This window comes from Sarcophilus harrisii, chromosome 2 (genome assembly GCF_902635505.1).
Source record: "Sarcophilus harrisii chromosome 2, mSarHar1.11, whole genome shotgun sequence".
Lineage (NCBI taxonomy): Eukaryota > Metazoa > Chordata > Mammalia > Dasyuromorphia > Dasyuridae > Sarcophilus > Sarcophilus harrisii.
Genome location: NC_045427.1, coordinates 471,453,537 through 471,525,625, shown reverse-complemented (window position 1 = coordinate 471,525,625; position 72,089 = coordinate 471,453,537).

Genomic DNA, 72,089 nt, shown 5'->3' with positions numbered 1-72,089 from the left:
CTGTGCATACTCTTTGACCCAGCAGTGCCAGTCCTGGGTCTGTATCCCAAGGAAATCATAAAGAAGGAAAAAGGACCCACATGTGCAAAATTTTTTTCTAGCAGCTCTTTTTGTAGTAGCAAAGAATTGGAAAATGAGTAGATGCCCATTAATTGAGGAATGGCTGAATAAGATAGTACAGGAAGGAAATGGAATACTAACTATTATTCTATAAAAAAAAATGATGAACAAGTTGCTTTTAAAAAGGTCTAGAAAGATTTATATGAACTGGTGCTGAACAAAACAAGCAGAACCAGGAATGCATTGTACACAACAACAGCAAGAACATACAATGATCAATTATGATTCTTCTTAGTGTTCAGTGATCCAAAGTAATCCCAACAGACTTTGGACAGAAAATGCCATCTCCATCCAGAAAAAAAGTCATCTTTCCACATAAGAATGTGAACTATTTGAATTTTATTGAGATACTTAAGATTAGCCTTTCATATTTATCTTTTTATGCTTCTCTTGAGTCTTGTGTTAAATGTCATATTTTCTATTTAGCTCTTGCCTCTTCTTCATCAGGAATGCCTAGAAGTCATCATTTCATTAAATATTAATTTTACTTCTCATGGAGGATAATACTAAGGCTTTTCTGTTATGTTATTTTTAATTTGCATCTTTGCCTTCTGAAAAATCATATTTCAAGCCTTTCACTACTTCAACATGGAAACCACCAAATTATGTGCAATCCTGACTATGGCTCTATAATATATGAATTGTTCTTTCCTGTATACTTGAAGTATTTTCTCTTTGACCTGGAATCTCTGAAATTTGACTATTATTCCTAGGAGTTTTCATTTGGAGATCTCTTTTAGGAGGTGAGTAATGGATTCTTTCCATTTCTAATTTGCCCTCTGGTTTCAGTATATTAAAGCAGTTTTTTATGATAACTTCTTGAAAAATAGTGTCTAGGCTCTTTCTTCCGTTTTCTTCCTTCCTTCCTTCCTTCCTTCCTTCCTTCCTTCCTTCCTTTCTTTCTTTCTTTCTTTCTTTCTCTCTCTCTCTCTTTATTTCTCTCTTTCTTTTCTTTCTCTTTCTCTCTCTTTTTGATCATGGCTTTCAGATGATGGCTTTTATTTCCCTTTGATCTGTTTTTTGAGTCAGTTGTTTTTCTTGTAAAATATTTCATTTTTTTCCCATTCTTTTGCCTTTTTTTTTTTTTTTTTTTTTTTGTCACTTGACATCTTCTGAGTCATTAGCTTCTATTTGCCCAATGTTAATTTTTAAGGAATTCTTTTTTCAGTGAACCTTTGACTGCAGTTGGCTGAATCTGTTTTTTAAATTATTTTCTTAAGTGAATTTTTGTACCTTCTTTTCTGGATGACCTATTATACTTTTTATCTCTTTTCTTCAGTGAATTTTTGTGCTTCTTTTACCATTAGGCTAATCCTATTTTTAAGGTTATTGTCTTTAATTTGGTTTGTGCCTTTTTTTTTTTTTTACCAAGCTGTCAACTTTTTCCATAATTTCCTTGTATCATTCTCATTTGTTTCCCCAATTTTTCTTCTATTACTCTTATCTCCTTCTTTAGTTCTTCTAGGAATTTTTGCTGAGCTTGGGTCCATGATGTTTTGGGGGGCATAGCTTTAAAATGTTTTCACATTGTTATCTTTTCTGAACTTATGTCTTCAACATCTTTGAAATTATAGTAGTAATGATCAAATTTTTTTTGTTGTTGTTGCTTGATCATTTTTCTCATTTATATCTTGACTGTATTAAAGTTTGGTTCTGCTCACCTACCTGGGTTTGGAAAAATACTGCCCCAAGCTTTAGGTTTTTTCATGATACTTTTTGCAAAGTTAATTATGGAAGTCTGGGAATTTTTGATGCTTATTAAGTAGAGTGATCCTGGGAAAGGTATGTTTACTATTCTCCTCAGCTGTACTTTGGGTTTTACTGAGAAAGGCTTCCTCATATCCAGCAACCACAAACAGTAATGTTCCTTTTTGCTTTGGAATTTGATCAGAATCCTTGCTCTCTTGTGACCAACCATCAGTGCATCTTTCTACACTGGAACTACAACCTAAAACTCTATAAAGGCAATAAAGTTGCCAACTAGCACCAGCTATACTCAGTGTCAACAAATGGTTTCCTATAAACTCTTTTTGACAAGTTGTCTGACCCCCTTATCCTTGCTATGCTGAGATCTCCAGAAGCTGGTGCTATTCCTATGGCTCCTATGTTAGAAAGGCTTTGTATTTACCCCCACTCACAAAATGCTTGCTCTTGGTTTTAGGTTGACACTACTTATCATTTTAAGAAAAGTTCCATTGATTCTTATGCTATCTACTGCTTTCTAATAGAAATGGGTGTTGTATATTATCAAAGGCTTTTTCTGTATTCATTTATATAATAATATGATTTTTGTTGTTATTATTGATATAGTCAATTATACTGATAGTTTTTCTAATATTCAACTAGCATTCCTGGTATAAATTCTCCTTGGTCATACTTTGTGATCTGTTATCTCCTTGCTATTATTTTATTTAAACTTTTTGCATTGATATTCATTAAGAAAATTGGTCTTTATCTCTTTGATATCTGGTCCAATTGCTTTACCTAAGAAAGAGTTATTTAAGTATTCTATTTCCTCTACTATAAATCTGGGCAGTTTATATTTTTAAAATATTTATACATTTTACTTAAATTGTCATATAATCATATATGTTATATTATATGTAATTAAACAATAATATTTAATTAGACAAAGAAAATATATTTATATATAATTAGACAAAATAACTTAAAAATTGCTTTAGTTTCATTATCATTGGTAGCAAATTCATTTTTTAATTTTTTATACTAGCATTTTGGTTTTCTTCTTTTGTAAAATCAAATTAACCAATAATTTTTTTTTCTATTTTGTGGGCTTTTTTATAAAACAAGGTCCTCAATTTGTTAATTTATTCTTTACTTTGTAACTTATTAATCTTTCCTTTCATATTAAGAATTTCCATTTTGATGTTTAATTAGTGGGATTTAATCTGTTCTTTTTCTAGGTTTTGGGGGGTTTTTTTGTACTTGCATGCTTGATTTGCTCACCTTTTTTCTCTACTTTATTGGTGTATGCATTTAGAGATGTAAATTTTAGTTTGATCATGGTTTTCAGATAATCCAATAATTCTTAATTTATCTTTCCTTTATCTGTTTCCAGATCAGTTGTTTTTCCTATATTTCAATTTTTTTTTTTTTTTTTTTTTTGTCTTTTGCCTTTGTTTTATTTCTGCTTGATGTCTCATGGAATCATTAGCTTCCACTTGCCTAATGCTACATTTTAAGGGATTATTTTTTTTCAATGAACTTCTGAGCCTATTTTTCAATTTGGCCAATTCCTTTTTTTTAAGGCATAATTTTTTTTAGTATTTTTGTGTCTCTTTTACAAGGCTGTTAATTGTCTTTCCTTAGTTTTTGTCATTTGCTTCCTTTTCTTTTTTTTTTTTTTTTTTTGCTTAATTTCCCTCTACCTCTCTTATTTGATTTTGAAAATTATTTTTTAGTTCTCCCAAGAATTATTGGGTTTGTGACTTACTCCCATTTTTCTATAAAGTATTGCTTATAGCTTGTAGCTTGTAGTTTTAACTTTAATGTCTTCACCTGAGTTTCCATCTTCCCTGCCTTTATAGTACCTTTTATGTTTAAGTTCTGTTTTGTTGTTTGGTTATTTTCCCATCCTATTTCTTGATTTGGATGTTAATGTTAATGTTACTTTCTGTTTCTGGTTTCTGGACAGGGAAGACAACTCTCTTATACTTCAGGGTTTGGTTTGTTGTTTGTTTGTTTTTGGTTTTGTTTTGTTTTGCATTGCTGTTTTCAAAGCCAGTTCTGAAGGTTTGGAAGTTTTCTATGCTTCCAAGGTGGTTTGAGCTGGGAAAAGATGTGGTCACTGCTTTCTTGGTCAACACAGTAATCCTTACTCAGAAAAGGCCCCTGATACCCTTGAGATAGCAGTTGATACTGATTCCAAGGGCCCTCCTCCATTGGGACTTAAAGTGATAGTGCCCCTCAGGGCTCTTTCCTCTGGACAGAAAGAACTCCTCTTTGCCCTTGAACAATGACTTATAAGTAAGTTGCCAAATAGCATCTGGTCCTATATATACACTGATAGCCCAGAGGTACCCGGTAATCTTTCTGACCAGATGCCTGCTCTCCTTAACATTGAGAGTTACCAAAACTGCTTCTGATTGTGTTACTACCATCTAGTTCACCAACGGGTGTTTATTTAAAAAAAAAAATTAAAAAGTTAAAAACAAAACAAAACAAAAAGAAAATGTGATGTTTTATTGCATTTTGGTGGTTGTCAATTCTCCTGTTTCATCAAATCAAATTTGGTTTCTCAGTTGCATTAACTTTAATCTCCTCTTCTTAAGCAGCCATCTAATTAAATGTTTCCTTTAAATGATCTTTTTGGTCATCTGTTGCTCATATTAATTGGTGTGTAACACCTGTCAGATTGGCTAAGATGACAGGAAAAAATGATGATTGTTGGAGGGGATGAGGACATTGATGCATTGTTGGTGGAGCTGTGAACGAATCCATTCTGGAGAGTAGTTTGGAACTATGCTCAAAAAGTTATCAAACTGTGCATACCCTTTGATCCAGCAGTGTTACTACTGGGCTTATATCCCAAAGAGATCATAAAGAAGGGAAAGGGACCTGTATGTGCACGAATGTTTGTGGCAGCCCTCTTTGTAGTGGCTAGAAACTGGAAACTGAGTGGATGTCCATCAGTTGGATAATGGCTGAATAAATTGTGGTATATGAATATTATGGAATATTATTGTTCTGTAAGAAATGACCAACAGGATGATTTCAGAAAGGCCTGGAGAGACTTACACGAACTGATGCTGAGTGAAATGAGCAGGACCAGGAGATCATTATATACTTCAACAACAATACTATATGATGACCAGTTCTGATGGACCTGGCCATCCTCAGCAACGAGATCAACCAAATCATTTCCAATGGAACAGTAATGAACTGAACTAGCTATGCCCAGAAAAAGAACTCTGGGAGATGACTAAAAACCATTACATTGAATTCCCAATCCCTATATTTATGCACACCTGCATTTTTGATTTCCTTCACAAGCTAATTGTACAATATTTCAGAGTCTGATTCTTTTTGTACAGCAAAATAACGTTTTGGTCATGTATACTTATTGTGTATCTAATTTATATTTTAATATATTTAACATCTACTGGTCATACTGCCCTGGGGAAGGGGGTGGGGGGTAAGAGGTGAAAAATTGGAACAAGAGGTTTGGCAATTGTTAATGCTGTAAAGTTACCCATACATATAACCTGTAAATAAAAGGCTATTAAATTAAAGAAAGAGAATATTAAAAAGGAAAAAAAAATTGGTGTGTAAGACTTTATGGTGTGGACTCTAGGCCAGCCTTCACAAACATGTCCCAGAAATCTCTTTCCAACTATGTTTTCTTAGTCTGAAAGGATGTCACACTCTGACCTTTTTTTTGGCTTTGACATTCCAGAATTCAATTTGAGGCATTATTTTACAATTATTTGGAAGAGAGTACTAAGAGAATACAGCTAAGCACTTTCTTTCTTTTGCCATTTTGATTCTACCTCCAAAAATCCTACAGCAAGTCTTGATAACCATCAATTAGATCTGAAAGGGGTTGTTTTCTTAACAAAGATGAAGAATTGATTCAATAACCCATAAGTTCTTTTTGCTTGTTTTTGTATTCCCAGTGCTTAGCACTGTATCTGGTATAAATAAAGCACTTAAAATGTTCATTGACTTGACTTTATCAGCTTGAATTACACAAATACTAGACATATTGAAGGAGCATAATTGTCCTTTTCTCCACTTCTTTTTCTTCCCTTGTTAACTAAAAACACTTATCAATTTCTCTATATTTCCCAGCAACTCCATGTTTCATTATCTCAATCTGTGATTTTAAATTTGGAAATAAAGCTTGGTTTGGAATTGGAGGATATAAACATGAATCTCAGCTCTGCTGTTTCCTCCCTTTTTGAGCTTGAGGAAATCTCCTCATGCTGCTAGGCCTCTTCTTCATGTATGTGATGAAGAGATTAGATAGAAGGTTTGTTAAGGTTCTGACCAGTCCTAATGCTTTATGATTCTATTTTCAACATTTTCCTAGGCAGAGGTTAGACCTGCATGTTATTCTTTAAAATCATCAAATTTAAAGCTAGAAGGGACCTGAAAAGCCATGTAATCCTATTTTATAGTTGAGAAAACTGAGGCCTAGGGGTTTAAAATTATTTGCTAAAGATTGTAGACATACTAAATAGTAAAACTAGAACTTGAACCCAGGTCTTCTAATATCAATTCTGCCATCTGTTCTATTTCATGTCTACTTTATTCTTTGTGACTTATTCCTTTCTATTAAAAAAAATTATTTTTCATTCATCATTTCATTTTGGTTCTTATATTCTTATCATAGATTCTTATCATTTGCTATTCTTTCCTCATGATCTATCTATCTCTTAAATTCCTGAATGAAGTAGGTCTTATACATCAATTAATATGAGTCAACAGATGACCAAAAAGATCATTTAAAGGAAACATTTAGTTAGACTGCTGCTTAAGAAGAAGAGATTAAAGTTAATGCAACTGAGAAACCAAATTTGATTTGATGAAACAGGATAATTGACAACCACCAAAATGCAATAAAACATCACATTTTCTTTTTGTTTTGTTTTGTTTTAAACTTTTTTTATTTTTTAATTAAATCTTTTTTATTTTCAAAATATGTACATGGATAATTTTGATAAAACCCTGTGTTCTAATTTTTTTCCTTCCCTTCCTCCCACCCTCTCTCCAAGTTGACAAGTGATCCAATATATGTTAAACATATGTGATTCCTCTATACATATTACCACAAATATTATGTTGCACAAGAAAAATCAGATCAAAAAAGGAAAAAAATTAGAAAGAAAACAAAATTGCTTCCCTTCTAATTTTGCCTGCATTGGTTTTGTTTGTACAAAAACTTTTTAACTTAACATAATCAAAATTATCCATTTTGCATTCAGTAATGTACTGAAGTTCTTTGGTCATAAATTCTTTCCTTCTCCACAGATCTGAGAAGTAAACAAACTATCCTTTGTTTTTTCTAATTTGTTTATAATATCACTCTATATTTAAATCATTAACCCATTTCAATCTTATCTTGGAATAAGATGTTAAGTGTAGGTCAATGCCTAGTTTCTGCCATACTAATTTCCAATTTTCCTAGCAGTTTTTGTCAAATTCCAAAAGCTGGGATCTTTGGGCTTGTCAAACACTAGATTACTATAGTCTTTTACTATTTTGTCCTATGAAGCTAACCTATTCCACAGATCAACTACTGTATTTCTTAGGCAGTACTAAATGGTTTTGATGAGCGCTACTTTATAATATAATTTTAGGTCTGGTGCAGCTAAGCCACCTTTATTTACATTTTTAAGCATCACATTTTCAAAGGCTCATCTTGGTAGACTTCATGATTTAGTTCTCCATGGTTAAGAAAAAAGAAACTTGATTCAAATTTTGTCTTGGCCAACTCCAAACTATGTGTCCATGGGGAAGACATTTTGTCTCTTTGAGTCTGAGTTTCTTCACTTGTACAAAATAATAGAATTAAACTATAACCTTTAAAATCCATTCCAGTTCTACATCTATAATTCTGTAACTCCCACTGTTCTTATGTACAAAGAGAAAAAAGACAAGACACTTCAGATGAAAATATCAGTTAAGGCTTAATCCTGATTCCAAGGCTCAAAATGTCACATTTTATCTGTCTATACTTTGCATATGCAAGGACTTCATAATTTCTGGGTTTTTCTTTGGAAATAAATGCTCCATTGCATGTGGACAGTATAGTAGCCCCAAGACAAAAAGAAGGTTTGAATCCTGACTCTGCCATTAGCTACTTGTGTGCTCATGGGTAAGTTTCTTGACATTTTTAATCTGTTTCCTTATCTTTAAAATTAACTAGATGATGTTGGAGATCTATTCTCAACTGAAATATGGAATTTGTCACTTCAAAATTATATTGACATTAAGTAGACTTCCCCAAAATATTGGGAGAAATATTGATAGTTGTTGTCCTTCATTTTTGAAGAGGACCAAAATTACATCCCTATGTTAGAATTGAATTACAATGTGTCTGACTGTGGCTGATCAGAATAATATGAGCTCAGAATGCTCTGCTACAGATTGGACACAAATAATCCCCATAAACATTTGGAGTAACTTCTCCATTTTTGCACATTTAGCTTTCCTTTGGATTAATTCCATTATGCTTTGTTCATAGAGCACAGGATCTTCTTTAACAATGGATGCCATGCTAGGCCGTCCTGTGTCAGTGTCTCCCATTTCACACAGACGATTATAAGAGGAATACTGAATTTAGCATCAAATGAGAGTTCAGATCCAGCTCTGGCAATACCTGCCAATATGATCTTGGAAAATTCCTCCACATCTCTGGCCTTCAGTTTCCTTATTTATAAGCTGAGGCAATCATATGGCTTCCAAGATCCCTTCCAACTTTACATCAATTATCCTATGAAATGTATGTAGTTGTATGCTAATACAATCTCTCTGCTTCAGGGTAGAAATTTAGTCTTTTTTCCTTACTTTTCAGAAACATCTTTTCATTTTGTATAAGGGTATCTTCTCATTCAGTCATGTGATCATTCTAAGTACCTGCTGTTTGGGTCATCAATTCAGATAGCTACATATTTGCAAAGAAAAGAGAAAGGAAGTGATTTTTGTGTGTGTGTTTATGAAATACTGCACCAGTGTAGTGCAAAACAACAAAATCTGGCCTCTGCTGAATAGTCAGAAGGTGATGAATTCCTGAGGTTTTGTTTGCATTTTTTTGCTGTTTATTATAGCAGATCAACCAAGCTTTTTGATTGAATTATCACCTGATATTCAGTCTAGAGCAATGCATTATTACATATGTAAGTATAAATGTTGATGCAAATGAGTTTTTCTAATGAAACGAGAGGTAGTTTGTTATTTGCCTTTGCATAATGGAAGATTCAGAGAATAAGATTTATTTTCTAGAAGTGAGTACATGGTTATTTTTCAATTTGTCATCAGCTGTTAACATATGCACCCCAATAATTCAATTCTGCAAATCTTCTAGCTTTCACATTTTGATATAGATTTTCTTACCCATTTTTAAACTGAAATCAATTTCAATGTGATTTATCATCAAAGAATTACCTTATGTAAAATGCTTAAGTGAATGAAGTAATAACTTTTGGTCTATCAGTTAGAGGTAATATTTTCCTGTTCTTGGTTCCAAATAAAGAGTTAGACTTCAGATTACATTTTCATTTTATTCATTGCATTGCATATTTTAGTTATTTCTAGAAGGTCTAGAAGCTTCAAATCAACTAAATTACTCAGAAATATTCCACAATTTTGTTTTATACATGTTGAGTTATTTGAGAATGTTTCATATTCTATTATTGTGCTCAGGAGTCTTCAATGACTCCTGACTGCCTACTGAAGAGAGTCCAACTTCTTCTACCTGGCACTTAAGACCCTCTAAATCATGGTATATTTTTATTTTCCAACCTCCTTTACTTTTCTACTTCAAATAAACAACTCTATTATCTGAAGACATACATTCAGGTATGACATTAAAATTCCAGTTCCCTCTAGCCTCTCTCTTTCCCTGGTTTGAGGTTGACTTGTTTACTCTACTTGTACTTACCTTGGTAAGTCTGGGTAATATCACTAGCAGGATGACCATGGTCACAGCTACTGGAATACTACTCAAACTCTTTCTCAGGATATTAAAGGTAATTCTGGTATGTGAAAGATCCTCCTACTACTTGCTGTGGTAGTGCTTGAATCCCCATTTACACCAAGTCAGCCAACACAACACCACTGACTCTTAAACATGAAATATTTCCTTAATGATGAGAAAAAAGCAAAAATACTCATAACATTTACTTAACAGATCAAAATTAAAGAATTCAAACATAAATGTACCTGAATGATAAGACCTACACAAATGCATCTGATGTCCAAGTCTATGCTACAAAAACAGAAACAGCATTAGCAAAATCACTACTTCAGGAGGATACAGTATGTCTTCAGTCAGGAGACTGAACCCATCACTGCATCAGGTTGTTGTAGAACATTTATCTGAGGAGCAGTTTCTTAGGAAATTCTATATCTTTCCTCAACATTTTATGCTGAAAACTATATTTCTTCTTGAACTGATTTATATTTTTTGCCTTATATAAATTTTATTTTTCTTCCCTTTTAAATAATCAAAATGTTCAAATGTGAAAGAGTTAAAACCATCCATGTACAAAGAGGCAGTATGATACGGTGAATAGAACACTGTATTTGGAATCAGAAAGATTTGGATTTGTGTCCCAGATTACTAGATGTTTAATCATGGAAAAAGCACTTAACCTCTCTTGAGTCTCATTTTCTTCATCTGTAAAATGCTAGGGTTCTAAGGTCCTTTCCAGCTCTAAATTTAGGCTCTCCAAATGTCTTCCTTCTTTTTTTCTTTTACTGACTCTTTTACAACCCTTTTTTAAAGACTGACTCAATTTTTTTCTTTTTCTTCATTTAAATGATTTGTAACAACATTCCCTTCTTTTTCTATAACTCTCTGCTGAACTTAAAATGTAATCATGTATGTTATAGTTATATTTGCTTGTATCATATCATACCACTAGACTATAAGCTTCTTAGGGCAATTATCATATTTTATGTAAATTATTTCAGTATTCAGCATAGGATACTTCATTCAAAATTTAATAAAAGTTTGTTAAATACTTTTGCTAAAGAATTCTATTATCTAAACCAAGACAGTGAATAGAGAATTTTCCTCAAAGTTGGAAGGCTGTATTCAAGTCCTACCTCTGACATATATTGGCTGTATAACCCTGTGAAGGTTACTTGGTTTCTCATTGCCCCAGGAAACCTTATACTTGAACTATAAATTGCCAAACAGGTACCACCCTACATTAGTTGTTTGGAATCACTAGGAATTCTCCATATCAATAAAAGTACAGGTCTGGCAAAAAAAAAAAAAAAAAAAAAAAATTATGGATCTAAATCATCTAGCCAGTTTTGGCTAGATTTCATTTCTGAATTTTATTTGAGTGTTCATAAATTAAGACCCTAATCTTAAACCTATCCTTTGTGTAATACCCCTAGGTACAACAAACTACCTTTTGTGATTTTATAATGTCCACATGTAACTGAACATTTTTTGAATGAATCAAAGAAATGCTTTAAAGATAGACTAGTTTGGTTGTTGAAGTTACTGGAGCTATTGGAGCTACCAGAGGTATAAAGAGTCCTGTGGATCATGGAGAAATAGTTCCAATTGCTATGCAGCACACCATAATAGGGAGACAATTTGTGTGGTATCAGCTTTCCTATCCATTTATCCAGAATCTGAAGTTTGGAACTTTTCTGATGGATGGGGAGACCTACTTGAAGCCATTCAGGGAAGAAAACAGAGACCATGTGCCTTCACGAACATTTAGGTTGCTCACATATCATATTGGAAGACAGAAGCCAATGTAGACTTGAGAAGAACACTGGTCAAAATAAAGAAGGGCAGTGTTTGGTGTCCCTATTGTACAGTACAGTTGGAACAAATCCTATTCTCTCTACCTACATTTGATGAGAGATAAATCTCCCATTGCTCCCTATGTAGTGATCTCCGCCATTTCTACATTTGTATGTAAATTAACTCTAGACTCCTTCTTTATTTCCAGTGAGTAAAGGGTACTTAGATTTATAAAAATCTACTTGCAGAATAATTCAAAAGCATCATTTTGGGGAGTGTAGAGAATCAAAGCTAAAATAAATCCCTGAATAAGCATCTGACCCAGTTAATAAAGGCCATTCCTCTCTTTCTGTTTAGAAACTAAAGAGGTATCTTGATGGCATACTCAATCCTCAGTGATGGAGATTTTCATGCAAGGGTTTCTACAGTGGAGTAATTTATAGTTGGAGATCCCTGGTCACTAAAGTTTCTCCTTCCATAGACAAAAAAAAATTTTTTTAATTAAAATTTTAAAAAACCTCTGGCAGAGATGTTTATTTGTAATAAGATTTATAAGTAGATATTTTATATCTAAAAATATAAAAAACCTTTAAAATCAACCAGTCCAAACTTTTATTTGCAAATAAAAAAACTGAGGTCCAAAGAAGGAAAGTAATCTACACAACATCAAGTGGGAAATAGGAATAATTTGTCCTGACTACAAATCCAGAGATTTTTCTATAATGTTTTCTGTCTCTACAATATACTGCCTGAACTCCATGAAATCCTGTAAAATTGGAGGAATCAATGCCAACTTTATGTCACACCCAAATAATAGAAAATATGGTCTGACACTAGAATGGTCAGTATAGAAACAGCCTATGTGAGCACTATTTGAATGGTAATCAATATGTATTTCTAATTATAACCAACTATATGAACCTCCCTGCCTCAGAGGCTCAGGGTAATGATTAATGAGATAATACTCAGGAATTGTTTTGAGTTTCTTGGAAGAATGGGCCTCTGTACAATCCAGCTGGTGGTTTTACTGTTTAGTGGCATTTTAAAAACTCAACTGAATGAATGATATGCTCATGGGGAGTTGAAAAGGGGATTATCTTTGAAGACTTGGGAATGTTGATGATTGCAACTATTCTCTTGCATTTTCTCCTAATACTGCAAATTGGCTGTAGAGATAATGGGGTGGGAGGGAAGAATGACATCATATACCCAACTGCCTTTTAAGTGCCAGGGCTGAAGGAACCACTTACAGTAATTAGGAAATCCTTAAACAAGTGTTTGCAAAGTACTGGCTGACCTTTGGTATTTGCTTTCTCTCTCTCTCTCTCTCTTTCTCTCTCTCTCTCTCTTTTTCCTTCTGTATCCAACTAAGAGTCCGACCTTGAATAATTATCAATCCACTGCCTTTCCATCCTTTTCAGCAACCAGGGTGAAAAGACTCCTGAGTGATTATTTTGTTATGAGTAGATGGCACCATCAAGTGTAAACACAATTAACAAATAAGAAACTGTTTTAAGGAAACTCACAGATAAATTACACAAAGTGATGTTGAATGAGACCCCTGCTAATGCTTCAGAACAAACTGCCAACAATTTCTCCTTGCTTCCTTTTCCAAAAAAAGCAACAGAAATAAAAGGAAAAGAAAGCAAACTACCAAATCCAAACTCCGATCTTTTTAAATCCTAATGAAAATTTCTTTTATGGATTAATAATAAAGCTTAAATGAATTGTCTTCACTGAAAATACACTATATTATATGTTAACATGTTTGTGCATTTCTGTTTCAAGTTGATAAACTATATTAAACCCTATTTGAATCTGTATGTCACTTTAAAAATCATTTAATAGGTTTCTAGATAGGCCAGAATTTCAACTGTTTATCTTATCCTATGTATTTCAGAAAGTAGTATAATATAGGGAGCTGGCCTCCAAGGAGGGAAGAGTTCAAGTCTCATCTTTGCCACAAACTGATTGTGAGATACTATAGAAGTCATTTATTGTCCCAGTGCCTTAAATATCTCTCTATTTCTCTATGCTACAGATAAGAAAATGACCTAAATTGGCAGAAGGAGTTTCTTCATCTGGGAGTTCTTCCCTGTACCAGTGAAATCACAGATACAGTTCCTATCATCTATTGGATTTATTAAATTATAGGCAGCAGATGAACCATAGGGTAAAGCAAAATTTCTTAAAGGGGATAAATAAATTGTGACATTTTGTCAACAATACCTTAAACATGAGTCATGCTAGATCTATATGCATATATATATTTGATGATGATGATATATAGATATATATTTCATCATCATCAAGGATGCCTGGATAAGAAATTAAACAGGTCAAGTAGTAAAAAATGAAGGATTGGAAGTAAGTATCTTATGTTAAAATAATATCCAAAAAAATATTAAAACACCCAGATAGCACATTAGATAGATCTTCTATGGTGGATTCATGAAAGACTCTAGATAGGCAAGAATTATTCAGAATAAGGCCTCATTTACTCCTAGTAGTCTGATAGAGTAATAGAGGAAGCACCAATATCTATGAGACCAAAGAACAAAGTATTATCTAGCAAAGTCCATAAGGTCCTTCTCAGGATAATATTTTTGAATACCCCAAACATGTGAAGATCTCTCCCAATGGAATAGGTGGATGAGAATAATTTGTTCTAATGGCCATGAAGATGGCTGAAGCAAGTATTGTGGAGCACTTAGAGTTTGGTTAAAGATCAAAGACACCAAGGTCATCCATTGCATCCCTCTTAACCACTAATCATCTTGATTGTCTTCCCACTGGACTTAGATAACTCTGGAAGAGAGACTGAAGCTGACAACTTTGCTCAACTCTGCCTCACTTAAATCCAATCCACATGCAAGTCAAGATATCCTCCTTGTTATATTACTGGTCCTCTTCAAAAACAAAGAACAAACAAAAATTTTTAAATGCATAAAATAAAACACAGATGATTAAGAAGGAAGTTAATTGCACTGAAATGCAGTAATACATAGATGCGTGCATATATGTATTATATTTGTGTGTGTGTATATATATATATATATATATATATACATATATATATATATATCAATGTATTTAAAGCTCATAGACCTCAGATTAGGAACCTCTGTTATAGAGCCATAGAAGAATCAAAGTATTCATGGACCTACATTAAGTAAAAGCAATAACGACAACTCCCACTCCATTGCACTTGAAAATTTGCAATATTTTAAATCATGAAGAAGATAGTGCAAGTACTTACTGTTTCAGAATTAAAAAAGTCTGAGAGAAACTAAAATTTTCACACCTAGGATCATAGAACTAGTAAAAGTTGGAGCTGAAATATGAAGCCACATTTTCTGAATCCCAGAGATCCTATTTCTTTGAATTGTGTCTAAAACTATTTTGTAGTTCTTCTAACCCTAATATGTTGCCTTGCATAAAGTAAGTGCTTAATAAGTATGCATTGGTTACTATAACAATAACAACTATAATAATAGCTTTATTTACTTATTTAGTAATCTAAAATTTGCAAAGTAATTTACATATACTACATTAATGTTTCACAATAATCCTAATGAGTATGTACTAAAAAATTTATTAGTCCCTTTTTTACAGATAAAGAAATTTAAGCTAAGAGAATTCATATAATATGACCATATTCAGGCAAATAGCATTGAAGGTGGATTATTGACTTCAAGTCCCATACTTAATCCAATATGCCATATTTGCCTTTTTGGAATGAATGAAAGACCCATGACAGGAAATTTTACCTAATAATTTTATCTAGTATTTAGATACTAGTAAGTTTCTCTATGCACATTAAGCATATATATATTGTTGAATTAATTGGTTTAATCTTGTCATCAGAAAATGCCTTAAATAACTAAAACATATTTAAGCTTTTTTGAACTTGGCATTATGGAGGACAACAAAATAGTGTGAGACAGAAAATATCCTATATGCGTTTATGGTCCTTTAAAAATTCAAAATGGCTAATGATATTTTTTTAAGTCTTTAAAAAATTGTTTTGTTTGCTCTGCTGTATTTTTGCTTTAAATTCTGTTTACTTCTCATTTGATTTTCTAAATTTTCACTTTTAGGATTATTTGGAGATTATTAAATTGATAATTTTGTAGCAATTTTTTAAGCTTAATGCGTAAATCATTAGTTTTTCCTTTTTTTCCTTTTTGTTAATACAGCATCATAGATTTAGAGCTGAAAGCTCTTCTAATCCAACTTCCTCATTTTGTAGATGAGGAAACTGAATCTTGGAGTCATTATGACTCCATTATTGCTTCAAGAAAATACAGGTAAACTACACACTTCTTAGATTGGCTAAGATGATAGGAAAAGATAATGACAAATGTTGGAGGGGATGTGGGAAACCTGGAACACTGATACATTGTTGGTAGAATTGTGAATGAATCCAAAAAATTCAGGAGAGCAATTTGGAACTATGCTCAAAAAGTTACCAAACTGACTATGCCACATGTCCAGCAGTATTACTACTGGACTTATATCCCAAAGAAATCTTAAAGGAGGGAAAGAGTCCTGTATGTGCAAAAATGTTTACGCAGCCCTCTTTGCTGTGGCCAGAAACTGGAAACTGAGTGGATGCCCATAAGTTGGAGAATGGCTGAATAAGTGATGGTATAGGAATTTTAGGAAATATTATTGTTCTATAAGAAATGATCAGCAGGATAATTTTGGAGAGGCCTAGAGAGATTTATATGATCTGATATTAAGTGAAATGAACAGAACCAGGAGATCATTATACATGGCAACAACAAGACTATACAACCATCAATTCTGATGAATGTGGTTCTTTCCAACAATGAGATGACTGAGGCCAGTTCCAATGACCTTGTGATGAAGAAAGCCATCAACACTCAGGGAGAGAGCTGTGCAAACTGAGTGTGTATACAGAGTAGTATTTTTCACTTTCTGTTGTTATTTGCTTGCATTTTGTTTTCTTTCTCAATGTTTTCCTTTTTTAATCTGATTTTTCTTGTGCAGCAAGATAATTGTATAAATGTGTGTATATATATGTGACATATATATATATATATATAGGATTTAATATACATTTTAACATGGTTAACATATATTGAATTTCTTGCCATTTAAGAAAGGGGGTGGGGATAATGAGGGGGAAATTTGGAACACAAGGTTCTGCAAGGGTCAATACTGAAAAATCATCCAGGCATATGTTTTGAAAATAAAAAGCTTCAATTTAAAAAAAGGGGGGGGGGGAAGAGAAGATATACTACATTTAGAAAACATAGTTATAGATAATCACTTGCTAGGGCTAGACAGAGCTCTGCATTGAATCTGGTTATATGAAATACTGAGACTCAGCCCCACTTGAAGAAGACTGAATATGAAATTTACAATTACTTGTGAAATTTGAGAACCTAATTTAAAATAAACCACAATTAATTCAGAAAATATGCAGCTTCTATTATAAAAAATACAGGTAAAAGTAAGAGAGCTGGAATTTGGGTTCTCTAAATCTAACAAACTTTTAACAGTACCATGATGAATGTATTCAGATATAAAATATTTTGTTCGAAGGACTGCTTTAGCTACATCTCATACATTCTTATATGTTGTCTCTTTGTCACCATTTTCTTTAATTTCACTTTGTGTAGTTCATTATTTAGCCTGATTATTTATTTATTTATTTAATATTTTCCCCTAATTACATTTGAAACATTTTTTAAATTTTTTTTAGTTCTAGATTCTCTCCCTTATCCCCACCCACAATTAAGAGGTCATAATGTGAAGTTATGCAAAACATTTCCATAAAAGTCAAGTTGTGAAAGAAAATATAGATCTCCTACTCTAATGAAAACAAAAATCCTCAAGAAAAATTAAGTGTGTGTGTGTGTGTGTGTGTGTGAGAAAGAGAGAGAAAGAGAGAAAGAGAGAGAGAGAGAGAGAGAGAGAGAGAGAGAGAGAGAGAGAATGCTTCAATCTGTTTTCAGATTCAATCAGTTCATTCTCTACATATGGATAGCATTTTTCATCATAAGTCCTTCAGAATAGTTGTGGATGATTGTATTATTGAGAATAACAAAGTCCTTTACAACTGGTCATTCCAAAACATTGATATTACTTTGTATACAGTATTTTTCACTTTTTCATGGAGGACTTTCCAGTTTTGTTTTTTTTTCTCTGAGAGCATCCTGGCCATCATTTCCCAAAGAACAATAATATTCCATCAGAGAAACATTTAATCTGATTTTTAAAAGAATATGTTGGTTTACATTTAGATCTTGAGATTTTGTCCATAAATATATTGCTAATTATAATTTTATTGTTGTGGTCCCACAAAGAATGTTTTATATTTCTGCACTAGTAAATCTCTCTCTCTCTCTGTCTCTCTCTGTGTGTCTCTATCTGACTGTCTGTCTGTCTGTCTGTCTGTCTCTCTCTCTCTCTTTTAAGGCAATGTGTAATGATGCCCATTAAGTTCTTTCTTAAGATAATATCACCTTATTTTGCAAAGACCTCAAGTATTCTAGTCTTAATATTTTTTTGTTTTCCTCTGAATATTTGTAAAATATTTAACACATGTCTGACACATAGATATCATATAAATGACCATTCTTTTCCTTTCTCTTCTATCCTTATATTTTTGAGTTCTATTTATGTCATTCTTTTTTCACTCTTTTGTTAAAATTCTCAACCATATATTCTAAACTCTTGAGATTCACATTCATAGTTTTTATTCTTCTTTAAAAGATTTTTATCTCCTTTATAGAGCATAGATTTTATTTTAAAATCTTTTATTGAATATCTCAACCATATGAGTCGTGCTTATGGTTGTATTTTCTCTTCAGATATTCTAGTTGTTATTTTGATAGAATTATTTTTCTCCCCAGTCCCACTTTGATGGTTTCTTCTCATTTCATTTTAGCCTATAATAGTTTATTAGGGGGTTATTTTCTTTTACTTTATTGTCTCTTTACACTGTCTCCTCTTTTTCTGCATTTATTTCTTTTTCTACATTTATATTTTTCTTTTAATTTTATTTGGCACATTATTTGTTGCTCTGTGGTGATAAAGATGGCTAGGCTTAGTTAATTTGCCAGAAGTCCAGAGCTTACAATGTAAATTAATTATTTTAAAATATGGTCCCAAATATAAACATAAGAATTCTGCATATTTAACCTATTGATGGTTTGCTGTCTTGGGAAGGGGAGAGGTAAGGGAAGGAGGGAGAAAAATTTAGAACTCAAGATCCTACAAAAACGAATATTGAAAACCATCTTTACATGTATTTGGTAAAATAAAATATCATTGAGAAAAAATAATACTGTCCTAGTCACTGTCAATATTACTAGTTGCAATTAATGCAATTTGATTAATTAATTAAAAATTACCACAATTAATTGGTGGTATTGTTTCTTAATACCACCAATAACATATTAAATAGTATTACTCCAGAAATTCATACTGCAGTCCTTTGAGTATGTATATGTTTTTATTTTACTTTCAACCTGAATTATGGAATTCCTTCCCTTTTCCACACTTAGAATTATTCTGTTATTCTCAAAAACAAAAAGAAATGTTTAATGTTATTACCAATAGTCATTTATTACTTATGATATACTTCAACAAGGTTTCCCATGAGTTAATTCAATGTTTTTCATTTTTTCCAAAAAAAAAAAAAATGAGGATACATTTTAATTTTGGGCAACAAAATGATAGCATTTGTACTTTTATAAATCATGACAGATTTCCTTATTAACCACCATGAAGATCACTCTTTTAGAAAAGAAAATTAAGATTATTCTGCCTTGAGATCATTTTCATTATCTTTAGCATACAAATGATCTTTTAAAAAGATTTTCCCCTCTACATATGTACAGTATCATTGATATAATTTACATTGCATCCTTCCTATTAACACTCTGATCAATCATTGCTGACAAAGCAGTGTCTTTGTGTGAGAGGCTGTAGGACAAATGTTTTAGCTTGTGAGAAGAAAATTGTTAGCATTTGAATAGAGAACAGAACAGGAAGGATTAATAGCCTACTTTGATGGATTAGAATGTAGGGAAATTGCTCAATATTAATATGAAAATGTTTGTGAATTGGTTGCTTGGTGCTGTCAATGGAAAATGAAGGCCACTGATTATGTCTCTAAGGCCTTATCAGTTTAGACTTGACTCTCACCAAAGACTCCCACACAAAAAGACTGATGAGAGCCCTGTAAAACAGCTGAATGAGAGCCACTACAATAACTAAGCCATTCACCAGTCAGTATCACAGTGTCAGTTGGGGTGCCCTTTCTGTAATATTGTACATCTTTATATTAACATATCTGAATATGGATTTGCAACAAGAAAGAAATGAAACCAATGCCAATACACACTTATTTCTATAATTATTGACCTATGATCTTTTAAAGCTTGATCAGAAAATAAGTAGGGTATAGTTAAACAAATAACTGAGATTTGTGTCTGCTCACAATGGTTTCGAATATAATAATTTGCAAGAGTAGTTGATAATTTAAAAATCATGATATTAAAGCTCTTTTTTAATATTGTTGTCAACAAACACAACAATAAAAAACTTAATTTTATACTAGTGCCTGAAAGACTTTTGGGGAGTGTTAAAAAGATATGCTTAGAAATTTTCATTTTCAATGGTTAAAAAAAATCTAAATGTAGTCAGTTTAAGTTGTTTGGTATATTTCCTGAAACCTCAAATTCAGAGCATAAAGTTAAAGAAATCAGACATTTTTGTTTATTCAATTTCTTCAAGAAAATGGAAAATTATAGATACCTATGCCTTTTTGGACACTGGATTAGAATTCTCAGATACAAAAAAATACTTTTATAGTAGTTATCAGTAATAATAACTAATAGATATAATAATGAATAGATAGCAGTACAGCTCATGTTAAAATTGGAGTAATCTGATTAAAGATGAACTTTAACATATAGGAATAGAAACGGCAAATTTAGGTAGGTACAAATCCTAAAATAAATGCAGGAAAGTGAAAATGATAAAATTTGAGATTTGTGCATATGAATCAAAGGCAATTGTAGTGTAGGAGAAAGCCCAATCTCTGAGTCATGAAAATCTAGGTTGATTATTGGCCATGACTTTGATGGCAAGTCTCTTAAGCTAGCAGTCTGGTGCAGTAGAAAGAGCACTGAGTGGAGTCAAGAAAACACGAGTTTAAATCTGGTTTCAGGCACTAGCTGTATGATTCTGGACAAATGACCTAGCTTCTACCTGACTTAGTTTCTTTAATGGTAAAATAGAATAATAAAACACCTACTCCAGGGTTGATGTAAAGATCAAATACAAGACTATTTCTAAAGTGCTTAGTAAATGTTCACCATGTAATAGATGTCCAATAAATAATCATTTCCTTCCTTTTTTTCCTTCCTTAATTCATAAAGATATATACACATATATACATATATGCATGCATATATTTTTATTGCAGATCCAATAAGATATAGAAAATGAATTTATAATTTCATAGTATAGGCAATTTTTGGATGAGGAAGTTCTCTTTACTAATGCAAGTTGGCAAATTCTCCACAACTAATCATCTAAGAACCCTGAAGCAATTTGACCAGGTTCACATGGCCAATATATGTCAGATCTCAGTCTTCTTATCTTCAAAGGGTAGGTCTCTCTCCATTATGCCATGATGGCACAGTGGATAAAGTGCTGGGCCTAGGATCAGGAAGATTCATCTTCCTGAGTTCAAATCTAGCCCTCACACACTTAATAGCTCTCTGACCCTGGACAGGTCATTTTACCCTGTCTGTTTCAGTTTCTTCATTTGCAAAATGAGCTGGAGAAGGAAATGGCAAACCGCTCCAGTGTCTTTGCCAAGAAAACCCCAAATAGGGTCACAAAAAGTTGGATGTGACAGAAACAACTGAACAACAACTGAATGTGTATGTGCATATGTGGCTGTTTTTGTGTGTGAAACATTCTTCTTTAGTCGTCCCCATCCCATGAATTAAAATTAAAAGCAAAGATTTTATGCCCTTCAGTTGGAGATTTTCTTTATCTAACAAAGCTTTTCTCTATAACATTTGTATTTTTTAAAATCTTCTATTAATTCCAATCCACTATACTCTTAAACTTACTTTGCACTTTCCAAAATTGATAGGCCAGTTTTGTTTTGTTTTGTTTTTTCCCCCATCCTTCTGCATAGATGCTTCAAATCACCCTTAAGAAGTCTAGACTTTTATATCTATCTTATGTTTGAATTCTCTTAAATGTGTCATGTTTCCCCAGTTATATTGAAAACTCATTAAGAGGAGAGAATATCTCTTTTTTTCTATTTGTAGCTCCAAAGTTTAGCACAGTGATTAGCACATAGCACTTAATAAGTGTTTTGTCATTCATTCATCTACCCTACATCATGTGTGATCTGATTCTCTTTTCACAAATGCTGAAATGGTCAGCTCCTAAAATATTCTCAGAATTATTTAACAAATATTCCTCGTAGAGGATTTCTAAAACTGTCTCTATTCAGCACAAATTGAAGAGGAGGTTTGGCAACTATCTGACTGTCTACATTGATCAAATTTTCTAGGCAACTGTCAGATTTCCATTTCATTTTATAAAATGTAGACACAATTTAAACACTGAAACTGTATCATATCTTCTTTAGCTGAAATGGGGAAAATATGGTTAGGCTCCAATTAACTTTTAAAAATCCCAGAAGTCCTATAATATTAGAAGTGAATTTATATATAATTGAGATCAACTCCCTTGTTAATATAATATGGATGAGGAAAATAAGATGCTGAAAAATTGTGACTTTTCTAAGGTCACACAGCTAGCAAGTGACAATCACAACCTAAACATGTCTTCTGATTTCAGATCATTATTTATCAAAAAGGTGAATATATGAATGAAAAAGCGTTTATTAAGATCTAATTATGGGCCAGTTGATGTTGATTCTACATCAATAATTCAAGGATCCATTATTTTACTGATGGGGGCACTTGTTCAGCCACTATAGTTAAGTTCAAATTAGTACAATAATGAATTTTCACTACATATTTCCATTGGACTGGAAAAATTACCATATTTTACATAAAATCATAACTTCAAATTCAACTACTTCATGGGAATTGATCATTCTTAATAATGTGGACTAAGCTATAGAACAACCAATTCCTCAACTTAAAGTCTTCAAGAGATGGTATGGACAATAATAAATCATTATTCTGTAAACAGCCTGGTGATGGTCCTCTCTAAAGTGACTGAAGCTTCTCCGCACAACAATAGACATATAGAGCAATAGCTGGCACATGTCTGAAGCATTTCTATTTGGAGATGATCTACCAGAATTGCTGGCATAGCTTTCAAGAACCTAAGGTCACTCCAAACTTCCATAAAGGATCAAAGAAGAACACAGTGCCACACTACTTGCATTAAAATAAGAGTAGTTCTATTCCTTCCACTCAGGGTGTTTCTCAGACAAAAAAAAAAAAACTGGAGAGAAAGAATTTCAATCATAAAATGAGGAGTACATAGTCTCCTATGTTCTAGAACTGTATGACATAAGACCATTGCTTTACAGCTCAAAGGATCTTTACGAGTTATTTAATCTAATTGCCTCATTTTACAGATAAGGAAACTGAGACCCAGAGAGGTAATGACTTTTTTAAGGTCACATAGATAATAAGTTTTAGATGGATTTGAACATTCTCAGACTTCAAATGTCCATCTCTTCCATGTATTATATAACTCAATATCAATATTAACTACAGTTTACTTTAAAAGAGATAATCTCTAACATAATTTAACAAATTTGAAAGGTAAGATTACCAAATATTTTTTAATGATTAAGACAGATAGCATTGGAACCCAGATCCTTTGACTTTGGTATTTTCTCAGAGATATTGCCAAAGTATCATATTGCTTTTATATTTAAATGGTTGTTGAATTGAATGGAAATTTAAAATTAATATGATTTTGGGTAGGAAGTATAGACCTATTTCTTCTAGGTACAATTAAAGAGAAAATAAAAACTTTTTAGTCACTTTTTATATTGAAATGTTCTAAACTCTAAAGAACATATTAATAAAATGTTCAGTACATTAATTTTTTAAACTATTTTGCAGGTACAGGAGAGAAGAAATTTACCTTTTTCTTATGCTATAGGCAGTATTGCTATTTGAGAAAAAATCTAAAAAGTGCACTGTTAGAAAAAATAGCAAGAACTTTCTTGAAGGAAAAACAACTAAAACAACCTGTAAAGATTTGGAAAACCTTTTGAAATAAAATTAGAATAGAATTTTATTATAGCCAACTTTATTTTAATAGTTCCAAAAGAACTGTTGGCGAAGCCATATTTCTTCAGTGACCCAACACATAGTAAACACCCTGACACAACAAATTTCATCTTTAAGGTCTCTGTTATTCCTATGCCCAAATGTCAGTGTCAGAAAGGCTTCTTCTTATCATTGTCATTTTTTGCATGAAGCATGAGACATTATTTTTTTTTTAATTTAATAGCCTTTTATTTACAGGTTATATGGATGGTTAACTTTACAGCATTAACAATTCCCAAACCTCTTATTCCAATTTTTCACCTCTTACCTCCCCCCCAACCCCTCCCCCAGATGGCAGGATGACCAGTAGATGTTAAATATATTAAAATATAAATTAGATACACAATAAGTATACATGACCAAACCGTTATTTTGCTGTACAAAAAGAATCAGACTCTGAAATATTGTACAATTAGCTTGTGAAGGAAATCAAAACTGCAGGTGGGCATAAATATAGGGATTGGGAATTCAATGTAATGGTTTTTAGTCATCACCCAGAGTTCTTTTGCATGAGACATTATTGATGGTTTGGGAAAAGCTGATCTGTGTGGCATCTGCCATCTTGATTGATTCATGCCATAACATTTCTCTTTTTTTTTTTTTGTTCTCAATAGTATTTTATTTTTCCAAATACATGTAAAGATCATTTTAAACATTCATTTTTTAAGACTTTGTGTTCCAAATTTTCTCCCTCGCTTTCTTACCTCTCCCTTTCCCAAAACAGTAAGTAATCTGATGTAGATTAAATTTGTACAATCCTTTTAAACACATTTCCATATTTTTCCTATTGTGCAAAAACAAAATCAGATCAAAAGGGGAAAAACACAAGAAAGAAAAAAGTAAATAAACAAAAAAAATTAGTGAAAATACAATGCTTCAATACACATTCAGAGTTCTCTCTCTGGATGCCATTAACATTTTCCATCCCAAGTCAATTGGAATTGCCTTGAATCACACCTTATTGAGAAGATCCAAGTTGGTCATCACATAATCTCGTTACTGTGTACAATGTTCTTTTGGTTCCGCTCACTTCACTCAGCATTAGTTCATTTAAATGTTTCCAGGTTTTTCTGAAATCAGCTTGCTCATTATTTCTTATAGAATGATGATTTTATTCCATTACATTCATATACCATGACTCATTCAGCCATTCCTCAAAAGATGGGCATCCACTCAACTTCCATTTCCAAAAAGGGGTTACCACAAACATTTTTGCACATGTGAATACTTTCCCCTCTTTTATGATCTTTTTGAGATATACATCCAATAGTGACACTACTGATCAAAGGGTATGCATTAGGCCTTTTGGCATAGTTCTAAATTGCTCTCCAGAATTCTTGGATCAATTTACAACTCCACCAACCATGATTTTTCTTACTCAGTTTTCAGCTCAGTGAGTAAAAGAACAAGATTATCTTAGAGGAATGGGAAGTACAGGTTATGTTGTGCTCTAACTTCTACTAGGATCCCTTCTGCCACATGATGGGGATCATAATAATATGGTATGAAAGACTTCAGAGATTCTATCATCATCACTATGACTAACTTCATCATTATCATAATGCTCAGTCATAGATAGGATGAAGCAATTAGGACTATTAGCCAGGGTACTGAAATGTATAGGACATCAATAGCAAAACTCTGGGGCATATTTCCAGCCATTTTGCAGTTGTTCCTCAAGTGAGTTCACATTACCCTTTCTATCCTAATCACAACTCTCACAAAAATAACGATAGTAGTAGGCCACTTTTTCTCTAGAATGCCTTAGTGTTTACAAAAATACAGTCCTTGTACTAGACCAAGGGGTGAATCTGTCCCTTGACTCTAGCCACAGGGTAATGCCTAGCATTAGGGCATGCCTTACAGTCATGCTTGCAGGGTAAAAGTACACCCCTTAGAAGCACAAGTGCATCCTGAGGCTAGAGTGTGGAGCTCTGCCTATTGTACTGATATGCTTTCCCCTTTTAGGCAGCAAGTGGGTGGCTCATACCATATAACTTTGCTTAATGCTGAGGTCTGTTGTAATGTTGCAATGGGCAGAAGGAGATGGAAAGAAAAGAAATTCTTTCTCCCATTCTATAGCCCTCCTGCCATACTTAAATCCCACGTGATAAGATTAAGTGGCCCTGGGCTACTTGATCCATAATAATCTTAGACCTGCAATGTAGACCTATGTGCTTTTCAAAAGAGAAAAAGAGAATTCTCTTTTTTCCTCTCTTCCTTCCTCTCTCCCTTCCTTCTTTTTTTTTCTACTTTTTTTCTCTTTCTCCTTTTTACTCTCTCTTTTTCTCTATTTTCTTCCTTCTTTTCCTTCTTTCTTCTTTCCTCCCTTCCTTCCTTTCTTCTTTCCTTCCTTCTTTCCTTTCTCTATTTCTTCCTTCCTTCCTTCTTTCTTTCTTTCTTTTTTCCTTCCTTCCTTTCTTTCTTTTTGCTTTCTTTCTTTCTTTCTTTTTCTTTCTTTCTTTCTTTCTTTCTTTCTTTCTCTCTCTGTCTCTCTCTTTTTTCTTCCTCCTTTTTCTTCTTTCTTTTTTTCCCATCTTCCTTCCTTCCTTCCCTTCCTTCTTCCTTCCTTCCTTCATCTTAGAAAGGAAGGGCCATTTTTAAAAACATTCTGGCTCCTAATTCACATAAATGAGTGGTTAACGGTCACTACAATTTCTGCACTGGGGGAACAAGTGACATCTTGCTGAGACCCAAGATCGGCATTTTAAGCAGCTGACAGTTCACAAGGTGGGCTCCTGGCAGATGCGGCCAGCATACCCACGGGATTGGCAGCTTCATTATTGCTGTTGTCACTGTTTGTACAAGGCTGACATTAGGAGAAGGCTCTGCCTCAGGACTGACTTTCCAAGTTAGAGATGTTCACTGTAACCGATTAATTCCCACTGAGAGACAGTCTTGGGGACCCTTTTTGTTGTCCTTAATCACCTGGGTTTGTCTTTTAATACCTTGTCATGGGGGCTGAGAGTTTGAAGCCCCATATTAGGAAGTAAACTGAATCTATGAAAAGAGCACAAAACTAGAAGTCAAAAAATAGGGGTTCCAGTTCTTTTTCTGTAGCTATTCTCAGTGATCACAGACAAACAAGTCCCTTTTGTTTTCTGCACTTCATTTTCTCCATCTGCAAATGGGTATAACTATCCCTCCACTGACTGTGGCAGAGATAAAAAGAAAGAATAATTGAAGATCCTTTGTAAGCAGCATGTCATTCTAACAATGTAAGGAATTGTTTTGCTATTTCTTTCCTCATTTTTCTAACAAATATTTTTGTCTAAAATAGGAATTCTTAACCTAACAGTTATCAAGAGGTTCGTGAAATTAAGTGGGAAAAAATTACATCTTCATTTCACTAAAATTTATTTCCTTTGTAATTACATATATATAGTATATGTATATAAATACATATATGTGTATATTAGAATACATACATATATACATACATACATACATACATACACTGTATTTAAAAGCAATATTCAGAACAATCCACAAATTTCATCAGACTGCCAGAGGGGTCCATAACATACAAAAAGATTGATAATCCCTGGTCTGGAATTAACATGAAAATAAAAGTTTTTATTGTAAATATGGATTGTTAACTATATAGTAGACCAATGTGGCTGGAATATAAAGTATGTAGAAGGGAAAAGCATGAAATAATCCTGAGAAAGTAGGTAGAAGCTAGATCATTAAGAGGGAGATAGAATATGGAACATGAAAATGGAAATATTATTTCTTAATAGAGTTTATGATTTTATAACCCTGTCCTGGGTTTTGTACTCACTGTATCATAGTTCACAACAGACCAACATGACTTCCAATCCATCCTAAATTAATAGAGGGTCAACTGGAAAAGGAGGGAGGTTGTAGGAGAAATTAGATTAATGACCCTAAAGGCCTCTTCCAATTCTGAATTGTACAAATTATAAAATGACAGCATCTGAGATCTGACGTCAAGAAAACTCTGGTCCTCACAAGACATGTGCCCCTGAACAAGCCACTCATCCTCTCTGAGACTCATTTTCTTAATCTATGAAGTAGAAATAATACAAATCCCTGTCTCACAGAATTGTTGTTAAGGATCAAAAAAGATAAAGTGTTTTTGTTCTTATTCTCTGGGTGTTTGTTTATTTGTTGGGAGAGAGATTGTTTTTCTAAATGGAATTCAAATAGAGATGGTCTGGAAACAAATTGTATTTAAGGTTTTCTGGAGTGTTGTGCAAGTGAATAAAACAATTAACTTTAAATGACTAAATAAAAGTATTGGAATGTGTAAGTAAGCTTGCTGAAAGAATCTTGGGAACAATTTTAGTAGCAGACAGAATGGTGGGGATAAAATATAACCCATTTTGTTCCTATTTGACTTTGATTTCCTCTTCAGGGTCTTTGTATTTTGAAAGCTTTTTGTTCCTCATAGCTTAGATTATTAGTATTTGATGTGGTGATATCTATTAATAAGATTGTTCTTAGGTGTTTGTAGAATAGTGTTTTGTACAACAGTTTTTCTGTGGTAATGAATGGTTCATTTCCAGTATAAATTAATTGTTGAATTCTTTAAGGTTATTTTAAGACAGAATAATAGTAGTAGTAGTAGTAGTAGTAGTAGTAGCAATAGTAGTAGTAGTAGTAATTTATATTATTAAGAGGCAGTATCATACAATGGATTTCAAACTGATTTCAAAACCATGAAAACCTGAATTCAAGGAATTCCTGTAGTACATACTGACTATGTGACTCTGAATAAATCATTTAACCTTTGAATGCTCTACCACATAGGAATGTGCTGGAGCCAGTTCTAAAAAAGATTGAAAGAGCAGATTGTTAAGTTGACACCTCCAAAATTGGTTAACTACTATAAATCAAAGTTTGATTTGCATTTGTTATCTAGATCAGAAAGTAATGATGAAAATGCTAAAAATACAAATTAAATTTAAAAGTATGTTGTGAATAGATATTCTTTCCTAGAGAATTGGTCCTTAAGCATTGAACAAGATACTCTAGCTTTAGACAATTGTATAAGTGAGCTAGAAAAAAAGCACCCAACTATATTGGTAGAAGTTTCCTTATCAGGGAGTTGCTTATATCAATGAAATGACAGGTCCAGTCCCTATCGTTGTGATAGTTATTTTTATAGAAAATAGTTTTTCATATCTTTATTGATGTAGTTTATATAGAAACTGTTCTGCGACAAGTCACTGTCTTACTATTTTTTTTAAAAAGTATGTTCTGCAGACTATAGCACAGATATACTTATAAAAAACTTTTTCTAATTAAATAAAAGTTTTAGGTTGTATACTCATATTCTGGAGGCTCATTAAAATATGATGATGTTGATAAGGATGGTGATGATGATTCACAGACATAACCTACCGAAACTGATCCTCCCAACTACCCTATGAAACATGCAGGTGCTATGATACTCATTTGTCAAATAGAGAAATCAAGACTCAAAGATGTGAGATGACTTTCCAGTGTTCAACAGGATAATATGGAAAAGTTAGATTTGGGAAATCCAAGTCTTTTAGCTACACATCTATCAATCTTTCTGATTAATTCTTAGCTTGGGACATTGTGAAGATGAATCATTTCTCTGAAGCTCTAAAAGTAGGTAAATAACACTGTGAAAATTAAATATATATGCAATAATAAAAGTTTAATTTTTAGAGGGATGATTATTTTAAGATGCTTTCCAAATTGTCTACTTTATTATCATCTCTCCTTGACAGAATGATTTTTTTTAAGGATAGGATGACCTTATAAAAGATTGTAAGGGGATCCACATTGTTTTTGCACAGCTAAAGGTCACCTTGGCTTTTAATCTTGACTGCCATGCTTTTTCTCTCATTAAAATATTTGACAAGAATTCTCTGCCTGAATGAACAGCACAGGGCACCTGAGCACTGGGATTTTCTCACTAAAGATGTTGCAGTGTCATAATAAATAATTGTTCTGTCAGTTCAGAATCAATACCAATGTTATACACACATTAACAAATAAATCTGCTGTTTTTACAGTTAGCATGTTTCTTAGAAGATTCTGAGGTAAAATGAAGTCTAAGTTTTCCTTTTAACTTACTGTTTAGGAGATTTTAAAAGAAAAAACATTGAAAGGACACATAGTCCTAAACATGAAGTCAGGAAAACCTGGATCCCCTTTCTGTCTGGGACAATAGTTGTATGTTCATGGGCTGTTTTCCAAATCTTAAGTTTTCTTATCTGTAAAATAAGAATCATAATGCCTGTAGTACATCATAGGATTATTGTGAGATTCAAATAAGATAAATGGTGATGAAACATGCTGTCCAGTATGGAGAGGTAATGGATTTAGGAAACAGAATGTATGTGTGTTGGGGGGAAGGAATAGAGAGAAGGGAGATGTATGTGTGAGTGGATGGAGGTGTATGTGGGGGGGGGGGTGTACAACCACTGAGAGAATTTATTATTACAAGGAATGATTTTTCTTTTTTTTTTCAATGGGAGAGAAAATAGAATTATGGTTTTTTTTTTATTAGAGAGGTGAACATACTATAGATATAAAATGTCATATGCTCTTTCAGATGATATCACTATATCTTTATTTTTATTTAACTGTTTTACTTTGTTATAAGAGAACTCTTACAAAGTGAGAAATAATTTGTAAATATTTGCCCTGTAAAAACAAAACAAATCAATAAAAACTTAGAATATATATTTTATATGTTATATTATTGCAAAGTAAATATATCCATGGCTCTTTCTGCTTGTTCTAAGAATTTGCATATATGGTTTTTTTTTGTTATTTTTTGTGTTTTTTGCAAAGTAATGGAAAGTTAAGTGACTTTTCCAGGGTCACAGTAAGTGCCTGAGGTCTGATTTGAACTCTGGTCCTCCTGACTGGGGTTGAGGAGGTCAGGGCTGGTTCTCTATCTACTGTGCCATCTAGCTGCCCCTGAATATATTGTTTAGCATCTCTCAACAGTCACTCATCCAGCAATCCATCAATCAACAAATATTGTGTTCTATATGGCAGGCACTGTGGTAGTGCAGAAGATAATATGTATAACAATGTATTAAAAACACATACAAAACATACATAACATAACCTTGGGAATGAAGTCACTAACAGCTCATGGGACTAGGAAAAGCCTCTTGTAGCAGGTGTAGTAGATAGTACAACATTGACAAAAATAAAACGTTGAGAATGAAGAATAGAAAGAAGACTGGACTAAAGAATTAATGGAAGGGAGTAAGACATAAGACTTCTGGAAAGGCAGAATTGGGTGAGGTTGTGAAGAGATCTAAGTACTAAACACAGTACTTAGGAAGCCACTGGATTTCATTGGAGGAGGGGCACATTATCAAATCTATTCTGTAGGAAAATCACTTCAGTAACAGTGTGAAGAATGAATTATAATTGAACAAGTTGAGTCAAGGAAACCTATTAGGAAGCTATATGTAAGAGGAAGTGAGGAGTAAGAGACTAAGCAATTTTATATAGCACCTACTGTACACCTAGCACTATGCTACTTGCTTCCTAATAGTGTTTCATTTGAAGAGGTAATAAGGGCCTGAATTAGAGCAGTAAGTACATAGGGAGAAAAGGAAATATATTAGAGATGTTGTGATACATGACCTGATTTGAAACTGAATATGTGGGATAAATTTGAGTGAGGAATTGAAGATGACTTCCACTGTGGCAATTAGTTGACTTAAATAATGGTGATATATCTGAAGTGGAAGGTGAAGTGGAAGAGAGTTGAATTAGGGGGCAAGGAAGGCAGGGATAATGAGTTCTTTTCTGGAAAGTTTAGGTTTGAGACATCTATGAGACATTCAGTTTGAACATCTATGGGACAGTAGGCACAAGATGACAGGATATTGGTCCTCAAACCTATATCCTGGATCTTCCTAGTTTTATTGAATCTTATGTAATGTTATTTTAAATATGAGAAAGTCTTTAAAAATGTTCATTCTGGTTTGTTGAATTAAAACACCAACTTGAAATAGGAGTAAGTCAAATAAAAGAGTCATGTACTTTAATATCACATCTTATCATTGCAAAATCACAAGCAAAAAAATGGAAAGTATTTTTTTTCTATTTTTTTTTATTTAATAGCCTTTTATTTACAGATTATATGCATGGGTAACTTTACAGCATTAACAATTGCCAAACCTCTTGTTCCAATTTTTCACCTCTTACCCCCCCCACCCCCTCCCCTAGATGGCAGGATGACCAGTAGATGTTAAATATATTTAAAATATAAATTAGATACACAATAAGTATACATGACCAAAACGTTATTTTGCTGTACAAAAAGAATCAGACTCTGAAATATTGTACAATTAGCTTGTGAAGGAAATCAAAAATGCAGGTGGGCATAAATATAGGGATTGGGAATTCAATGTAATGGTTTTTAGTCATCTCCCAGAGTTCTTTTTCTGGGCATAGCTGGTTCAGTTCATTACTGCTCCATTGGAAATGATTTGGTTGATCTCGTTGCTGAGGATGGCCTGGTCCATCAGAACTGGTCATCATATAGTATTGTTGTTGAAGTATATAATGATCTCCTGGTCCTGCTCATTTCACTCAGCATCAGTTCATATAAGTCTCTCCAGGTCTTTCTGAAATCATCCTGTTGGTCATTTCTTACAGAACAGTAATATTCCATAATATTCATATACCACAATTTATTCAGCCATTCTCCAACTGATGGACATCCATTCAGTTAATGGAAAGTATTTTAATTGGAGTTACAGCTAAAAGGGACCTTGGAGATTATCCAGCCCAAACCTCTCATTTTTTATGAAATAGAAACTCCCAATGTGTATTAGGAATTTTCTCCACCTACCCTAGAAAAACCAACTTAAGTTTTATAGGTAAGGTCTTAAGCATAGTTCTCAAAGTATGGTTCTTGGGAAAGCAGTCCATGAAGTTGAAACTATCTTTATAATAATACTAGGATGTTATAATTTTTAATATGACAAATATCAAAAGATATAACCCACACAAGTAAAAGCTCTTTTGCAGGAAATCTTCAAAAGGATAAAGGAGTCAGAGGGAATTCTGGGAAGATGTTGGAGTAAGTCAGAAAATTCCAAGCTCACCAGATTTCTCCCACAAACAAGACAAAAAAAATGTCTTGGAGTGAAAAATAAAATGAGAGTTGAGGCAGAACAGATGTGATTATAATAACAAGCTGCAATAATTTTTTTTTTTTTAATGAGCAAGCAAAAAAGAAAGAATCCAATTGCAAAAAGTTGCTATAGAGATAAAGAAGATCAGGATTTACCTTCAGAAGTCCCTCCTATCCCAAAGAGTAACATCAAATGGACACCTGCCCAAAACGAAGTTATAGAAGAACTGAAAAAAGACTTTAAAAATCAAATGAGAAAGGTTGAGGGGAAAATTTTTTTTAAATAAAAACAATCCTAGAAAAACAAAAAAAATATGAAAAGAAAGTCAACCAACTAGAAAAGGAGATCTAGAATCTTAGGGAAGGAAACATCTTCTTGAAAATTAGAATTGGGCAAGGGGAAACCAGTAAAGTTATGAGATTAAGAAGCAATAAAAACAAAATATGAAGAATGAAAAAAATTGGAATGTGAAGTATTTCATAAGAAAAACAATTAGCAAGAAAAGATAATAATCACACTACCTGAAAATTATGATTCAAAAAAGAATCTTTATACAATAATACAAGAAATAATTAAAATAGTTTTGAAGTGTTAGAAAAAAAGGAAAAGTAGAAATAGGGGGGAAAATTCTACCAATCTCCACCTGAAAGAGATCATAGGAAGAAAATCTACAGGAATATCAGAATAAATTTCAAAACTTACAGGTTAAAGAGAAACTATTATAAGCAACAAGGGGGAAAAATGGTTTAAATATGGTAGAGCAACACTTATCACACAGGACCTACAGCAGCTACATAAAAAAAATCATAGGTCTTAGACATTTTTCCAAAAAAAAAAAAAATGAAGAACAAAAGAACCAAGATTGCAGCTGAAAATATCATACTTAGCATTAACCTAAATTTTTAAAATGGATATTCAATGAATTGCCAGACTTTCAAGATTTTGAACTTAATAGAATCTGAACTTAATAGAAAATTTGACATACAAGTTCCAAGAGAAATATAAGGTAAACATTAAAAACTAATTTCAAAGGATTCAATAAGGATAAACTTTTTTTTAACATGTGGGAATGCAAATTATATTTCTAAGCTTGTCATTATCAGTTGGGTAGTTGGAAAGAAAGATTGGAATAGAGTTGAGTATAATGTGATTCTAAAAAGCAAAACCATATAGGAAAAGCTAAGAATAATTAATTTATATAAGTGGAGTCCAAGAGAAAGAACTGACACAGAGGATTTATATGGAGGAGTAAGGCTGCTAAGTCAGGAATCCTCCTCTCATTGACAACAGGTGAAAGAGGGAACACTCATATATATCTAGAAAATATAAAAGTCTCCTAAATTCTGAAAAAATTAAGAGGGTAGGAGACAGGAAGGGGGGAGATGATAAAGGAATAATTTTTAGAGGGAACTTTACTCACATCAAATCTGGTTTAAAAAGAGAGAACAACATTGTAGAGGGTCACAGACAGTGGGGAAACTCTGAGTGAGGTATAAAATCCTTCAGCCCAGAGGGAACCTGTTAACAATGTCTGGTTCGGCTCCCCAGCTCCCCTAAGGGCTCTCAGCTTTCCTGAGAAGTCAGAGGGCAATGATAATCTGTGTTGTTATTGAAGCAGAGTGATACTAGGTGGCAAACTGCATACAATAGCAAGTTGTTTGCGATCCCACATGCCCAGTATACACTGGGCACATGTCCAGTGTTTTTGTTACATAAGGGTATGAGGGTATAAAAAGGGGAAAGTCTTTGAAATAAATAGACTCCATTTTCCCACCATTCTCAGGAGTCTTGCCTTATTACTTCTCCACTAGGAAGGTATATTTTAATCACTCCGTCATAGGGCTCTAGAAAGCAATTGTACGTTTTGTCACCCCAACTTGGGGGCTCTAGAAAGCAGGACACAACACAATGTATACATTTAAAAGGAAATAAATGTCTTCTAAATTCCTAAAGAAATAAGAAGATCAGGGAATATGATAAAGGGGGATATAGAAAGCTGCATAGATTAACAGGAATGGGATAAGATATGTAGATTAATGATAATGGATAAAAAGAGAACAATATATATTTCAAAGATTATAAAAGTCTTCTAAATTCAGAATGAAACAAGAGGGCAAGGGGAAAGGGCAAGGGGTGTAGATGAGGGAGGAATTCTTGGAGGGAGATTAGGTAGTGGATAAAAGTAAAACAGAAGGTTCAGGAGGGACAGGAAATAAAAGATACAAACATAAAATAAAAATCAAGAATAGAATTAATTATGTTTTTTAAAAGGTAGAGATAATAATCATCATTTCAGACAAAGAAAGCTAACAGATTTAATCAAAACAGAAAAATAGAGAAACTATACCATATGTAAATCATATTAACAAGTATTGTTTTAGATTATTTAAAATAATTAGACAGTATAAGTTTTGAATGTTGCTGTGGTGTAGGAAATGATGAGTTGGTAGAGTTAGAAAAATATGGAAAAATTTGGACTTATGAAGATATTATCCACCTTCAGAGAAACAGAGGACAAACAAACATAGTACAGTCTTACATAGATGCATATGAATGCATATGTGTATGATTACAGATATTTTGTACATGTATGTGTGTGTACGTGTGTATTATGCATTGTATGTTTGTGTATACATTCTTTATTATAGTCTTTGGGGTAGGATGGGGGAGTAAAAAGTGCACAGCAGAGAACAAAAAAAAAAACCTACAGGGACGCAAAGAAAAGATGGACAGCTCTGAACACAATGTGTAGTACTTATATAGATTTTCTGGAAAAGGGAAGATTGTTTTGTATCTTCTGAATCTTCTCTTATGTTCTTCTTTGCACAAAGCAATTTTTTTCTTTTCCTATTTTGTATTTATATTTTAAATAAATAGGTTAATACATAAAAAGGGGGAAGAGTATAAAGAGTCCTAATATCAAAAAGTTTGAGAATTCTGTCCTAGAAAGTTGCCTAGAGCATTGGGAAATTAAGTGACTTGCCTAGCAAAACATAACTAGTTAGTAGTAGAAGCAGGAACTGAACCACATCTTACTCCAAGATCTCTCCATTATTCCACACTTCTCTTATTCTATAGATGTTTTCCCACATTCACAACATAGTAAGTTGCAGAGCTAGAATCATCCTGATTCAAAATCTTATGATTTGATCTTCACTTAAAAAAGAGATAGATACGTATACTCTCATATCCACCTAGTAAAGCAGTTATTTTTATAACTATACATTAGGAATTTTTCAAAGTTATGCCAAAGAAGAAAAATATGCAGCCTGGAAAATCCCATTCATCTACCTTGAGATCATCACTGTAAATTTAATTTTACCCTTCCCTCCTTTTTTGGAAATGTTCATAATTCTGATTTCATGCAAGAAAAAAATAAATAAATGTGTAAATATTTTCCCATTACCAGGTTGTAGTTTCTTTTTCTAAGTTTTATAAGTCTTTAAAACACATATGAAAGAGCATACAGACCTTCTCATGAAATAAGGGCATATGTTCTAGGATAGTTTACCTCTCAGACCTGTGGAAGGGGAAGGTCTTTATGACCAAAGCAGAACTAGAGATCATTACTGATCACAAAATAGAAAATTTCGATTATACCAAACTGAAAAGTTTTTGTACAAACAAAACTAATGCAGACAAGATTAGAAGGAAGCAATAAACTGGGAAAATATTTTTACAGTCAAAGGTTCTGATAAAGGCCTCATTTCCAAAATATATAGAGAATTAACTCTAATTTATAAAAATCAAGCCATTCTCCAATTGAAAATGGTCAAAGGATATGAACAGACAATTCTCAGATGAAGAAATTGAAACTATTTCTAGTCATATGAAAAGATGCTCCAAGTCATTATTAATCAGAGAAATGCAAATTAAGACAACTCTAAGATACCACTACACACCTGTCGATTGGCTAAGATGACAGGAAAAATAATGATGATTGTTGAGGGGATGCGGAAAACTGGGACATTGATGCATTGTTGGTGGAGTTGTGAACGAATCCAACCATTTTGGAGAGTAGTTTGGAACTATGCTCAAAAAGTTATCAAACTGTGCATACCCTTTGATCCAGCAGTGTTACTACTGGGATTATATCCCAAAGAGATTATAAAGAAGGGAAAGGACCTGTATTGTCACGAATGTTTGTGGCAGCCCTTTTGTAGTGGCTAGAAACTGAAACTGAATGGATGTCCATCAGTTGGAGAATGGCTGAATAAATTGTGGTATATGAAAATTATGGAATATTACTGTTCTGTAAGAAATGACCAACAGGATGATTTCAGAAAGGCCTGAGAGACTTACACGAACTGATGCTGAGTGAAATGAGCAGGACCAGGAGATCATTATATACTTCAACAACAATACTAGATGATGACCAGTTCTGATGGATCAGGCCATCCTCAGCAACGAGATCAACCAAATCATTTCTAATGGAGCAGTAATGAACTGAACTAGCTATGCCTAGAAAAATAACTCTGGGAGATGACTAAAAACCATTACATTGAATTCAATCCCTATATTTATGCACACCTGCATTTTTGATTTCCTTCACAAGCTAATTGTACAATAATTCAGAGTCTGATTCTTTTGTACAGCAAAATAATGTTTTGGTCATGTATACTTATTGTGTATCTAAGTTATATTTTAATATATTTAACATCTACTGTCATCCTGCCATCTAGGGAGGGTGGGGGTAAGAGGTGAAAAATTGGAACAAGAGGTTTGGCAATTGTTAATGCTGTAAAGTTACCCATGTATATATCCTGTAAATAAAAGGCTATTAAATAAAAAAAAAAAATAAGGGCATATGTTCAAAAGGGCATATGATATTTATCAAATAGGTGAGAGGAATTGCTATAACTTCCAATGAACAAAACTGTTTTTCTTTGATCCAATAGAATCCATCTCTTACCCTATTCTTAGTTCCCAAAGGAGTCTACTTTATGATACCAAAACATCTAGATGAAGTGTCAATGATCTAGAGAATTGGACCACTCTGTGTCAAATATCTGATATTTGGAAATCACTGATAAGTGACAGGATTTTTTTATTTCCTTTTAGAAACGGTTTAAGGCTGGGAAGGTCTTTTATCCATTCAAGTATAATCTCCTTGAGGGAAATGTCCCACTTTGTATTTAGATTTCCATTGTTTAATACATTACCTAGAACTTAGTAGAGAGTTTAATAAATGTGTGTTGATTGATTGATTTTCCTCCCTCTTAAGATATTTCAATAAGATTCCTTCTCTGTGAATTAGATTTTTCTACTACCTTGAAGAAAATTTCTCAGTGAGAGAATAGTAATGGCAAACTTTAATTAACTGGAATGTTTTTGGGGCAGTGTACTTTTAAAATAAAGTAACAAATCACAAATAAGTATCTATTAAAGATTTAGTTGAAAGTTAAATTTCTAAGATATATCCAGGGCATACCATAGGCATTTGAATATTTCTTAAGTAATAGTCATGTTCAACATACATTTTTATTACATCTTCAATATTATGGAATTTTGTAAAGAAAATCCAAGTTTAAGTCATAGACTCTGAGAATTAGAAAATGTCAGCGCGAAATTCATCAATTCTCCAACATAGAAAGACACAGAGATGGCAAGTAAATTGCCTCTATGATCCTTGAAGTCTCATCATCAAAATAGGATTCCATGATTTTTATTAAGTTCTCTTTTCTGAGACTGAAATTCACCTTTTTCTATGTCCAACAACAGAGGATAGAAAAGTTTTGGGGGAATCTATTAACCAGAAGCCCCAATCATTCTAGATAATAGCACTTTCACTGTACCTTTTTTTCATAACCATAATGAATGACCAAAACCCACATAAATATTGAATTTAAAGAAAGGAAGCAGACATAAATTTGGCCTTCTGTAGTTTTTCAAAATCTTTATACTGTTTTCTAGCACTGTTTTTGTGTTTTTGTTTCAACATCATCACCAAAGACCATTAAATAAAATTTTTCAATTTGAGACTTCAGGATTTTAGATCATCTTTATAATCAATTAAGTTCTTAAAGAAGTGATTGATAATGACAGAGATATTGAGTGGTTATTAATTTGAGATTATCTTAAGGTCACATAATTTATCCTATCTCTGGACCAAGAATATTGATTGACAAATGGCTTATTTAGGTTTTAGTCTTTTGGGGATAAAGTTCAAGAAAATAACTTATCTATCACCTCCAATATATAGACTCCCTTTGTGTCATGGGTCAAAAACCTTCAATGGCTCCCTATTACTCATAGGACAAAAATCTCAATTCTTAACCATTAGTCTCTGATTTTCTACAATCTGGCTCCTACTCACAGAGGTTACTGTTTGTTCTTCATTCTTGAAGAAGACCATGATATCAGAGAGGTAATGCTGTGAAATGCAAATGAATTTGATTTAAGTGAGGGAGGGCTGTGCAAGGTCACCTCTTCTCACTTTCCCCCCAGAGCCATCTGGGTTCAGTGGCCAGGTATAGATCAGGATGACTGGAGATGGCCCTGGGTGCAGTGGGAGACTTTGGCCTTTTCAAGCTCAGGTCTTTAACAAGTCTTAGTTTAATTGAGCCAACCTCTCTTCCACTAAGGATGGCAGCATTTCCCTGAAGTCATGGTCATTTTCAAGAACAAAGGACAAACAATAACTTCTATAAGCAGAAGCTGCCACAATGACAATTGAGCAATCAGCTAGCTTCCTTCCTTCTTTCCTTCCTTCCTTCCTTCCTTCCTTTCCTGCTTCTCTCCTTCCTTCCCTCCCTCCCTCCCTCCTTCCTTGCTTCCTTCCTTTTTTCTTTCCTTCTCTCTTTCCTTCCTTCCGTCCTTTCTTCTTTCCTTCCTTCCTTCTTTCTTTCTTTCCTTCCTTCCTTCCTTTTCTCCTGACTTCTTTCCTGATGAGGTCCTCTCCTGAACAAAAGACAAAAAACAACAACAACAATCTGCCCTCTGAATTTTTTTTTTTTTTTACTTTACTCTTCATGACTTACATTCCAGAGAAACTGGAATTTAACTGTTCAATGATCTTAATATACTACCTCCAGTTTTTGTTCAGGTGATCCTCTAATAGCTGAATTGTACTTCTACCTTATATGAGACTGTGAAATTCTTTTCATTCAAAACTCATTTCTTCCATGAAGCTTTTATTAGTTCTGTTTCTGTCTCCCCTCTTCTTCCTCTCTGTCTGTCTATCTTGTCTATTTACTTATCTGTCTGTCTCTGTTTCTCTGTTTCTCTCTCTCTCTCTCTCTCATACACATACACACACACACACACACACACACACACACACACACACATACACACACACCGTACTTTCTTACATTATACTTAAATACTTCCTTCAAGTAAAATATAAAATCTCTGAAGGAAGGACTCTGTGATTTTTAATCTTTGTTTTCCCAGTGCTAAATAGTGCTCTGCAAATAAAAGGCATATGATAACATTTTTGGATGCATTCTGAGTGAATATATGTGCCAGATGAATAGTGATAGAGCATAGATTTCTGATTTCATTGGTATAGGGAATTCCCAGGTGAGAAAACTCCCTCAACCAAAAAAACAAAACAAAACAAAACAAACAAACAAACAAACAAAAAAACTCAGCCTCTTCTTTGCAACTGATAGTTGTTCAAAGCACTTAGAAATTAAATGACTTGTCTAAAGCTACTTAGGCATAATGTATCAGGGATGTAATTTGAATCCAGCTCCTCCTGAGTATGAAACCCGTCCTCTATTCACTATGATATACTACCTTATGATCTGAATGTTCTAAAGTAATAAATTAAGCAGAAAAGGAATGAGGCTCTTGCAGTCATATCCAAGGCTTAGTCCCATTTGGCATTTTCTGTTTTCTTTCTATGAAAACTATACTTCAGAGTTATTAGAGTAATATCCCATTTTGTCTCTTCATTGCTTAGCTGCTGATGATCTCAGATCAACACTTCCTAAAATTCTCCTAGCCTATGGTGAGGAAGCTTGTTACTTATTCAGAAAAGTAGTTGCTGGGAATAAAATATAGATAGATAGATAATAGATAGATAGATAGATAGATAGATAGATAGATATAGATACATAAAGTCACTGGGAATTATATATATACATATATATAGTCAGGAAGAAAAGAAGGACTTTAATAATAGCTAATAGGAAGAACAGAAAGCATATTCATTACCCTGACTAAAACTTAAGGACAGAGCAAGATGATAAAGAAGTTCTGTGGAATGGCAGTAAATAAAGGGTTTATATGTTTGTCTCCCACCTCCATCCCCACATCTCCCCCATTTTATTCAGCTATAGAATTGCCACTAGACTCTCTTAATCTATGTCATCAGATTAGATTGACTTAGACTTATCTTTTAGGGTCCTTCTGTCAATTTTTCAGGAATGAGCTCTAGATGACGTGAGATATGCTTACCATGCAGAATACCCATTGCACAGTGTTAAAGTAGAATTATCTAGGAGAAATCAGAAGCAATTTAAATCTTAAACAAGGCCTCATCATGGCTGTTGATTGAGAGAGCTATGCTTACCCCAAACCCACTGTATTGTTGACAGATGTTTTGCTGACATGGTGGCTGAGTTTTCAGTTTTATCTGAGAAGTGGTGATTCAAAATATCAAATGCTGTTGAACAACAACAAACAACTAGAAATCACAGTCAACTTGTTGCTCATTTAATCTCCTTTTACAGCATCTTGAAAGAGAAGAATCAATATCCAGAACCAGAGTCTGGGCCTAAGAAAGCACCCATGATAGAATGTTAGCAGGAAGATGGTGAACTTTTCTAGGTTTAAAAGAAAAATAAATGCTTTTGAAATACAGGTTAATGAAATTTCTTCAGGAGGATTTGAAATATATGTCTTTTCCTTCAAAAGCTAACTTGAACTTTCCAGCCTTTGTCCTTCAGGGAATAAGTCTGAGTCTCTTTAAGAAGAACTGAGAAGTGGGTAATTCAATGTAAATGGACTAGAAGCAAACCCAGAAGTTGATGATAATGCAGACCACAATTATAAATGTAGTTTATAATTTTTGTATGGATTCTGCTAAAATATCATTTATTTCAAATCATAAAATCTAAAAAGTCATCTACTACATCCATGTCATCTACAGTATCCTCAACAGATAGAATCCAGACACTATTTGAAGGCCTGTACTGATGCATAAAATCTCTTTCTTCTTTCACATATATTGTATTGTTATACACTTCTAGTTATGAAAGACACTTCTTCTTGCATCTAGCTAAAATCTTCTTTTCTGTAGCAATGGAAATCATTGCTCCTGGGTCAGACCATGGTCACCACTTAAAATAAATTATAATAGTTTGTTTGGAATTAAGAAAAAACATTTCACATTCACTAGGAGCTACCTAGTTATAACTTTATGGATTTTTAAAATTAAGGACACAACCTCACACCTATCAAATTGACTAATATGATAGAAAAGAAAACCATAAATGTTGGTGGGCGTGTGGGAAAATCGGGATACTAACGTACTGTTGGTGGAGTTGTGAATTGATCCAACTATTCTGGAGAGCAATTTGGAACTATGTCTAAAGGGCTGTAAAATTACATACCCTTTAATCCAACAATAGTACTGCTAGGTTTGTATGGCAAAGAAATTAAGGGGAATTAATTATTATTTGTGTAAAAATTATTTACAATTTACAAAAATTTACAAATTACAATAATTTACAAAAATTATTTGTGTAAAAATATTTATAGCATCTCTTTTTTGTGATATCAAAGAACTAGAAATTGAAGGGATGTTCATCAATTGGAGAATGACTAAATTATGGGATAGTAGGATGATTTCAGAAAAACCTGGAAAGACTTACATGAATGGATGCAAAATGAAGTGAAGTGAACCAGGAGGATGGTATACACAGTGAACCATACAGAGTGAACCAGGAGGATGATATACATAGTAACAGCAATATTATACAGTTGCCAACTGTTAATGACTTGGCTATTTTCAGCAATGCAATCATCCAAGTCAATTCCAAAAGATTTATGATGAAAAATGCCATCCACCTCCAGAGAAAGAATTGATGGAGTCTGAATGCAGATTCTTTACTTTTTGTGGGGTAAGGGAGAAAGAGGTCTATGTCTAATTTCACAACATGACTAGCACATAAATATGTTTTGCATTATTATTCATATATAACCTATAACAAATTGCTGACTGTCTCAGAAAGGAGAGAAGAAAAAGAAGGGACAGTATATGGAACTCACAATTTTAAAAAATGAATGTTTAAAATTGTTTTATATGTAAATGGGAATAAAACATTATTCAAACATGAAATAAAATGAAGACTACAGCAAAAATGAATCAACAAATGAATTAGTTAAAAAGAAATTCAGTGCTTAGTATTTGCCAAGTACCATCATTATATAAATATAAAAGCATCAATGGTCTTTGCCCTCAAAGTATTTAAATCTAAGACAAGCACATAAGGCTGGTGCGTAGTGAGGGTCATTCTGATCTGGCAAGTTACAAGGACAGTGAGTAGTACCAGAGTGAAGTAGGTTGGCACACCTCTTCTAAAAGCAATGGCAGGTCTAACTGATCATTATTCCAGAACTAGAAAGGGAGAAGAGCAGGAAGGTATGTGCTCAAAGAGATTTGCCAGATTGTCACTAATATTGCCAGGGAGCAACACAAAATTTGGCCACGGCCTACCTGAAGACTATATGAGACAGTTGCCACAGGGGGACTGAAGGCTGCACTTTCAGAGATAAGATGATAAAAACTCCCCAGATGGTATCTGGTATGATATGGTATCTGGTCCAGGCAGCAAAATGACCAGTTAGGTTGTCAAGAAGATGACCAGAAAAAGTCTGCAATGTAGACAACAAGGACCAATTTTTCCTGATTCAAGATATATGACAGAAGATATGAGGTCAATCGCAGAGCCAAACAGCTCTGCCTGGACTACTATTAACCTGAATAATTCTTAAACCTTGCAGTTTATACCATTTTGTTCTCCAGATTAGTTAGGAGCTTGCACCCTTTATAAATGCATCACAAAGTAACTACCACTTGACTATACCATTCATGAGCAGGACCATAAATCATAACAATCATAGAACTCAAAGGCCATAAAGTCAAACCGTAAACTTTGTAAAAGAAGAAACCAAGACCCAGAGCAATACAGAATAAGTTAAATAAAAATGTGAAAATTCTTTTTTGCTTCTAAGTAGTTATGGGTATAAATTCATGAGTCATCCTAGGTGTTCTTTCAGCCCATTCTTCCCTTTGGGGCAATGATTCTAAACTTAGGATAATTGAACTTAAATAAAAATTATAACTGTATTTCAATATAATTGGTTTTCTTTGTAATCCTATGTATTTTATTTTATACACTTTAGAAATAATCTGAGATCAGATCCATAGATTTCACCAGATTGTCAAAAGTTTAAGAACCCCTGCTCTGGGGGAAAAATTCTGATTAATCTCTCTTCCAAGGGACAGTCTTTCATATACTTGAAAACAAATATGTCCCCCCTAAGCCTTATCTTCTTCAAGCTAAATATCCCTAATCCTTTCAACAGATCATCATATGGCATTGTTTCTACTTTCTTTACCATCCTAGATCAAGACATTATTTTTCTGCCATAAAACATGATTTTGCCTTAGAAAAAAGAGAAGAAAACAAAATAAAGAGTAACTGAAAGCATACTGTGAATCTGTAATCTGTACTTTTCATGTCTCCAGGCTATTGGTGCTATATTTCCCAAAGGGCTATAATAAATCAGGGCTAATGAGTCCCTGATAGCTGGGAGCCAGTACTGCTAGGCAAAGCTATATCTGAGGGACTCTCACTATGTAAGATTAGAACCTGCGGGAAGAATTATAATTCTGTGCTTCTTTTCTTATTTCAATGTTTCTTCCTTCAAGTTGTGCTATTCTTCATATTCAGAGATAAAACTCTTGCTTTCTGCTTTCCTGAAAGCCCAGCCGTGAGAGCTATAGAACAGAACAAGTGTTTTTTTCTGTTTGCCTGCTCTCTTTCATTGGTTCTTCAGAAGATTCCCAGTAAAAAATCCCATCTAGTTTCCATGTCCCCATCAAACCAATCTCTGCTTCTTTCTGTAGTCATCTGCTACCCAGGTAAAGTTGTTCCCTTTTTTGTTTGTTTCAGAGAAATCTTCCCTTGTTGAGCAGACCTGAGATTGTATAATATTGGGCAAATAGAAAATGACAATCCAGGGATGTAAGCCTCATATGTGACTAATGGAAAGTGAACCATGAAGTGGTGGCTGTAGAACTCTCCATCGAAGCTACAATAATTATAAAGCAAGAATTTTCTCTTTTGCAAAACTACCTAAAATCTCCTATGCCAGTTCAATCTTTGGTAGGACAGGGAAATATTTATGTGGGACTTTCTTTAGTAATCAAGTATTTGAGAGTTTAACACTATCAATACTCCCTAAAGCAAAAGAGCACCCAACCCTTCAACATATCACCACGGAGATTATAAAAGAAAAATTCATCACTGTGGTAATGAGCCTCTTCAAGGTGAATCAGGTTGTCCCTAAGACAACAGATGCACAATACTTCACTAGGCCTGAATAAAACCTTTGCCTCATAACAGAAGCCACCAAAGTTTTCCTTCACCCAGTATAACCTTTGAAAAATCTAGTTTCTCTCTGACTCAGTGAGTCTGTGGAGGATGACCTTAGTGCAGGATTATTTATATAGTGGTGATTTTTTTTTTAATGAATAAACAAAAACTTGCCAACCAAATTATCAGCCTTAATAAAGAAAACTATGTAGAAGCACATCACATGAAACGTTGCCCTAATCAGTAGTGTTTTAAAATATTGCATTAGTACCTTGTGATCAAACTTCATAGTAATGTCATGGAGTTTTGCTCTAACTTTAATCCTAAAATGAGCTGAAACCCAAAAATGAGTCCCAGAATTCTCCAGTCCCCTAAATATCAGTCTGCTTAGGTTTCCGTAATACTTAAAACAGTTACATAAGCATTGTTCCATTGGAACTTTATGTCCTAGAGAATTAATTCATAATTTCATAAAGACCCTAAGGATACCCCTATATTTTTCAGGATGGTATTCAGAGTGACATTTCCAAAGATATCCTTTAGGGAGTGTATGATCTGGCATGATAATCTGATCTCAACCCTTTTCAATTATGTTATCAAATAGAGAATTACTCGGGAATTTGCCTCCTGCCTTCTTAATAGGTGGTATGAATATCCCAGAGGTAGCACGTTTTCAAAAAGCAGGACAATATTTTACAAGGTAACATATCTCAGATTCCAAACTAATGCAACTATAGAAATAAAGATCAGATAATTTTTAAATAAATAAATAAAAGTTAGATACATTTACTTTTGAGAGAAATTTCTACTTCATAAGATTTATAGTCCATTCTAAGAAAAACTGAAGTGTTTAGCCAGAGATTAATTCAAATGATTCTGTAAGCTCACCAATGAAAATTACAACCCATCAGTATATATTCATCTTGTGCAGTTTTTATCCATATTCTCCCATGAGTTTGCTTCTTCCAGTGTGGGTTGCCTTCCCACCTAATGTAGTTGGTGGTCTTCCTAATTTTTCTTGACATCTAAAAGATATCAATAGAGCACATGGACATTCCACTATCTATTCCTTCTCATCATTTGGCCCATTCCACTTATGGAGCTATTACAAGAATCAAATGGGATGATGTTCACAAAACATTAAGTGCAGTACGTGGAACATTGCAGGTATGTAATAGATGCTTCTTTCCTCCCCTTCTCTCATTTTTTACTGTATATTTCTTTGATAACATCCTTTACTCACCTTGTTGTGGATATGTTGAAGGTTTTCTCAAATGTCATGGAGAATATTCAGTGTAGAATCTAAGTTGAAGATGAATTTCCTCTGGATGTGTAGGTTTCCTTAGATATTTGTTTGTTTGGTTATTTGTGGGGGGGGGGGGGGAGAGATGACATTGTTCTGGTTGTATTAAACACTAGAACACTGCGTAGCTTCCTACATGAGATCCATTACCTCACAAAAGAATTTGGCCCAACCATTCACATAGGAAATAACAAGGGAATAAAGAATACCTTCTCTCCAGACTATATTATACCTTTAGTTAGAGAAACTGTAGAATATGTCAATCATTATTTAGAACTTGGAAAGACACTACCAATGGATAATGCATTCGGCCTAGAATGAAACAAAAGAAGGACAGGGCATTGGGTTGCTTTTTGAGAAAGGGCAAAGGTCTTTTAATGACCCCAAACTCCTTGCTGAAACAAAGAACTACCTTTTTTATTCTATGAGTGCTATTATATGACAGAACTGGCTATTTCCAGTGCTTTATAGAGCATCTAATACAGAGTGGACATTAAGAAGTGTTTCTTCATTTATCAGTTATTCAATGTGTCTTTTCATTAATCTTTGTTTTATTTTCTATTTTAATTCTATGCTATTTCATTAATGAGATATTTTAATATAATATGCAACCATATATTATTCATATAATAATTTTATATTAAAATATTTCCCCCCTTAAAAAATTCTCTTTTTCTTGTAATAAGACTTCATATTGCCCATTTTTGCCTTTTGGGGGGAGGTGGAGGTGGTAATAAAAATATCCATCTTTCCCCCCAACTTTTGTTACTGTCCAATTTTATATATATATATATATATATATATATATATATATATATATGTATATATATATATATATATATATATATGTATATATATACATAGCAAGTCCAGAATTAGCTTTGCACCTCAACGCCGGCTTAGAGGAATATTTGAAGTTAAAGTTCTTTGCCTCCTTTCCATTTTCATCACAGCATCCTCTTCCGCTTGTTTTTTTTTTCTTTCCTCAAAAAAAAAATTCTGATTTAACAAAACTTGATCTGTTTGGGGCAAAATAGGCCTCGCTATCCTTCCTGTGTTGTACCAAGAAGAGTGAGAAATGAAGTCTAAAGGGCTAGGCCAATTTCAGGGGGGAAAATGCCCCCAAAGGTCAGGGGGAAATGGAAGCCTGTTCATTCTAGGCTCCCCGGGTGATATTCAATAACTCTTTTGGTCTTTCTACTGGAGGACATAGGCTCATTTGCTCAATTTGGGGTGACAGCAGCATGTTTTGTCAGAACATAGCTGGAGTTTTAAGTGAGTACAGCTTTTGGAGGCTAAAGGAAACATCTTTTATCTTAGCAACAGGAGGGCATGGAAATGCACGGTTTTTGGCAACAGTAGTATAAATCTAGTGTTTGTGAGGGGCTGACTTAGCCTGGGAGGAAGGAATGCACAGTTTCCCTTTGACGGTGTGATTTCCTGCTTCTCGTTTGAGAAGTTGTCTGGACTCAGTGCTGAAGAAAGTCTGCATCAATTACTTGAAAGGAAACCAACCCTATTTCTGAAAGTTTGGCAGCAGAAATATTCATTGTTGAGAAGGGGGAAGAAAAGGGGGGAAAAACCCTAATGAACTCCTCTTTCTGCTGTATTTTTCAAAGGCCCTATTGTTACAGCGGCTTCATTTTTGCAGTGTTCTTAGGAGACAGACCATCCCTATGCCCTACTTTTAAGAACTTGTAACTTTGTCATTGAAAATTAGCTTGGAGATGAATTAGGGCTCTGGCCCAGAAATACTTTACCCCTGCAGAAGCTTCCCTAAAACAACCACAGGAGAAAGAAAATAGATTGTGGTTTCTCAAAAAGTGTTTACACTCCATCCCGTCAAAGTGATTAATTCGGGAACATTTAAGTTTTTCTAACTTTCATCTCTAATGGGAAGGTTGACATTTTTATTTGAATCTTTTTACAGCATCCAAAATAATCTCCCCTTACAAAAGTAACGACTAGTTAATTACAGCGGAGCAGCTGTTACCCCTTCTCCATCGTCTGTCCTCTTTAGAAACCATTCTTTGGTTGCTGCATATGAAGCAGAAAGGCTCCAGGACAACTTATCAGCTGGAATGATTGAATGAACCCCTTGTTTTGGCAGAGATCTATGCAGGTTATTTGGTCACATAATGGTAAGCCTAGTTCTCATTTGTATAATATTTTACACTGGCCAAAGCTGTTTCCTCACAACCCTCTGTGAGGTACCCATGCAGGTGTTATGCACCCCATTTTACAGATAAGAACATAGAGGTATCTTCAACAGTCTTACCTAATAATAGAAATGGAACTTTGGAATCCAGAATTTCTGACTCTTAAGGCCAGGACTAACACAGCATCCTTTGCTTTTTAAATTAATTTTCTTTTTAGCTGATTATCCTTACTTTTACTTTTCATAGTTAAAAACGCTGGCAGCTACATGACATAAATATCTTAGATCCAGTTGTGCTCCCTGAAACAAAACAACCCCACACAGTTAATTGGGTAAGGAGGGAATTACCTAGTATTTAAAATTTCAGCCTTTTCTATGGATCTCTATAACATGTTTTCTTGTTTACTACTGCCTCAGAGAATAGAATCTAGTGAACAGAATGAAATCTTTACTTAATGACTATCTGCCAGGGCCCCCGTGGTGGAACTCTGAACACTTATTCCTGCTATGGCAAGTCTATAGATGCAGAAGGAAAGGGTGAGAGACAGAGGTTGAACACGTAAGGATCAGTTTCCTTATCTATAAAATGAGGCAGTTGGATCAGATGCCCTCTTATCTGGTCCCTTGCAACTTTAGCATTCTATGTTCTAATGTTCTAGGTTTAAACATTCTGTACTCTAGGTGCCTTTCTCCCATAGCACGTAACATTCTATGCAACAAGTTTCTTGTGTTTTCTGTGTCCTAATGTTCTTTGTTCTAAGGTCCCTTCCAACTACGCTGAATTCTGAACCTACAACATTCTCTAAAATTTTTACTCTCAGAAACAAACTTTCTTGCTCTTTTCTCTTCAAATCTGAGTGCAAGAAAATCATCTCCATTAACCTGGAATTCTGGTGACACTAGTTCCAGTTAATGAATTGTTTTCTTGCATCATAAATATACCACTTATAGGATGGATGGTGATGCTTCCTGGGATATTAATTAGCATTGTGGGAAAAAGTAACCCCAACTAAAATAAACTTCGCCTCTCATAAACACCATGGAAAGCCATCTTAATCCCCACATGCCTGTGTGTGCTTTCTGTTTCTTAAAAACATAAAGTTTCTGTGTGAGAGAGAGTGAGTGAGTGCTTGCACTAGCACAGACAAGCCTCCTGCATGCTATTCAAAGAAGAAAGCAAAAGCTGCCATCATATTGGAATTGGAGATGGAAATAGAAATGAAAATAGTTTACCAACATTGGGAAAATACTAACTCTAGCTTTTGCATCTTTGGAGCATGGAGTCCTAGCCCCATTTCACAGATCAAAAAGAGAAAGTTGCAAAAACAAAACAAAACAAAATAAAAGGAAAAAAGAAAAACTTCAACATCACAATTTAGGCCCACAAGTGAAGCCAAGTTGTCAGCCTCCAATACATTTTGACTGATAATCATGTGTGACCTTTTCCATTTAGAAAAGAATTCTGTGTTCTCCAGCCTCTCTAAACCTAGCCCTGTAAGCTCACTTAATTTCTACTTTGTTTAGCAATCAGAGTTGCTGTGACTTTTGAAAGGCATGAAATCCCTAAATGATGGAATCTAAGATACTTCTCTTCCAACCCCCCCCCACAATCTCCTAAAGTCCAAAGAAACAATCTGAATACACAAAATTAGAAAAACATACACAGAATAGTTGTTTAAAATTCACAGCTGTCAACATCAAGTGTTTTGTGCTAGAGAAAGAATGTAAGAAACCTCAAGTTAACAAAATAGCCGCAGATGGATTGGTTCTCGGAGAGCCCTCCCCGAGCATTGTCTGCAGGGAGTTTTTTCAGAAGCTCATTTGCATTGCAGTACAAAGGTCCTCTGTTGGAGACCCTTTCTCTCTCTGCTCTGTCTGGAAAAGGCGCCTGGCCATCCGCAGCATAGATAGTTTTCATTACTCCTCCCGTCAGGAACCTACAGGAATGAACACAAATCTGTTATTTTAACACAACATGTGCACAAAGTGGTGTTTTCAGTGCGAATAAAGCTCGGGGAAGGCAAAGAAAAGGGCCTTTTATTTGAAGGAGATAGTCAAAGGAAGCTCCATTGAACTGTAGGCTGGCTTATATGAATAAAGTTGTTAGAGATTTTTCAGCCTGCAGGCCAGAAGCTAATGCTGCAAGGCAGCAGGGATGGAAGTTGTGGACCAAGGCATTAGAATGCCTAATTGCATTGGTTAATTACATTCTTAGCTGGGCCTGCCAAAGGGAAGTAAATGCTTTGGGGGCACAGTTTATTTTGCCTGAAAGCGATTTTTTTTTCAATTGAATAAATATTTTTGACAATAAAAAAATCCACATATTTTATTAATCAAAAGACACATCCTCATTTTTCATGGTGATTGTTACAACCTGATAATGATGTTAGATAAATCAATTTAACAAGATTTTATTTATTTATTTATCTATTAAGTACCTACTATGTGCACAAAATGGGGCCATAGCTATACAAAGACAAAAATGAAAAGTCCCTTCCTTAAAATTCATGACATTCTAATAGATGTGTAAAAATATATTTACAGATAAGTAAAAACAAGATCTGTAATAACAATTATAGAAGTTGGGCACACATGGCCTACATACCAGCTACCAGGGAGGTTGAGGCTAAAGGAGGCTTGAGTGCAAGGGTTTTAAACTGCAGTAGAATGGACCTCAATCACTAAGACGGTGTCACTATGCCAGGAGTAGGGGATCTCTAAGTTACCTAAAAAGAAGTGAAACTTTCCAGGTCTAAAATGGAGAAAGTCAAAGCTTTCAGGTCAATTCTTAGTGGAACTGAGTCCATGAGTACCTGTGCACTTCCAGCCTGGATGAGAAAAGGAAGACCTTGTCTTTAAAAAGGAAAAAAAAAAAAAAAAGGTAATTATGGAATGATAAAAACGCAGGGAATCAAGAAAGATCTCTTGAAGAAGAGTGCATTTAGGAAGAGCCTTCAAGAGAGCTAAAGATTCCAAAAAGTGGGGGCAAGGAAGAAGAGCTATTATAGGTATTGGGATCAGCATATATATTCACAAAAGCACCAGACTGGGAAATGGAATGTGATTTTTGGGGAAGCCCAGATAAGAAAGTTTGGCTGTACAGAGAAAAAGGGATAAGGGGACAAATGTGAAATAAATTTGGAAATAAAAACTGGAGGAAGGTTGCAAAAGGTTTTAAATGCCAAACAAAGGAATTTAGGTTTTATCCCAGAGGTAAGAGGGAGTCGTCTAAACGTCTTGAACAGAGGAGTAACATAATCCTACTTATGTCAGTTTGGAAGCTGTCTGAAGGATGCCTCAGAGAAGGGAGAGATTAGTCTAAGGGAAGTCAATTAAGAATCTATTGGAATCATCCAAACAAGATTTGAGAAGAAACTAAAGTAGAGTGGTAGCCATGTGAGTGGAGAGAATGGGACAGATTCCAAAGGTCTTGTGGAGATACCTATAACTAATTGAGTTTAGAGGGTGAACCTGAATGAATGGTTAATTCACCTTGATGGCCAAAAGGAAGGGGGATTCTTTTGGCAAAAATAAAAATATTCATTACATTTTATGAGTTTTGCTAATAATAATAACTCACAATCTAGAACGCTTTCAGATTTACAATTTATTACTTCTCCATCTCCTCAGTCCTGTGTGGCAGATTATCACCATTTTACAGATGATGAAATTCAGGTTGAGAATTTAAGTGGCACATAGTCCAATTTTTTACATAAAGCTAAAAGCAAAAAAAATTAAAGGACTTGCCCAACTCACAACTAGAAAATAAGTTAATTACTCTAGATTCAACTATAGCCAAAAAAAAAAAAAAATCTCAGGTTTAGTGACAAAATCAGGTTTTCCATTTCCACACATAGTATTCTTCACATTACACCAAGAACTGCTTCAACTTTCCTAAGCCCATTGTTGCAGGACTGGGAGCCAGAGTTAAGTCCTGGCTTTGGACTCCAATTCCGGTGGTCTTTTCATCCTTCTATACTTCCATGCTGTCTCTCCACCTAACCATTTTGACCTTGAATTTTTAAGAAAATTATGCCAGAAATTTTTCAGTTTTAGTATATAAATTACATATAATTGAAATGTCTAAATTGTGTTGGCAAACTGCTCTATCTGCCATGGTGGGTGTCAAAGTCCAGGCATCTTTGTTGATGACACCCTAATTTTTATATCTGTGCTCAAATCACTGAGCTAAATCTGTGAGGTTTAGTTGGAGATGCCCACAAATATGATTATTCTTATGAAACAGGATCCCCATTCTGTCTTTCTGATGCCATCGCCTCCCTGGCATCTTTGAAACACAAAATTGGTTTCCTTATTTATCCACAGAGTCTCTCTAAAATCCTCCTTATGTTAATTCTCCCCTACCTCTAAGATTAAATTAGACAAGAGAGCAAAATAGACAGGAATTGTACATAAAGCTGGAAGAGATAATCTTTTCCTATCACAGCATTTTATAGAGAAGACAACTGAGACCCAGAAAGACTCTATTACTCACTGAAGAAATATCAGGAGCAGAATTTGAATCCAAATCTTTCTGGCTCCAGAGCCATTTTTATCTCCTTTACCACACAGTCTCTTTATTCTTTTTAGTATTCCAGAAAATTCTCAAAATAAATTGAAGAGATGCTGCTAATCTCCCTTAATAGTTTTTCACACTTAAATAATTGTAGTTCTGGCAAAAACACCACCACCACTATCCTCCAAATAAATTTCAAAAAACAAAAGTAATTTGAGGATGGGGATTGAGGTGGAGATGAAAAGAACTAGCAATTGGGAGAATCTGTGTTCTATATAGGAACATTCTATGTTCTAAGTATTCTTTTCCTCACTTTGCCCTTCTATGTTCTCTGGTTGCTCTAAATCCTATGATGTTCCGATCCCATGATCCTTCTAATATATTCTTCAGTTTAAAGATTCTCACACTCCTCTCCCCTCCTAACTAGCACAAGGGCTTTGTGAGCTCAGCTTTCCAAACTAGCCTGTCCTGTGAGACCAGATCAAGAGGAGATTAGGTTATACTCTGGGAGATTAGCTTTTTTTCACCCCAAACATAAGGAATTCTTTGGGTTGTATTTTTTAACTTGCCCCTCAGGCCTGGGGATAATGCCATTAGAGCCATTTTACAGGCACCAGAGTCCCTATAAAGGAGGCCCTGATTTAAGCAGTCTCCTGTGGAGCCAGTGTCAAAGTTCTGAGTTGTTTACAGGTGACATCAGAAGATCCGCTTTCTGCAGCAGAGCTGGGCATCGATCATCTCCAGACTCACGGCGCCTAATCCCCCCTCATCAGAAATCATACTGTCCTCTCTTTGCCTCTTGCCCCCCAGTCTGCAGGTCAAACAATCAGCCTCAATTTCTACTTCCAGGAGAGGGGTGAGAGGTGGTTGTCTTAAGAGAAACTAAAATAATACTTCAGACACTCTTACTACTGGGGAAAGAAGAAAAGGGCATCCCAGTCCTTCCTCAGCCGTTCCCAACTAGGAAACTATACACTCCTACAGTTCCAAGGACCAAGATCTGCTTTAGCAGTTCTGTTGCTTGACAGAAGAGAGTGGTTTATCTATTTCCTTTGCCAGGAGCCAGAAGACCCGTGGTAAATGGAAAAAACTCTGGCTTGGCACTCAAGAGACTTGATCTAGTTCTATAAACAAACTATGTGACCCGGAGGAAATGACTTAATCTTTTTGAGCCTCAGTTTCCTCCTTTACTAGATAGTCTCTGTGATCCCTTCCAGATTTAAAACTTTGGGCATTTTCCCCTAAAATAATGTGAGCTCTTTGACATGGAATCAAGAAGACCTGGATTCAAATATTACCTCATATACTTACCAGTTACAGGGCTCTAAGCAAGTAATCTAATCTTTCTGTATCTCAGTTTTCTCATCTGTAAAATGAGAAGGTTGGACATGATGGTAGGTCTCTTCCTACTCTTAAAACTATGATTGTATGACTTCATCTTTGTATTCCAAGTCCCTAGAAACAGTGCCGGGGCCACAGCAAAAGCTCAATAAATGCTTGTTAAATTAAATGTCATGCTTAAAAAAATAAATGTCAACATTGGAAGGAACTGCAGGGGCCATGTCTTCTAAATTCCTCAGTTTTTAGTTTTCTTAACTATAGACCTAGGGAAATGGCTTGCCTAAGGTCACTTAGGAACATATAATAACATATCCAATTTATACAGCAATTTAAATTTTGCAGAGCCCAGAATCAGGACTTAAACTTAATTCTTTCAACTAGAAAATCAGTTTCCTTTTCACTATACTTCATTGCCCCTGGTAGAGCTATAGCACTTCTAGTCCTTTTATCATATTAAGCCATGTTCCTAAGTACAGAAGTCTTTTCAGTCCTGCCTACTTTTAGCAGCTTTTGTGCCTTCATCCATATCCAGAAATAGTTTCAGAACTATATGTAGTATATACAGTAATCCCCTTAGCGTCTTGTGCCTCAAACCCCAAGGAAACCAGTCATATTACATGTTTCACCTCATTTGTTTTGGTTGTGATCATGTAGTAAGACATTTTGAAGATGAACAAAAATCCCTTAAATTTTGCTTTCTTTTATTTTAATATACATTATCCTTCAGTAGTTTTATATAACATACTCTGTGATATTTTTATGCAATTTAGAGCTAGACTAAGTAAAGGTTAGTAAAGGTGTTTACAGTAAAAATTTATTTCTATGAGAAATAATTTACCTTGTCACTGATGACAAGCCCACATTTTCACTTTTGTGGTTTGTTTCATTTTTACTTCTCACTGCCAAGGAAAAAAGATACTTTTTAAGAATGTCAAGAACATATACTGAACCTTTGGCAAAAGAATTGGGGGAATGTGTGGGTCAAACAACTGAAAAGAATCTTAGTATTCATTTTGCCTGGTTCCTTCTTTTTGCTTTATTTTATTAGAATATTTTAAACTTTTTTTTAAAATTAGTAATCGTTAAGTAATAGTGCCTTCCTACTATTGATGATATCCAGCTTATACTGTAGCCATCCTATTTGTACATAGTTGTTTGCCATCTTATCTCCCCAATTAGACTGAGTCTCTTGGAAGCAAAGATTGTCTTTTTCTTGTCTTTGTATCCTCAGTGTTTAGTGCATGGCAGTGGTGGTGGTGGTTGAATGGTTTCACTTATGTCTAACTCCTCATGACCTCTTTTGGGGTTTTCTTAACCAAAATACTAGTGTGGCTCCATCTCCAGCTTATTTCAGAGACAAATAACTGAGGCAAACAGGATGAAGTAGTCTTTCAATGTTGTTTGTCTTTAAAATGTTATTGTTACTCTATAAAATGGTTTTCTGGTTCTTATCGTTTTTTCTGCATCACTTCATGCAAGTCTTCCCAGGTTTTTCTGAAATTGCCTCTTTTATCATTCCTTTCAGCAAGAGTATTTTGTTATATTTATATACCATAATTTATTCAATCATTCTTCAACTTTGTCATTTCAGAACCAATCTTCTCTTTTTGCAAATGAGGAAATAAAGGCACAGAGAGATTAAATAATTTGCCCAATGTCATGCCAATAATAAGGGGAATTTGGGTCAGAGTGCCAGGGCCCAGGTGTCGTTCTCCAGTAGTCAAAAAAAGTTTTTTTTAGTCCCATTAGTCCTTCCTCAGAATAATTCAATGCACAAACATTTCTGATGAAAGTCAGTATGTTGAATTTATGTACAAGACTTCTCAAATCTGCCTTTTAGGCATTCAGGAGAAAAAAACAGTATAGAAACATGAAAAGATAAACCTAAGTAGCATTCTCCTATTTTTCTTTCTTTTTGGCTTTCAATTTTTTTATTTTTTTCTAATCAAGCAGTCCTCAAACTTTTTGGTCTCAGGACCCCTTTTATATTCTTAAAAATTATTGGGGACCCCACAAAGAGCTTTTATTTACCTGGGTTATGTCTATCAATATTTATCATGTTACAAATAAAACAACTTGGTATTACTATGAAAATAGTTTTGACCTCATGGACCAACCTTATGAAAAGATTTTCAAGGACCCCCCAAAGGGCTCCTTTCAACCCTTTGAGAACTGTGGCTCTAGTCAATGACTTTTATTATAGAGAAAAAAAACAGACAAATGAGATGATCTATTTGTCTGAATTTATATTCTTTTCTTCTATTATTAATATGGATCATTTGTTTTAGATAAGATTCTTTGTTTTCATCAAACTATTGGAAGTCAACGAGTTAAAGAAAATGAACTTAAAGTTCCACAGGTATGCATCAGTTTTACAATTCTATAATGGATTTGCAGCAATGGGAGCACTTATCTTAAGGAAAAAAATTCTCAGACTAACAAATGGCTAGAAGTAGAAACAGAACCCTGCTTCATGAGTTTGCTAATTGTTCTTCTCTGTTTTAGTCATTTCAGCATTCAAGTTTATCCAAAAGTGATCAGTCATTTTAAAATTGCAGATTAAAAGGATCAGATCTAAATGAACATAAAAGTGGTGGTGTAGGGTTTAGTGAAAGTCTTAAATTGGTCAAATATTTTTAGCAGAATTATCTGAAATTATGCAGGATATTATGTTGGCCATTATTGTTTGAACATTTTATATAAACTACAATAATATACATTCATCTTTATGACATGATCAAGTCTTAAAACTAATTCTGGTGAATTAAGAATTGTATTTCGCAGGAATTAACAACCACTATTTGACTGCAGTTGTAAAAATTTTATTAGGCAATACATCTGACCTCAAATTGGAAATTTGTGTTGGAACCAGTTTAGGAAATCATTATAGCTCTGCTGTTAATTTTATATTTGCCTAATAAAACACAGCAGGAACAACGGGATGTGAGTTAGTATAACAAAAGAAAGCTCTTGGACATGTTTTATGTGACTGTTTCCAGCCTAGGTAAAGCATTGAAAAGTGCCATATCTTCATTGTATAATTGTGGTTGCCACTGACCTTGTGACTATTGCGGGAATAATATTGGTCCATGGGAATCAAGTTGAGAGAGAAGAAAATGTTTGTTTTCATTCTCATGAATTAATATGAAATGTCATCATGCACAAAACTAAGTCTGTGTGCTACAGTGAGCTTAAGTATTAATGTATGCAAATGTGTAAAGATATATACACAAACATGTATATTGGACACCTACATGTACCCATGTGTTATATAAATTACCTTCAAATAACTACATGCAACAAAACATTATCCTAATAGAGATCCACTTGGTCTAATTTTTTGTTGCTGTATTAACTAGATTGCATCAGGAAGCTCATTAATGGACCAAGATTGAGCCTATCTTTGAATCAAAGAGCACATTCTTTTTTATAATGAGAGAGATAATTGCATAGTTAGTACATCCTTGAGATTGAGTATTATATTTCCTCCTTTAGATCTTATTTTGCATTGTTCAGGCTTTGCCCATTTCAGCCTAAATTAATCATGAAAAAAAAAAAAAGGTTTCTTGAACAATAAATAGATAAACATTTGTTAAGCATCTACTATCTGCCTGGCCCTGTGCTAATTGCTATATAGAATAAGGTAGAAGTATACATTACGTTTCTGCCCTCAAAAAGTTAACAAACTACATAAGATTAGCACATATAATATTTTGACGAGTCTATGATCTCCTGATTAACCCTACTCTTTGTAAAGGTCAAGATCCCAACTCATCTAAGCCTTCTTATTCTGTGCTATTGTTGTGCATTGTCTTTTCACTGAACCTAGAGAGACTCTCTACCAATGAAAACCTGCCTTCCAATTTGAAGTCTTAGAAAATTACATTGAGCACTGAGAGGTCCAGAGTCACAAAGGCAACATGTTTCATAAACAAGACTTGAACCCAACTCTTCCTGACTTTCAGTCTAATCATTAATCTAGTATGTCACATTTTTGTCCATATTCTCTGAGAAATTCTTTGTGGGGGATCTGTCCAGCAACCTGCAGACCTTTCTTTAAGTCTTTTAGCATTTGTGGTCATCATTGTTAACAGTATTTATGTTTCAATCTTGTCACATCCCCAATCCACTTCATTTTCTGATCCTACATTTTCTGACTGATATCATTACATTATTTTTCATGTACAAATAATAATTTGTAATAATTACAGAATACTTTTGCTTACAAGGTAGTTTTCTATTTCCCTTTGGGTTACCCATGATTTTGATTCTTCATAGAATGTGGTACACTATGTTGTTTTTGTTATTTGTCCTTTTTTCTCAAATAGTACCAATGGCCTCAGGAAGGTGATACCCTGAGTTGTAAATGAATTGTATTTAAGTGAGGCAGGGGCTGTGCAAAGTCATCAGCTCCACTCTCTCCTCCAGAGTCATTTGGAATTCAACAGCAAGACATAGGTTAGGACAACTGGCAAAGGCTCCCAGCATTATATGATCTCTTAAATATATAGCAAGCTTGTGAGGCAATTACCAAATAGCATATAATTAAGTTTTTGATTGTGAATAAACAATATGTACTTATAGGAGTTTAGAAAGCAGAGATATCATTGAAGGATAGAGTAACTGGGTAGAATTGCTTAGAAAGAAAAAAAAATTGAGCTAAGTCTTGGAGAATAAATAGAATTTGAACAGGTAGACAACAAAAAAGGTACTTAGTAAACAGAAGAGATGAAGGAATTATATACACTCTTATTGGTACCTGTACATTACCAGGTTACAATTTCTCATGCTAAGGTATCAGTAGATAAGGTCAAGAAATTCTCAGAGCTCTTCAGTAGCAAATCCAGCTATTGATGTACTATAGATTGTAATCATAATTCCCTATGTTTTTCTAACATATTGATAAATATGTTAAATAAGCAATTAATAAATAAAAGTCAATGTCTTCATTCTTCTCCAAAATTTATTTTATTTAATTAAACAAGCATCTTTTATATGCCAGATACTGGGGAAATGGAAGGAAGGAAGGAAAGAAGGAAGGAAGGAAGGAAAAAAGAAAGGAAAGAAGGAAGAAAGGAAGGAAGGAAGGAAGGAAGGAAGGAAGGAAGGAAGGAAGGAAGGAAGGAAGGAAGGAAGGAAGAGAAAGAGAGAGAAAAAGAAAAAGAAAGAAAGAAGATCTGTCCTTAATAAGTTTATTTTTTATTGGATGAGAAACATGTACACAGAAAACCAAAAAAAATGCATACAAAATAATAATAAAGCAATTTGGGAAGTTTGCTCAGTGGTTTTCTAGTTATGCCCAATGTTTCATGAACCCTTTTGGGGTTTTCTTAGCAAAGACACTAGAATGATTTGCTTTTCCAGCTCATTTTACAGATGAGGAAACTATAGAAAACAAGGTTAAGTGACTCGCTCAGGGTCACACAGCTAGTAAATGACTGAGGTCAGATTTGAAGCCAGGAAGAAGTATTTCTGACCACATGCCTGATACTATATAGGGGACAAAGTACAGATCAGATACTTGCAGCAAAGATGTCTTGTAAAGGACTGGGGTCAAGAAAATTGGGTTCTTAACCTAGTAGTAACTTTTGAAAAGGTGTGGCACATTGGCAAGAGCAACCAGATTTGATGTCTTATGATCTCAGACAGCTAGGTGGTACATTGGACAGAGTGCTGGGACTGCAGTCAGGAAGACCTGAGTTCAAATTTAATCTCAGTTAATTCCTAGCTATGTGACCCTGTTTGCCTCAGTTTTTTTTTCATTTATACACTGAGCTGGAGAAGGAAATGACAAACTACTCTAGCATCTTTGCCAAGAAAACAACAACAGACTTAGGTTTGGATATTGCTTCTGCTTCTGACCTGGTATGTGCTCTTGGCAAGTTAATTAACCTCTTAGTTTCCACAGTTACAAAGTAAAGAAAGGTTTGAATCACCATGATACCTCCCCCTCTAAATCCTATGATCCCTCCCAATTGGAAATAATCCAACCTCACCTTCTCCCCTTTCTTGTGGAATTAAGCACTAGAGTAGAGAAAGCTTCTTTGGAGGAAAGCCTGAGAGCAGCGATGGTGTTTTGTTGCCAGATGCTCAAAGGAAACTGTAGGCAATCTAGCTGGCCAAATCTCAGTATGAGATGCTGCTTCCTTGCTTCTAAAGGGCCCTAATATCACTTATGTGGGCACCCCTGTAACCAAAACAAGCCACAAACCTTCCATGTCTAAGTATAGTCTTCATCAGTTGCTGTCACCAATTAAAAAAATTCATTACCTGGTAGCTAACCATCTGGTGATGAGCACAGTAGATAACAGTCCCACAAGAGGCAAGAGAGAGCCCACAATAAAGAATGACAGAAGACAACTCCCACATTTGTTAGGCTCTTGGATATATTTCCCAGTGGTTTATAAGTGTCATTACTTAGAAGAAAAAATGTAAGAAATTATCATCTTATGGAAAAACATTTTGCATTACTCTTTTGAAGAGGTGAGGTCCAAGGGTATAGAACATTAACTATATTATCAGGGAAGGGTTCTTTTCTTAATAATTTGATTGGTTTTGCTGACTTTTTTCCTCTTCTTCCTATTTTCTTTTTATAAATCTTTCATATAAGAAATGGATCTTTGAAATGAAGGGGAGAGTTACAGAAGGAAATTTAGGAGATGTAAAAATAAAATATAACAATAAGATTGATTTTGGTTTTTTTAATGATCTAGTGTAATCCTCTTTGTATAGGAAGCGGGGGCCTAAAAGAGGCTAAATGACTTGCCTGTGCTGACCTAAGTACCAAGAAACAGAAACTAAATTTGAACCCAGGACTTTCTGACTCTAATTCTACCATTATTTCCATGAAAATTCCATTGTTCCTTCTCTCCCACTCCAATCCCCAGGGAAAATAAGAGATCCTGAAGTATTCTAAGCAGGTAAGCTAGTAGAAAAAGAAATAAATCCAAAAAATCCACCCATCAAGTCACATGAGTGGAATTTATGAGGAAAACTATAACCCCAGGCATGTAGAAAGTAAATAGTGCCAATCTTGGGCCAGCAATAAGCATCTCAGTCACTGCCAAAATGGCATCCTTAATCAAATCCCAAAAATCAAAAACGAAACTTTAAATTCTAAACCTATTGACTTGGGAGTCACACGTCTGGTTCAGATTCTTGGCAAGACTTATATCCATTTGGAAAATGATGTCTGGGCCAACATATTCATTTTCATTTAGCACAGGAAGATGCTAGTGAAACAACTGTCTAATTTGGTGTTCCTTGTGATACCTAGCTTACAGTTGGAATTCCATAAATGATACACATCTCTCTCCAGCAAGCATAAAGTTATTTTTATCTTAATGACTCAGAGACTGAAAGTAGAGGCAAATAATAAAATTTAGATTAATAAAAGGATTCAATGTAAGCTCCTTTTAGTCAGTGTTGTCTTATTTTTAAAAAATAATTATGTTCCCTTCATTTTATTAAAAGTTTGAGCTTTGTTATCAGAGAATACACTGATATACCAAGAAATCACCACCCCTCCCATCATCAAAATTACAGTAAATTAAAATTTATTTCCCAAGAGAGAAGAGAAATTTCAGAGGAATGAGAGAGAACTAATAGACTTTCATTCTCTGAACAATCGTTTTTTTTTCCAAAAGAATATGCTTTCAGGCAAATAAATTTGTGTTGCCTCCTGAGAAATGTTATGTTTGCAGCTGTAAGACAATAATAATTAAAAAATTAAACTATTAAAAAGGGAAAAATGTTTGTCATTCATTTTAATTTTATGTTATGTGAATTAATATTGCTTTTTTATAATGCTCTATTCTAGCAATTTATCATACAGACCAAGTCCTTGCTCCCACATTGTAGATAATTAGTTTACATTACTGAACAGAAATGCATTGTCTCCAATGATCTCAAGAACTGACTAACAAATCATTTCTACTGGGAATTAATTCACTGAGATTCTCTTCAGGCCTTAACCATAACAATATGTGACATTGTCCTTAAATGTTAAAAGTCACCCTGATTTGTACCAGATTTTTAATCCTGGATGACCAGAAATAGATCTTTGTGACAAATCACCTTAGCGATTCTGTTTTTCTTCTCCTTTTTCCTTCTCTCTTTTTTTCTCCCTATCCCTCTCTCCCTTCTTCCTCCTCTTTTCTTCCCCTCTCCATCTTCCTCATCATCAACAAACCAAGTAGAACAATGATAGCTTTGAGATTTCTCTAGGTTGTAAAGGTATAAAATCATTCTGAATGCTTTTGTCCACTTTCTTTCCCCAAAAAACCTGATTCCCCCTAAAACTTGATTTTTCCATAAAATTCTCATTAAAAAAAAATAACCTTGAGATAAAATTCAAAATCCTAGTATTTGTCATTGTTAAAGAGTGAACCACATTTGAGTTTTGTTTCTGAACAGGAAAAAAAATCAGATGATGTCCTCCAGGGAAAATTTCAGGTGAGACTCAATCACACATTTATTAAATATTTAATGTCTTGCTAATATGATAAATATGGTACCAAGAGATATAGTTTGGGGATCGGGCCTAACCTTTAATTATTACAGCAGGAGCCAATTCACCTTCATCAGAGGAGCCCAGAGAAATGACTATTTCCTAGTTTCTATTGGTTCTTCTTTTCAGCTAGAAATCGGTTTATTTGGGAGACAAGAGTTGCTCCCACTTATTCTCTAAGTATTTCAACTACTTCTTGAGTTCTAAAAGACAGTGATTTTCAAACTTAAAGGGATAGGAAGCAAGGAATGGACTGGTAGCAAGGGACAAATTATGCTCATGGGTAAACCACAAACTTAACCCTGATCCTTTTTCCTGTGAAACAATCTCTTCCCGTTACCCTTTCCAATCTGATGGTAGCATTCTTATTAAAGCAGCAATCAATTTATACACATACACATATATACATATATATACATATACACACATACATAAATGTGTACATCTATCTATCTACAAATATTAAGCACCCATTAGTTGTGCCTGATGGCTGTGCTTGGCAAAAATGAAACATTCAGTACCTTCAAGGAACTTACATTCCTTTAGCTTTACATACTATAGTTCCTTTCCTTTAGGATATCTAATTATATATTTGTCATTTTGGTTATACATTTATCTTTTTTTTAAAATAAAAGACCTATAAGGAGATTTGATTTGATTCAGGAAGCATTTATTAAGCTAGACACTCCCAATACCAAGACAAAAATTAAATAATTCTTTTGAAAAACAGCAGTAATTTGATCTTTACTTAGTTTTGTGGAGATGTGGGTGATGGGAAGGGAAAGAATCAATAGTCTAAATGGCTTGCCCATCCTGATACATGGAGCGTATTAAAGGAGGACTTGAATGTACGTACCTCTTCCAGATGACAAATCTGGCTCCTTGTCCACAGTGCAATGTTACCTCCTCCTCTCTTTGTCTGTATCTCTGTTTCCGTCTCTGTCTCTTTTTGTATCTCTGTTTCCCTCTGTGTCTGTCTCGTCTTTTGGTCTGATGGTCTGAATTTAAGATTTTATTGACACAGAAAATTCTCTCTACCAAGGCATATCAGAAATTGCTATTCAGTTTATAGTCTTAGAGTACTTCCTAAAGCATTGAGAAAAGTGGGTGACTTTTGTGGTCACAGAGTCAATATATATCAGAGGCAAGATTTAAATCCAGATTTTTCTGAATCCATATATCTACTTGACCATATAACCTCTTTTGTCCTATTTAAACTCTTGAATATGTTCCTGTCTCATCCCCAAATGAATTATTTTGTGAAATTTTAGTTAGGAAACAATAGGCTTCATCACCTTTGGGAAGGCCATCCCTGACTAAGAGATGTCAGGCTGTCTGGAGATATGATTGAAAGCTTCAGAATTAAAGTTTGATAACTTCCAGGGCAGTCTGGTCTCATTTTCTGCAGAACTGTCCAAAATCCTAACTTCTAGGCCAAGGACAATTCTGGATCTACAATTCTATCATGATCTTATAAAGGTGGACTGTTCATGTAACAAGAACAAGAGGCTTCCCACACTGATGTCTTACTTGTTAAGCATCTCCCATGTTCTGGGACAAAAGCAGATATAATCCCTATGTGCTTACAAATAACTGGAGACCAAAGTTTCAGATGGTCAGTCCTGGTGATACATTGATGTCCATAAAATATCAAGAGAACTAGAGGAAATAAGTAAGAAACAAACATTTAAGTTCCCACCATTTGTAAATCACTGTGCTTATTATGAAGTGAAATCAGTCTCTGCCTTCAAGGAACTCACAGTCTAATGGGAGAGACAACATGTAAATAATGATATTCAAACCAGATAGATATAGCCAAAAAAACAGTGAGGTTATCTCAAAAGGAAGGCACCTTCTTACAAGAAGGTGGATTTTAATTAAGACTTGAAAGAAGCCAGGGAAACTGGAGGTAGAGACAGGACGGTAGACGGAGACTTATGAACATGTTGTGTTGGCCCTGGAGGATGAACTGAACAAGAGACTCAGAAAATGAGAGGGCATAGATGGGTTTCAATCTCCAGCACTTATAACTAATGATATCATCAATCCATGTCAGAGTATTGGTGTGTGATTATAGTTTTAAGTATTATTTGGCGTTCAGAGAACATCAATGACCAAAGCAAATCTTTTGGCTCACCATGGGTTAATGGCCCAAAGTTTAATCCAAAAGAGCTCAATTCAATCCTGTTTCCTTCTCCCTTTGATATCTTCATTTCCCATTTCACTTCCTCTTACAATTTCCTTCTTCCATTCCCAGAACAAACAACTCTCAGTGTGGAATTTTGCCATTTTAAAAATCATTTTCCCAGAGTCTGATATTCTAATTTGGCCTCATTCACAGTCACCCCCACGGACGTTTTGATAAGTAACAGGACACCAGCTGTAAAAAGGCAGGAATTCACGTTCTTCATCTCTTACACAATAACGAGCCCCATGCCTGGAAACTTGGGTGTGGATGGGAATAACAGCAATTGAGCTCCTGGGGTCTCAAAGAGAAAAAATGGTGATATATTTGGGAACAGCAACATCAGAGAGTTCTAAGTAGACAAAGGTTTCATTCCACTAGTAAGCTTTTTACGTGTTTTGTTCCCCTGTTGAGTTCTGCAGCAAAGGAATTATTTTTCACACAAACCAAACTTTCATTACCAAAGAAATGTTTTAAGGCATAATAATAATTCACATCTCTATAGCACTTTAAAATTTACAAGACATTTCTCACAGCTTCCCTGAGAGGTAGATATTTTAAATTTATGTAATTCATATTTTAAAAAAAACAAAAATACAACCACTACCACATTCCAATCAGGATTCCAATCAAAGATTTCCTTGTGAATAAATAAACAGATGGATAATAATACTGCATTATAAATAATACAAACTTAAATTCTATATACATATGTAAAGTAATTATCTTTCTATAAAGTCAATGAGGGAAATGACCTTATGGAAAATAATTTCTCATAACCAGTGCAAAAAATAATGAATTAATATCCCAATGTTAAAGATGAAGAAACTGAGGCACATGGAATTTGTCATCCACCTGACGTTTCATAGCTCACCTGTCTCTCCAAGAAAGTGATACATATGTAGCAGCCATACCCCAACAAAACAGCCTTGCATCCAGGTTAAACCAAGTTGAGAGTACTTGACAGGCTTTAAACCCATTGATGAGTAAGGGGATGTCTGCCTCAAGTATGAGAAGACTTCTCCCAGTGGAATGAGTAGTTGAGAACGATTTGTTTCATGAAGTGAAAAAGGCTGAAACAGGCATTGTAGAGTACTTAGAGCTTGTTAGGACATTGAAAACACCAAGGTCATCTACTGCATCTGGGCCATTGTCAGCTCATCCTAACTATTGTCTTGTTGCTGGACTTGGATGACTGAAGAAGAGACTGAGGCTGACTTTACACAGCATTCCCTCACTTACATCCAAGTCACAGGCAAATCAAGACATGACCTTGTGATGTCGATGGTCTCTTCAAAAACAAAGGACAAAGAAATGTTAGAGCTGTACTATGACCTGGGTCTCCAAGCCCACTATTCGTTCTTCTATGTAACATAACTCAAAGTGCTTATAGAAATGTTTGAATGTTGCGTTGTGGCATATAAATAAGAACACCAGTCAGTACTCTACACATCTGGACATTCATCACCAAATGTTTAACTATACAAAAATTCATAATATTTTTAAAAGTTTAATCTGCTTTATCAACATTTTATCCATTACTTTCTTAAGTCTAGATAGGCAACAAAACAATAAATCAGGTCCTGACTTATAGCATTTGCTTATTTCCAGAGTATAAATGCTCACATAGAAAATTTAACAATTAGCTCTCACAAGCTGGTGTGAGCTGGTTACAACAGATGACACATCCTTTATTAGTGATATAAGGGGGAGAGGGTGATCAGAAGAGTTCCTAGTGAGATGGAACATTTCTTCCCCCAGGATAAGTATGTTCATTAGCCCCTACTTCATAAGAGAAGGCTCTTGATTGGGTTTTAGGGATAGGAATTGTTCTTAAAATAATTGACTAAGACTCAAGGCAGCACAAGTGCTCGTCTTTGCTGGACTATAAAAGAAAGATAATATACCACTTTGCTACTTTTCTTTTTTCCTTTGCCTCTTTATCCCTGTTCCAGGGGAAGATAAGAACATAGCAGAGTGGACCTTGTCTGGATTCCAGGAGAATAGGAGATTCTAATGAGAGATCGTATGTCCTAAGATATCGGAGAAAATTAGTCCATGTTCATAATTTCTCCCCTACTATAAGATCATAAGATCATAGATAAGGAGCTAAAAGAAATTTTAAAGACCATCAAGTCCCTAACTCCTTCATTTACAGAAAAAGAAACTGAGGTACAGAGAGTAGCTTGTCCAGTATCACATAAATAATAAATGTTTGATATGAGATTTGAACCCAAGTATGCCTATTTCCAACTCTATGCATCTACCCACTATCTCATATTGTTTCCTATATGTTAAGCACATCCTATACTTTGGGACAGAAGCAAATAGAATTCCCACATGCTTCAAATAGCTGGAAAGGAAGGTTTCTGAGAAAGGACTTTTTTAATCCAAGAGCTAATAGTAGCCAGAGCACTGTAGAGTTCCTCCAAAAGTATAGGACATAAATAGACATGCTGGGCCATTCAAGCAGAAAAAGGAACTCATGGACAATGTTCGTAAAGTCCAGTATCCTTTATAGAGTGGGGGGAAACCTAAATTTCCTGGACAGTAACATCTGGGAGTAAAGTCTTCTGGCAAGACAGATTTTTAGGAAAGTGGCAAACGTTAGGGCTCTTTGCAAAAAATAAATGTGCATGTATGTCTATGCACACATGTAAATATACATGTATATATATATACATATATATCATCTGAGATATATAAAGAAGAGGAGAAAATCAAGGAAAATAATGAAAAATCAGTGACAAGGAAAAGGCTGTTTGAAGTATAAGACCTAAAACAATAGCATGGACCAATAATCACCAAAACAATTTAGTACTATTTTAACCCAATCATTTGAAAAGGTTTTGCAACACAAATAAGAATAATAATGTAGTAGCCTAACATTTAATAAACTCAAAGTCTCCAATATTCAGATAGCACTCACTAGTTAATAAAAACAGCTAGAAAAATGACAAAACAATCTAGCAGAAATTAGCTTACATCATATATCACAATAGGCTCCAAATTGACATAGGACCTAGTATAAAATCATACATCACAAACAAATTAGAGGAGTAAGGAAGATAATATATTTTGCAACTGTGGACATAGAACTTTTGTAACTAAATAATGCATAAAGAAGATCATAGGAAACAAAATTGACTATATACAATTAAGATTTTTACAAATAAAAGCAACAAAATTTAAATTAGAAGGGAAATGTAATTGGGGATTTTTTTTTTTTGTAGAAAGATCCTATGATCCAAGATATATAAAGAATATATTCAAATGTATAAGAATAAAAACCATTCCCCAACTGATAATCAGATGATCAAATGAAATGAAAAAGGAGTTCTCAAAGGAATAAATCCAAGCTATCAATAATAATGTTTTAAAAAACATCTACCAAATCATTAATAATAAGAAATTAAAATTAAAATAATTCTGATATTCTATCCTACATTCACCAAATTGGCAAAGATATCAAACATGACTCCAGAGAAATCATGATAAAAGTACATTACCTATCTCCTGACAGAAAGGTAAAGAAATGAGTTACATGTCTTCAAATATAACTAATGTCTGATTTCCTTGGATATGTATAATTGTTAAAGGGAAAAATAAAAACCTTGAAGAGGTAGAGGTCTAGAGAAGAAAGTTAACAATAATGATGTCAACAAAAAAAGAAAAAGAAAAGAGGATCCTTGAAGTAATTAGTCCACATTTATTTTTTTAAACACTACATAGCAGATATTGTGTTAAGTATTTAAAATATATGGAATAGAGTAAATTCAAAAGGAGACACAGACAAGCAGGATAGCTTTGAAATAAATGTATTAAATTTCTCAACACTTTGAAAAACTTTACATAACATATATGTGACTTCATATATACTTTTATTTTCCTTTGTTCTTTGCATGTTGTTGCTATTTATACATTTTATTATAATAAAAAATTAAAATTATGAAAAGTAATCCCAACTTTGAAAGTTCAGGTAACTTGGTTTCTTGAGAGAGGACAATAGCTGATTGTGTGTGTGTACTTTTTGGAAAAACTAGAGGTTCCCTCACACAGTCCCTGTAATTGGAGGAATTGTACGGTCAAATCCACATCAAGAGAAGAAAAATGATTGAGTCCTTGCTAATCCCATTGTTTGTTTTTAAAATAAATTTCATTAATATTATTTTCACTTTGCATCATCTGTATTTCCTTAGTATTCTTCTTTCTCCCCCTTCTTTCAGAGTCATCCTTCATAAAAGGAAAAAAAAAGTTCAGCAAAAATTACAACACCTTGAAAAAATCTGGCATGATCTGTAATTCCATATTTGTCATGTCCTCCCTGTGTATCTTCTCTCTTCTTTAAATTAGTCCCACTATTACAGTATACTAATATCCATAAATAGTACAGGCAAAATGTTTTCATGTCTTGCACCTCCAAACTATATTTACCTTCTTGGAGAAATCTAAACCATAAAAGACATTATAAGTTTGGAAAGGACTGTATTGAACCCTGTAAGGAAGCTAATAATTCGTCAGAATTCTGGCATACTGTCCTAATGACATCTCCAAATTGTTTCTTCCAAGTGGGAACATCCATGAGCCATTTATGTGTGTTCTGGATCTGTTTATATCCTCCTGTGGGTCTTTGGGGTGTTTTTTGTGCTTTCTATTTCCTTATCATGAGATCCTATGAATCTTTTGCATTTTTTGCATTTTCTTTGGGATTAAAAATACAAACTATATTCTACCTGTAAAGATTTATTAACTTCAGTGTTGATATAGGAACAAGCATGCCCTTTTCCTATTTCTGTGGGAACCTTGATGAGAAATATTTTTAAATATTTTCCCATAGTAAATTCTTAGTGAGGACGTAGAGAGCCAAAGAGACAAGATACCTTTTAAGGGGTCGATCACCTAGAATCAGAGCTGGTTATTATGAGCCAAGGGTTGGTGTTATTTTGGTGGAGAACTGAATTATGATTTACAGTGATTTTGGAAAGTTTTAAGTGTGATACAGTAGAAAGATCGTTGGTTTTGATTCAGAGAATTAAAGTTCATTCCCAGGTCTGATACTTGCTAACTATATGACTGTACAAATCACTTAAGCTCTCTGAGCCTCAGTTTCTTTATCTGTAAAATGAAAGAATTAGACTACAGAGCTTTTAAGAGTCCTTCTAATCTAAAGCTATGATCATATGATCCTCTCACAGCCTAGTAAGAGTGAGAGGACCTAAGCTGAAATCTGGCTGTGTCCCCATTACCTAAATGATCCTGACAAAGTCATGTCACACGCCTGGATCTCACTGTCCTTATCTGTAAAATGAAGTGGTTGGGCTGAGTGAGCTCTACAATCCCTTTCAGACTGAAATCTATAATTCTATTATCTTTTTTTTTTTTTTTTGGCTTGTGTTCTCAAAGAAAATTTGCTCTGAATCATCAGTATTTGACTTGTGCCATTCCCTTATAGGACCTTCAGCTTCCATGCAAGCAATTAGGCTAACAAAACAGTGACTATAGGACAGCTTTCATTTAACCTAAGAGAAAACACATGTGAGATACTGCCCTTTCTTATATGAACACTTCATTTACTGAAATAAATAGAAAAAGGATATTTGTTTAAGAAACACAAAGAAAATTAGCTTTAGAAGAACCTGATAGTGCTGAGAGGACCTAAGATAGAGATAAGTAAGATAAATGAGAAAGAGAGAAAGAATGAGAATTTATTTAAAAACTTACAGGGTGCTTGCTAGGCACTGTCCTAAGCATGGGGATATACAAACAAGATGGTGCCTATTCTCAAGGAAAACTTACATTCTAGTAGTAGTAGGTAATACATAAAGGATAGGTCAGAAAGCAGTGGGGGTAGGGGATAGTACAGGAAAGTGAACAATAAACTAAGATAAAAATCAGGATTTCTGATGATATGGTAGTTCATCTCATTGAAAGAGATTAATTTACATATGATTATTTCTAGAACTTTAAAGATCATGGCTGGGAAACTAAAAGTACTTAGGGCATTTATAGGGAAATTGTGTCTTAATCATTTGTGTACTATATGACAGAAATTTGGATTGCATATCATTTAACCCAGGACAAATGTGGGGTATTACACATGTGAAGGACATGAATTAAGATAGGAGAGACATCAGAAACTGGGGGATTAGAAAGTAGAAGTTGAAGAAAAAAGCTACAAAACCCAAGATATTAGAAATTAGATATGAGAATACAGAATCTGACAAAACAAAAGTATAGCCCAATAAACCAATTGACTAGAGCCAGAAAAACTTTGCAGTTGATGTGGGAATTTATCTTACTGAAAAAAAGTTCTGACACTGGGATCAGATTGGAGAAAGCCAAATCCTCAGTTCTTCAAAAGATGATTAGGAGCAAGCTTTCTTGCTCTGTAATACCATACACAGCTTGAGAGAGAATGTGTCACTCAGACATTTGCCTATACTGTCCTTTACTATCCTCTATAACTTAACCTCATTCTGGAAAGTCTAATTTCCCATAAAAGGACC